We start from the raw sequence: 72,089 nt of genomic DNA, 5'->3' as shown, positions 1-72,089 counted from the left end.
GTTTTTAATATTTTTCTGAACTTAGTTTCAGTTTCTGCTAACCTGATGTTCACTGGAAGGGAGTTCCATTTGTTGGCCGCTAGCACTCTGAAAGAGCGGCCTCCCATTCTGGCTTTTTTTACACGGGGGATTTTAAGTAGGCCAGTTCCCTTAGAGCAGAGTGTTCTTCTAGGCTCATAGGTAAGGGCAAGGTCCTCCAGATAGAGAGGGGCATTGTGCGAAGTGATCCTATAGCACATTAGAAGCGCTTTGAATAAGATCCTTTTTTTTATAGGTAACCAGTGTAGAGCCGCCAGAGTTGGTTTGGAAGCTGCTCTTTTGGGTAGTCTAAGGACCAGTCGTGCTGCGGTATTTTGGAGAACCTGCAGTCGCCTGATGTTTTTTTCTGTGGTTCCTAGGAGTAGCACATTGCCGTAGTCTATACGGGAAGTCACTAAGGCTTGGGTCATAGTTCGTCTGGCCTCTAAGGGTAGAAGGTCCAAGGTGCGATTGAGAGTCTTCAATACCCCAAAGCATTTCCCCACTACTCTATGGATGTGGCCATCAAAAGATAGTTTGGGATCAACCCAGATACCCAAATTCTTCGCTTCCTTACAGGGAGTAGGTAGAGGGCCAAGACAAGCTGGCCACCATTCTCTAGTCCAGCTTGCATCATTTCCTCCTATCACTAGTACCTCCGTTTTGGAGCCATTAAGCTTCAAGCAGTGTCGGTTCATCCAGCCTGCTAGATCCTGCATACAGGCTTTGAAGTTGGCAGCTGCCGTGGTGGGAGCTTGGGATAGGGAGATGAGCAGTTGGGTATCGTCGGCGTAAGATACTAGTTCAACACCGTACGACTGCACCACATCTGCCAGAGGAGCCATGTAGAAAGTTGAACAAGGTGGGGCTCAGGGCAGAGCCCTGAGGCACCCCTTGTTCTAAGGCTATGCTGTCTGAGAAGTAGGTTCCCCTCTGTACCTGAAAGCTGCGGTCAGTAAGGAACGCTTTCAGCCAGCCCAGTGCCGACTTGGTGACCCCGGCTTTGTTTAAACACTGTAGCAGGATGGAATGTGCTACAGTGTCAAACGCGGCACTGAGGTCCAGCATAATGAGTGCCATAGTATGACCCGCATCTGCTCCTATCCGTAGGGTTTCAGTCGCTCTCAGTGGGGCTGTCTCCGTGGAGTAACCTGACCAAAAGCCAGACTGAGAGTTGTGAAGGAGATTGTTGTTTTCCAGATGGGCCATAAGCTGATTATTGGCTATTTTCTCCGCCACCTTCGCTAGATAGGGTGGCAGAGAGATGGGGCGTAGGTTTTCAAGGGTATCTTGGCTCACATTAGGTTTCTTTTTTATTGGGAGAGCAATAGCTTTCTTCCATACGTCAGGCAGTCTGGCCGATGCAAAGGAGGCTTGAAGCACATGACTAAAGAATGGTTCCAGTACTGTCAAGCTCGCTCCTAGTACCTTGGGAGGAGCCGGGTCACGGGGAGAACCCGACTTGATGTTTTTACATATGCTAATAAGAATTTTTGGAGATGGGGCCGAGAAACAGTGTAAGCATGACTCTGTGGAGCTAATACCTTCCATTTAAACAAAATCATGGCCAGATGTCAGGTTACCAGAAAAAGTGGCATAAATGTCTTTTATCTTTCCTGAAAAGTATTTGGCGATTTTATTACATGTTTCCACCGAGTCAGTTTGGGACGTATTGTCATTGGTTACCACAGAGATTTCCTTGAAAATCTTAAATAGCTCCTTAGAGGAGTTCTCTGCTTCCCCAATGCGTGATTTATAATGCAAAGCTTTCGTAGTGCGTATTTTGATGTTGTATTCCTTTTAAGCTTTTTTGTATTGAGTTATTAATTGTAGGGCAGAAATTTAGGCGCCATTCTCGTTCTAATTTTTTACAAGCGGATTTAGCAGTCTGTAGTTCAGTAGTGAACCACGGGGAGGTCTTCTTCCTATTATTAAGTTTTTTCATGGTACGTTTTGGGGCAGTACTATCTAAGGCAGTTAAAATACGATCCTGTAGCCTACTATATGCGGTTTTGCAATCTATGCCCCCTGGAGGTCCTCCTAACTCAAGTCTTTTATTAAAAGTTTCTTGAGAGAAGTTTTTCCATTTCCGACATTGGTAACGTTATTCACAGTCTTTTTTAGTGTCATACTCTAATATCCGTAGGTGGAACGGAATTAGGGAATGATCAGACCAGGGTATCGGTAAAGGTGGTTGAACTTGCACTCCGGTCCAGTTCCGAAGATAGGGTCCAACAAATGACCAAGTCTATGAGTAGGGGCACAGCTTTTCAGGTCTAATTGAAGGGATTGTAATTCTTGTCTGATGTCCTTCGCTTCTTTGTCGAGAAGATCCTCAAAATGGACATTCATGTCTCCTAACACCATAAATTTACTTTTTCTTATGGCTAGGTGGGCTGCAGCTTCCGCTAGGCCAGCCGTGAAATCATATAGCCTGCCTGGAGGTCTATATACAAGAATTCGCGAAAGGGAATGTTGAGGCCCCAGTATAATAGTGAATGAACCAGCTTCACAATGGTCAATCATCAGGGGTAATAGAGAGCATTCCATCGGAGCTTTGATCACAATAGCAATCCCTCCGCCCCAGCCCTCCTTCCTGTCCAGTCTGGAGAGGGAGTAGCCAGGTGGCATGGCCTCTATGATTTCATGGTCAGAGTGTTCTCCTAGCAAGGTCTCTGTTAAAAAAAGGATGTCAAGTGCCTCGTCTTCAAGTAAGTTATGTATTTGAATACTATGTTTACTAAGAGATCGACAGTTTAGTAGTCCAGCTTTTAGCTGTCCTTTATCAGAGTCATTAGTCGGAGCTCTTTCAAGTGTGAAAGGACATACTGAGCTACTATGTATAGATTCCGCCTCCATAGTATGCCTACAGGGTAAGCTAATTGCCGGACAGAGATCCAGCAGGTCTTGTCTCCCATACCGTATGTGAAGGGACCCTGGACAACCAGGGTTCGTGGCCCCGGGCCCCGTTCGGCCACGGACGGGCGCAGACAGGCTTGACTTAGGCTCGACTTCGGCGCGCTTCCGGCGCGCCCGCTGCACGTGTCCGCTGCGCGGATGCGGTCCCACGCACATTTATAGGAAGGAAGGGGCAGCTAGAGCGCTGACCTTGCAGCCCTGAGCCCGGAAGTGCTGGGCTCCTCCTCCACCCTCCGCTTCAAATGCCTATAATGGACGCGGCGGACCGGGGCGGGAGTCTAATGCATCAATGAGCGAGCAATATTAGTCAGCCCACAGGTGAGGCACAGTAAAGTTTAACCCTTTCGATGCTCATGACGAGCTCAGCTCGTCATGATGCACAGTTGAGCTGTACTGATGACGAGCTGAGCTCGTCATGACACCAGCAAAATGGCAATTTCCAGCACAGGAGGGGGAAAACACCTAGCAGCCAACATGTTAAAATGATACACAAGAATTACACTGTCAACAAATTAAAAATAGCAGCAATCGCTAAGTTTAAAAACGCTCTGTAGTCAGCGCTCGCAATGCAGTTCTTGTCACACACAGCGCTAGCAGATAGAATCAGCCACTGCCAGCGGCTAGACTTGTCTCCACCCCGCGCGTGTGAAAGTGCAGGTCTTTTATCCTACCTCTCGTACAACGCAGCTAGAACGCTGACCTTGCAGCCCTGAGCCCGGAAGTGCTGGGCTCCTCCTCCCCCCTCCGCTTCAAACGCCCATAATGGACGCGGCGGACCGGGACTGGAGTCTAATGCGTCAATGAGCGAGCAATATTAGTCAGTCCACAGGTGAGGCACAGTAAAGTTTAAAATGATACACAAGAATTACACTGTCAACAAATTAAAAATAGCAGCAATCGCTAAGTTTAAAAACGCTCTGTAGTCAGCGCTCGCAATGCAGTTCTTGTCACACACAGCGCTAGCAGATAGAATCAGCCACTGCCACCGGCTAGACTCGTCTCCACCCCGCGCGTGTGAAAGTGCAGGTCTTTTATCCTATCTCTCGTACAGCGCAGCTAGAGCGCTGACCTTGCAGCCCTGAGCCCGGAAGTGCTGGGCTCCTCCTCCACCCTTCGCTTCAAAACGCCCATAATGGACGCGGCGGACCGGGCGGGAGTCTAATGCATCAATGAGCGAGCAATATTAGTCAGCCCACAGGTGAGGCACAGTAAAGTTTAAAATGATACACAAGAATTACACTGTCAACAAATAAAAAATAGCAGCAATCGCTAAGTTTAAAAACGCTCTGTAGTCAGCGCTCACAATGCAGTTCTTGTCACACACAGCGCTAGCAGATAGAATCAGCCACTGCCAGCGGCTAGACTCGTCTCCACCCCGCGCGTGTGAAAGTGCAGGTCTTTTATCCTACCTCTCGTACAGCGCAGCTAGAGCGCTGACCTTGCAGCCCTGAGCCCGGAAGTGCTGGGCTCCTCCTCCACCCTCCGCTTCAAACGCCCATAATGGACGCGGCGGACCGGGACGGGAGTCTAATGCGTCAATGAGCGAGCAATATTAGTCAGCCCACAGGTGAGGCACAGTAAAGTTTAAAATGATACACAAGAATTACACTGTCAGCAAATTAAAAATAGCAGCAATCACTAAGTTTAAAAATGCTCTGTAGTCAGCGCTCGCAATGCAGTTATTGTCACACACAGCGCTAGCAGATAGAATCAGCCACTGCCACCGGCTAGACTTGTCTCCACCCCGCGTGTGTGAAAGTGCAGGTCTTTTATCCTACCTCTCGTACAGCGCAGCTAGAGCGCTGACCTTGCAGCCCTGAGCCCGGAAGTGCTGGGCTCCTCCTCCACCCTCCGCTTCAAAATGCCCATAATGGACGCGGCGGACCGGGGCGGGAGTCTAATGCGTCAATGAGCGAGCAATATTAGTCAGCCCACAGGTGAGGCACAGTAAAGTTTAAAATGATACACAAGAATTACACTGTCAACAAATTAAAAAATAGCAGCAATCGCTAAGTTTAAAAACGCTCTGTAGTCAGCGCTCGCAATGCAGTTCTTGTCACACACAGCGCTAGCAGATAGAATCAGCCACTGCCACCGGCTAGACTCGTCTCCACCCCGCGCGTGTGAAAGTGCAGGTCTTTTATCCTATCTCTCGTACAGCGCAGTTAGAGCGCTGACCTTTCAGCCCTGAGCCCGGAAGTGCTGGGCTCCTCCTCCATCCTCCGCTTCAAACGCCCATAATGGACGCGGCGGACCGGGGCGGGAGTCTAATGCGTCAATGAGCGGCATTATTAGTCAGCCCACAGGTGAGGCACAGTAAAGTTTCAAATGATACACAAGAATTACACTGGCAACAAATTAAAAATCTCTCAGATGCATTTAATTAGTTATATAGCGCCACTCATACCAGTGCAGGGTGTCAGCACTTTACATCATTCACACTACACAGAGGCAGTCAATCATAGGTGTGTAAATCTGTGTATAGGAAATGTTAAATAAAACTACAGGGTGTAGGAGTCACATGTCATCCATACTTGTAGACAGTTTTGTTTAAGAGTACTTGGCCTGGATGTTGGAAAGTGGGTTACTAGTAAGGGCAAATGTATATATGTCCCCGGCAATAAGGACACTACCTCAATATATAGCTCCGTACCGGTCTTCGAAAATTATTCTCATGCTCAAGCCTTGGTAGCTTGGCTCTGAGCAGGTATTTAAAGCACTTAAAAAGACCAATTCAGTAAATAATTAAGACACAACACACAATAAAAATCCAACACCAATTTATAAAAGTACAAAATATTTTTCTCTTTAAAATGAAAAAAATCCACTGTAGGGAACCGGCAATATGACTTTTTAAAAATGTAGCATGATATAGCACAATGAAACGTATATCCCCTTTTGGTACATCTGGTCACGCTGGACCTGCTGAAAGTCAAAGTTTCAGGCCGACCACGATGAAGCCGTGTGGGGCTACTCCTTGCGGTAGGTCTCGGTCACAGTTTTTACCTTCTGACTTAGAAACTTTTCTGGAGCTTTTCTTCACGGGGTCCGTCAAAGTTCTCAGCCAGCCCTGATTCGGTGAGGGTTCACCGGCTTGCCTTGCAACGAACTCCCGGTCAAATTTATGAAGTCCAACCTCCGGAGCTTTCCAGCAGTACGAGCTAGGGATGCAGGCTGGCACACAGTGGATGGTGGGTGGCTTGGCTCTCATGGTTGGCCTGGGTCACCTTTTCTAAGTTCGGAATTAGAAATGTTTGCAGAGCTTTTTCTTGCAGGGTCCCTCAATGCTTTTCACTTGGCCGGATTCGGTTAGGGTTCGCCAGCTTGTGTTTCCGCCTATGCCCGATCAAACTCTTGAAGTGGACCCCTGGAGCTTTTCAGCGGGAGGAACCTGGACGGCAGGCCATCTCATGGTTGATGGTTGTCGGCTTGGCTTGCCAGAGTGAGTCGGTCCACTTATGGAGCTTTTTACGAAAGTTGTTCCAAACTTCTCCAAACCTCTGGAACTTCTTCTTGAAGTTTTTCCAGAGGGTCTCAAAGTATCCAAAACTTACTCCAAGGCTCTGGAATCTCCAAGATGGTCCTTGAAATGGACTTTAGTTACCACAATCCACTTGGACAAAACCCTTTCAAATTCACAGGTAGTTCTCCAGGCTGGGGATTCTTGGTGGTCCAGATGTGCTCTGTTTACCTTCAGTTTGCAGGGAGTCCACTCTTTAGTCCTTTTGAAGCAAGGTAGTCCATAGGACTGTAATTCCAAATTGTGCAACAGGCACAATCTTTAGTTCAGGGCCTGGAAGGTTCAAATCAAACTCCTCAGCAGGGACCCTTCTGTTTGAAACAGCATCATCTGAGAGGCTTTGTCCTTTTCAGATACTTATTCCAAGTTGTCTGTGTCAAGAAGGAAGACACTCCTGTCCAATGAGGTACAGGGCTATGCTCCAGGGTGTGACCACATCCTCTAAAGTATGGCATTATTTGCCCAAAGAGAGCACATTTTCTCCAAAATTCATCATGGCTGATTTTCCAGCAGAGGGAGCAGAACTAACTAAACCAGCCTACAGGATGGCTTCATCTACCTAGGTCCACTCCCCTTACATCTGGGAATTCCTTCTTTATTCCCCCCATCCGGCTGTAGGAGAGGTGTACATTAAAGTGATTTTTGCAGCTTGTCTCCTTCTCTTGAAGATCATTGTTTACTACCCCTCCCCCTGGCTCTGGCATTCCTATGCCCAGAAACCTTTACAGGCCTCCTAACTCTAGGGGTCATTTATCACCTCTTCAAACAGCCAGTCCAATCCACTTACCTCTGACAAAACAAGGCAGGGCACTAGAGGGCTAAATTGTGGCTTGCAGACAAGAAAGTCTTATAACTTCTTGTCTGTACATTTTAGAATAAATTCAACAATACCACATTGTTGCATTTATCATTAACATTCTTCTGAGTCCTTTAATCCTAGTTGTATGGCTTTCCTTTCTCCAGTTATTAATTGATAACCCCATGCAATGTTAACCATGTTAACTGGCCAATTTCTCTAATACCAGGGCCTATTTAAGAATCCTCCTTATACCTACAGGACCCCCACCCCTAGAATACATAGGAAAGACTTTAGGGGTTCTGATTATATCAAAATATTGCAGATCCTCACTTCACAGTGCTCCTAGCACAAAAGCCGATTTTGGGAAGCACTATACTACAATGTAGGCAGTATAATGTGCAATTTCACTAAACCCAGGGCATATAACACTCATTTTATAAGGTTCCCTAGGGGAACCCCTGGGGATACCTAATATGCCCCAACATTGTAGTTTATCAATTTGTAAGTGCGCCAAACCCCAAAGGCAAGATTGGGCACAATTTGCATTTTAAAAGCAGTCATCCAACCCGGGCCTGCTTTTAAACTGACCTCAGGTTACAGCAGTGCACACATGGAAGTGCAGGAAGGGCTGCTGGCCTCTAAACCACTATGCCCTAATATATACTAGGGACTTAAAGGTTGTTTCAATCCTCATGCCCTATTATGTACTAGAGCCATATAGGAGAGGTCATGTCAATCAAGAGGGGTACCCTAACTCATAGTGCACCCTATTGTATGTAGGTGTTTTACTATATTGGTAAGTGTCTCTTTCAACATCGCACTGGACCTGGGCCTGGTTAGTCAGAGGGGCCAGGGTCAGTCAGAGTGAGGTACCAACAGTACAAATCAGCAAAAAGTTGGGGAGTGCCAGGGCACAGATGGCTTTGCAACACTAAATTAGCACAAACCCAGAATTTAAACATACCACCATGATTGGGGTTCTCTTTAATAATCAGAATTGATTTCCATCCTAAGGATCCCATTTTTCAACCTTAGGATAATGAAGAACTGGGGAAAAATCATAACGTTCTAATCTATACCTTGCAGTTTTCATGCAGCTCCTTGATGATGGTTAATACCTCACTGTTCAATGTTTGGATTTTAACTTATAAACTGCAAATAGCAAAAGAATCTCTCAGACAAAAGCAGTAACTCGCTGACCTATTTACATTATTTGCATTTTGTGATCTGTGTGGTACACGTTCTTTGCAGCAGGCAGATTACCCCACTGTGGCTACCTTACTGTGAGTCAAAACTTCCACTAGACAAACCTCCGATCTCTCTCAATAAAGAACATTAAACACCAGAGTTATCTTCACATTTTTATTGTTACCTGGAAATTGCTGGAGACCAGGAACGCACAGCAGGTACTTTTCAAACCATAATGCACTTGCAAACACGACGCCCCACCGAGTAAGCGACCTTTTTTGCTTGGTGCATGAAGATGCAAGATTCGTATACCTGTTTTTTTTAACGTTTAGTCTGATTACTATGTGAATGTAAATAACAATAAAGCATAATGCAAACTGTGACTACATGCCTGCTTTTCTCAATATTTCACTTCAAAACTATGCGACTGAATTTGTTTAACGGGCGGTGATTTGTATAGGGTCAATGGAAAGTCCACAAGGTTGCCCCTGTCCCCCCCAGAATTTTAATGTCTCCTACGCCCCTGTTTGGGGTCCTCTTTCTGGTCCCAATGCTTCATGTTATGTTTGTTACAGTGATACGTATTTTCAAGAATATCCATTAGTTAATTGTTTTCAAAAGAATTCCCTTACTAGGTAATATATTCCAGGATTCCACCACAACAGCACAATAGGTAGAATCAGGGACATCTTAAGGATTTTGGGGGCCCTGGGCCAAATGTATTTCATGGGCTCCTGTTCGGAACAGCTTTGAAGTCATGATCCAGTTTCTGCTCTGTCATGCTCTCTTTCACAAAGGTACACTGGTCCCGATTCTAAATGTGTTACAACTAATATTTATGGACAGTGACTTGTGTTTGCAATATAGTAACCAAGCAGCGACTCACCAATATTACTGTAAATAATCTCAGTAACATATGATAATGTGAGGTCCTGTTTTGATCTAAAAGAAAGAAACCTTTTAATGGATGTTGTGAAATGAAACATAAACACAACATTTCTCTGTAAAATGTCTGTTATGGACTCTCACTTATCACACATTTTAGAAATAAAGTAAAGTCAAACAATTTTTGAAACAATCTGCTTAAGAATAATTGAATGTGATCAGAGCGAGTCTCTGCAGAACTGTGCTGGCTCTATGAGGTCCCCTGAAAGGTTGGGGCCCTGGGCCAGAGCCCACTTTGCCCATGCCTGAAAATGTCTCTAGTAGTATGTCTACACCATGGCCAGGTTATTAAAAAAATTATTTGGATACAAAAGGATGCCCAGGTGTGAATAGTAAAACAACCGTAGTACAGGCAAATATTTTCACACCTATAAAACAAGTTTTATGACTGTAAACAGAGACTCTTAGACTGGAACGTTGCGGCTGTCTTACCACACAAGAAATTAGTGATTGTTATTTTAGCTTTAAATAAAATATATTCTGATACTGAGTTTTAGTTCACCCAGTTGCACAATCTATTGCTTAGATGTGGTAGACTATTTGTGGGATGGTTAGAGCTGCGACAAGCAAAAGCTCACCATCATATATGTGGCTTTGCTTCCCCAAGTCAATGAGTTATTGCAAAAATGGACCAGAATTACTTTAAAGAAGAACCTGGGGATCAGAGAACTTCAAAGTTGCAAATGGTAGCAGCAGAATATGCCCAGAATTGAAATACATTCAGTCGGAATAAAATGAACAAGTTGCTTTTGAGGTTCAAAACTGTCTTCAGTTTTAGTCAGTGGAAGACAATTGTTGTCTTCACTCTGAAACGTGGCGATCAGGTGGACAGGGCGGGGCAACACATTTAAAGGTAAGAACATATTCATATATTGGATTAAATAGAATTGAGTGGGAGAGCGTGGCTAGCACCCAAGGAAAATTGCGGCGGTCCCCTGACTCTTGCAGGATGACGGACGGGCCAATAGAACAGGTGATATTACCAGTGTCTGTAACTACACCAAAATGGTGGTGCGACCCTCGGAAACGGGGGTGACTTTGTTGACTGAGCCGGTGTCCGGAAGCTTTCTTTCGCACTTAGTGCGCATCATAGTGGCTACATCAACATTTTGTTTCTTTGACGGGAGAGCAGTTCACACTCGCAGTGACTCGATCGCTTTCTTAAAATCATTTATGGAAACTTGACGACTGATATTATGAAAATAAGTGCATCTTTGCACCACCAGTGGTCTTTCTGCCCCTCTTTCCTGTGCTGCAGTGGCCCCTATAGAGATTAGGGGCCAGATGTAGAGATTAGGGGCCAGATGTAGGTCGCCAAATACCGGTCAGTAACAGCCGAAATTACCGAATTTCGGCCGTTACCAACCGGTATTGGGCTTTTTAGATGTAGGTGGCATTTTTTTAGGATTCTGTATTTTACCGAATCAGTAATTTAAGAATTCGGTAAAGTACTGAATTCGTAACAAACCGATTCGGTAAATTACCCTATCCAGGATGTAGGGAACACTTAAGTTGGTGCATTCCTCAGTTACGGATTCGATATTTACCACCAACTAGTGGAGGAGTGTGGCTCACAAGTTAGAGGCGGCAGACCCAGAAGCAGAGGTCGGCCCGGGACCAGGGTTCAATTCCCGATGCGGCAGGGTACGGAACCAATGTCAGCGGGCTCGATAAATCTCCCCTTGGTGCCTCTCTAACCATGGGTCCCACGCTGCAACTCTGGGCAATAGCTTGCTTAATCTCCACAATGGCCCCCTTGCTGCCGGGGATGCCTGGATTCACCTTGGGGATGCCCCATAGGGACCATCTCACAGGAAAAGCCAGGACAGGTTCCCCAGCGGTACACAGCACCAAGAAACCCCGGGGTGAACGTGCGCTCTACAAATTCATACTAACATAACAAAACCAACTACAAGTTGGTGGTAAATAATGAAAACCTTTGAAAAAGAATTTTTTTTGCTTTTCCACCAGTTCAATGTGGCAGACATACATGCCCTTTTGTGTGCCACATGTGCACCCATACACAATTGAGGGGTGCAAAAGGGTGTCAAAGTGACACCCTGCCACCCTTCAGTGTTTTCCCCCTTTCACCGAATTGGTATTTATCCATTCGGTAATTGCCATTCATTCTTATGGGCCTGGAGGCCCAAAGGAATGAATGGTAATTACTGAATGGGTAAGATTAGGTATTTAAGAACAGGTAAATTGAGATTACCTTCATCTGGCCCTTCATCTCTTCAATTCCTACAAAAGAGGTGGCTATATTATGACGTTTTCTTTCTCCTCACTATCTGCTCTCATTCTTGTGCTCACTATGAGATGAATGATCACTGTGAACTCCTCATTTGATATTTCTTTGTCATTACTACAACTGTTCTGAGCACCTGTAATTTACCACTTGTAGGTTATGCTTTGTATTGTGAGAACCTTTTGCAACCCTACAGAATAAGTGCGACATTGCTCTTTTGGCACCTTCTCTTCTACGTGCTCCTTCGCCTATGTCATTTTTGGTTCACCACTTCATCAATGAAAGGCATAATTAAGCTACAAATAGTCCTCTTTTAGTGTGACTGTCTCATTGTCTCCAATGCAAAGGTATCAACCCAGGCCAAATTTCAAAGAACAAACACTGGCTATTTAAAAACACAAATTATGCATAAACTATAACACAGAAAGTTATACTGATATAAAAAAGTTTTTTAATTATGTTGATGAAAGAGATTAAACACATATATCTTGTATACACAATAAATTAATACAATAAAAAGTTGTTTGTTGATATTCAAAAATAAAACATTTGTTCTAAAAACACTCAAGGGACAGTATTGTTGTCCTATATATTATTGGCGCGGCTGTAGTCTGTCAACGCGTTTCGACACGTCGTAGTGTCTTCATCAGGACAATATATTTTGCAGCCAAATTTTCTTAAAAGAACAAAACATTTTTAGTTCTTCTAAACACATGATGCAAAGTGTTATAGTGCCTTTTTATATTCTATATTATTATAAAAAGGAAACTTTTACTTTAATTTCAGATATTCCTTTTTTATATATATAGCCAGGTATTCGATTTGATCACTAATTTTTCCACTGAAGATGCCTAAAAAAAGAGAGAGCGGTCCTAACAAAGTCTAAGAACACAATTCCTATAGTAATTTATGGCATTAGTAAGAGATTGTATATTTCTTCAGAATTTTCAATACATTTGGTAAACGCTATTGATCACATATTTAATCAGTAGATAGCACATAATTGCATTTGTGTTTTCCAACATATTTAAATCCCAATAGTCTTATCTTCGAATTTCACATTTTGCTTGATTAGAGAAAAGGGGATAAAAGAGAAAATAAAGAAAAAGGAGCATGAAAATATTAAAGATATAAAAATATACTTTTCTTCTTGTGACCGGTGTATCTTGTAAGGCTAATCTGCTCATAATATTACATATTCCCTAATGTCTTTTATCAAGTCATTCTACATTTATAGATTTTATTAGTTAAATTGGCCTATTTTGTATCTGCTTCCAGTAGCTACTCTCTATATTAAATTCAGAATCAAGAAAAAGAGAGAACTCACCAATTATATATAGGATGAACTCAAAATCACTAAGATTTCTGTGACTCCTGTGCTTTCAGGTTAAAAATCGGTCGAAAATTTATCAAACCTGAAAGGTCATAGTGAAAAAAACAAACCCTTGTTTACTATCTGTTTAATTATGATTATTCTTATTTATTTTCACTTATTGATCTCATGATCCCAAGTTTTATTTATTACTTAATGAGATTGGAAGCATTTTTTACCTGGCGTGGCTTTTTTTGTGTCTTTAAGTTTTCACAGTAGCACACGAAGAGTGAGGCACCTTAAACAGCTTTATCTCATTGTCTCCTCCACTGCTCTTGTGTATGGGCAAACCTACTAAAGTTAAATTTCTGTTAGCACCATCTTCGTCTAAAATCTTAACACGCTCCAGTCATCGTGCGCACATGTCTTCAATGGATGTCTCTAGTAATTCACTGCCAAAAGGCACCTCGTCACCTGCCATTCATCTAACCCCTGGCACTAATAAAGCATTGAGCAAACGACTGAAGATGGATCCTCCTTTTCCTCATAAGCAATCCTCAACATTCTCTATGGACCTCTTACTAGAAGAGATCCGTGCTCTTCACCCTTTTGTAGAAGAAACAAACTCTAAACTACAAATCCTAACAGAACAATTGTCACAATTAGAGGGAAGGATTACTACAGCGGATCATAAAATTGAATCTTTGGGTTTATCCAACATCAAGGTTGAAGCTCTTCATTCTCAAGTGACGTTGATACAGAAACAGGTTGAAAATCTTGAAAATAGAAACAGGCGAAATAATCTTCGTATCTATTGTCTACCAGATGTCTCAGAGGGTTCTGACCCTATTACCTTCTTCTGGTCATTTCTTCCAAAGATCCTCAATCTACCAGAGGGTACTCCTCCTAATATTAAACGTGCCCACAGACTGGGCCCTGCTTCTTCAATGACTTCTTGCAGTGGGAGGAAACCGAGAGGAGTCGTCTTGTATTTCCTAGAATACACTTATTTGCTTAGGGTATTAAGCAAATATCTTTGTCAGGTAACTCTTTATTCTTCTCACAAGACTATGCAAAGGCTACTGCTGACAGAGGTACAGAGTTCCTGGCTATGAGACCACACCTTTGTTCTATTGGTGCTCATTTTGGGCTCTTTCACCCTTGCCTTGCCTGTACAAAGTAACTTATAATACCAAAACTACTACTTATGAAGATCCTATCAGACTGCAGGTTTTCTCAATTCTTGTTTCACAGAAACTATGGACACTTCGTAACACAACAATTACTAGTTGCTTTCATTATGTCTTATGGTTCATGACTTGCTAACTACTTCAAGAATTCGTCTTTGTTAAATAATAGAAGATGTTTTTGTTTACTATGTTCTGCTAAACAATATCTAATCGCTTTTCTCTTCCGACAGGTTACACTTCCTTGACGTATGATGAATTTGTTTTATTTGTCGTCTGTCGTGCGGCCTTCCCCGTCTTCCCTAATGGAATTCGGACGTCTCATTGTTCATGTGGCCTCATCCCCTGCCACCTTTCACATGTTTTGGATTATATGTATGAATGGTTCTCTCTTTTTCTCTAATATTTTCTGCCGTAACCTCACCTTTTTCTATATTTTCAATGTTTCCTTCTTAAAGTTCAATTTACTACATTAATCCTACTACCTACATTGTATCTTTTTCTTCTCCCTCTCTTCTTTTCTTATTCTTCTGTGTTTCAATGTTATTGTATTCATTTTTGTATTACATGTTTCACTTGAATATAATTGCATTATTGCTGGTTATTTCAATAATTTATATTTTATGGCTTTAAAAATTGTCACTTGGAATGTTATAGGCCTAAACTCTCCCATTAGGAGTCAATGTGTACTATCATATTTATCTAAACTAGATGCAAGTATTGCTCTGCTGCAAGAATCTCATTTAACGGAAACTGAATCTTTAAAACTCAAGAAAAACAGGGTCGGTGAAGTTTTTTTCTCATCTGGTGATGGCAAAAGAAATGGAGTCATAATCTTGCGTCATAAAGCTTTGCAAGCTAAGCTTCTTTTACAAGAGGCGGATGTGGATGGGCGATGGTTGTTTACCAATTAAATGATAGGGAAGTTTCCAATTTCCTTATTTAACACATTGGCTGCTATGACTTTTCCCCTCCTGTGCTGGATCCTCATCGAACCCCATTGTTCATGACAAGCTCAGCTCGTCATAAGCACAGCTCCAGTGTGCCTCATGACGAGCTGAGCTCGTCATGAGCAGCAAAGGGGTTAATGTTTATGCTACTACCAATGGTGATGCTCATTTCTGGTCCATAGTCTCACGATTGATCGTGCAAAATACAGCGGAGATTCTTATTCTGACTAGTGATTGCAACAAGATAGTTGATCCTTTCCTTGACAGGAACTCCGGAGTCTCTTTCATTCCAAATAAGGCACACCGACTTTCACACATGCTATAAAACAATGTAACCTAACTGTTGCACAGTCATCATGTGCCCTGGGCACCCCCCAACCTTTTGCTGCCTGATGCTGGTGGTAACTGTTTTTCACTGACCCTGGGCTCTACCTAACCAGGCCCAGGGCCAGTGCTGAGCTGAAAGGAACACATTAGAATGCAGTTCAAACACCCAAAATACACTAGGGTAAACTATGGTATCGTGGGGTACCCCTGTAATTGGCATGACCTACCCCGTAGGCCCCTAGTATATAATAGGGCAGGGTATTAAAACTACATAGCAGTCCCCAGTACCCTGGGGTAAGGCAGTTTGGAGGCCATCAGCTTTTTCTGCACTAGCTTGAGTGCAGTGCTGCAGCCTGAGGTCCGTTGAAAAGCAGCACTGGTTGCCAGGACTGCTTTTACGCAGTAAATTATACCCAAACTCGACTTTGGTGGTAGGGGAACTAAAAAATGGAAATCCTATAATGTTGTGGCATATTAGGCACCCCCAGGGTCTCCCCTAGGTATCCCAGGGGTGGGGGGGGGGGGTCAGATTACTATAAGGTACACCCCTATAAAATGAGTTTTTATATGCCTGGGTACAGTGAAATTTCACATTTCACTCTCCACATTATGGTAAAATGCTGCTCAAATTCGACTTTAATGCTAGAAGCACTGGTTAAGGAGGATCTGCAATATTTCTGCAGACCCAGAACCCCTAAAGTCTTCCCTGGTCAAAACTCTTGACTAAACAAGCAAAAAGTCTGTCTTACGAAAATGATGCCCAATCAGTATCAAAGCTCTTTCACAGCAGTTGGGCCTCTAAACTCTATGCTCCCAAAACATTACCACTCTACCTCTCATTACCAATAAAACTACACATCAAGCACCAATTAATGCGGTTTCGGTTTGGCCTAATTCCACTAACGGCATACAAGTATGGACAAGGATATAAAAAAGGAATTTCCACAAAATGTCGTTTTTGCAATCTAGAGGAAGAAAATCTAATTCACATCCTGTGCATTTGTAGATGTTTGATTGCCCTTCGAGTCTTCTCGCTTCGTCCGATCTGGCTTTCTTTCAACATTAGGACATGTCATGAAGCATTAGAACTGTGTATAAGGGGTGACTCACCTCAGATGGCCACTCGCTTTATAAAATCTATGTTAGGAATCAAAAATGTATTATCCAAAGAATGAACTTTAATCCTGAAAATTACCTCCCCCTTCTTTTATGTGTTTACAGTTTTTCTTTTTTTTCTTTTAATCTCAACTATTGTCTGTACAAATTGCAATGATTTTAATTAATGACGCAAATTAAATACTTACTTACTTACTCCCCTAGTTTCACAGGGAGTGGGGGGTCCTGTAAAAATTGGGGAAATACTTATAAAATATGTTTTAATAAGCCCTAGTGCTAGAAAACTGGCTCCAGTCATTTTCCCAATTGCAAATCCAATGGCCCATTGATTAGCATTGCAGGGAGTTATTAAAGAATAACTCCTGATAGGAAGGAGATTGAGCTACCTTCCAAACTCCTACTAGAATAGTAGGGAAACATCCAACAATACTATATTGTTGAATTTCTCCTAAAGTGTACATACAAGAAGTTATATGACTGTCTTGTTTGTAAGTCCAAATTCAGCCTTCCAGGGGTTTGCCCTGATTGGTCAGGGTTAAGTGGATTAGCTAGGCTGCTTTGAAGAGGTGATAAAGAACCCCTTGGGTTAACAACTCTGCTGGGAGGGCAGTGTGTTGGTCTATAGGAATGCCAGGTCAGGTGGGGGAGTCGTAAACCAAGGTCTTTAAAGGCAGAGGGAAGGCCTGAGTTTCAGTTTCACTCTTATACTCTTGACCCAGAATCAGGGCTAGGCCTAAGGAAGGTATGTTGCAGATGGTAGGGTGAGAGTGCATTGAAATAAGCCATCCCCGGGGGTGTGTTAAGCCAGCTCTTACCTCTTTGGTAGAAAATCAGCTATTTTAGATTAGGAAGATTAGTGCACTCTGGGATAAAATAATGCCTCACTCTACAGGATGTGGTCATACCTATGAGGAGTTACCCTTCTCTCATTGGTCAGAGTGACTTTGTGCTTGGCCCAGAGAATTTTGAATAGGTATTTAAGAGGGATAGCCCTCCAGATCTGCTGCTTGAAACTTACTGAAGCAAGAAGTGCCCTGCTGTGAACTTTTGCTGTGCAAAGATTTCTAAGGCCTGTCCTCTGAAGACTGCACCAACTGAAACTACAGCCCTGTGGATTACCTTGATGCAAAAGGACTAAAGAGTGGATTCCCTGCAAGCTACAGGTTAACAGAGCTCACCTGGACATCCCCACAAAGAATTCCCAGCCTGGAGTACCAGTGGATTTGTCAGGGTTTTGTTCAAGTGGAATGTGGAATTGAAGTTTCACACTTTCAAGGACCCTTCTGGAGATTCCAGAACCTTGGATTGTGTGTTGTATACTTTGGGACCCGCAAGCAGAACTTCAGGAAGGAGTTCTAACTGGACCCCGGCTGCTGGGGAAGGAGGCACATTTGGTGAGATTCTCTAGAAGCATTTTTAAAGGTGTCCCTGGCAGAAAAAATGAAATGACTAAAAGGGGCACGGTTGGTTACTAAGCACTAGAAAGTGACTAATCTTTAAAAATCATATCTATAGTTCCCTACAGTGGATTAGTTTTGTTTTGGTGGCATTTAAAATATAAAAATATTACCTATTTTCATAAATTGGTGTTGGATTTTTATTTTGTGTTGTGTCTTAATTACTTACTGAAATGGTGTTGAAATGGTATTGGTAAATGCTTTACATACCTGTCTTTGAAGTTAAGCCTGTCTGCTTGTAGCCACGTTACCAAGAGCTGAGCATAGAAATAATTTTTTAAGACCTATGCTGGGTCCTATCATGTGTTAGTGGCCTTATTGCCAGTGGCAGACCTACATTTGCCCCCACCATTAACCCACTTTCCGATACTAACCAACGCTTGGAGATTGACTACATCTTTGTCTCACACAATGTTTACCAGTCTTTACAGTCTTTACTTTCAGCTGATATAGGCCCTATACTCATCTCCGACCATGCCCCATCTCTATTCAGGTAGATATTTGATCCCAACCCGCATTTCCCAAAAGATGGCATTAAAACAATTCTTTGCTGTTAGACCCTAATTTTAACGCTTCCTTTATAGCCTTTTTTCATGAATTCTTCCAATTTAATAGCACTGACACCATTTATTTCATACAATTTGGGATGCTTTCAAACATCTGCACAAGATTTTATAATTAGATATACATCTAACAAGCGAAAGAGTGCCCGGTTCCTTAAGGCAGAACTCCTTTCTGAGAGAAAGAGATTGGAACATTCCTATTATGCCTCTAAATCAAAAGAGTGTTTGGCAGATCTTATTAAGGTTAAGATTAAATTTAACAACGACACCACCGATAGTGCTTCTTTGTATCTTCTGAAAACCAGTGCGAAATTCTATGGTGGGAAAAATAAATCAGGCAAGTTGTTAGCTGATTACATCAAAATCAAACAAAACAAATCCCATACTGAATCTATAATAAAGGACATTTAAATACCAAAACATAAACATTCCGATATTTACAAATAATTTGTACATTTCTATAAACGGTTATATACACACCAGAGAACATGTCCACAGAAACAGATATCTCCCTTTATCTTTCTAATATTCAAAAACATACTAATCCCCCAATGATTTTAGAACCTTTGAAACTAACCATTTCGGTGGCACAAATGCACTGTGCACTCAAAACCCTTAAGAAAAATAAAGCCCCAGGACCTGATGTTTCACTGTTGGATTTTACTTACATTTCACCCAATTACTCTTCCCACACTTACATAATCTCATTTCCTCCTTCACTAATTCTGGTAACTCCTCTGGATCCATTTTAGATGCCCTCATTTTTGGGATTCGGAGAGAAGGCAAGGGCCTACGATTTTGTAAAAATACAGACCCATTTCTGTGGTCAACGGTCAAAAATTCCAAAGCTTTAGCCCTTCGTATTGAGTCAGATCTCCCTCATTTATTGGGTAAGGAACAAACAGGGTTTGTGAAGGGGCACTCTATTACGGACAACACTTGTTTGTTTTTTGATATTATATCCAAGTCTTTATAATACATAGGACCCCATGCTGCAATTGCCTTAGACTCAGAAAAGGCTTTTGATAGAATGCATAGACCTTTCATCTTTCAACCACTATCTTGGTTTGGTTTTGGCCGAATTTCATTTGTTTTATTCTTTGTTTTATTCAGACCATAAAACTGCAATTTTTTGCTAATGGTCCTACGTCTCCATATTTTACGCTTCACAGAGGAGTACGGCACGGTGGCCCCTTATCCCAATTTCTTTTTAACCTTGCTTTAGAACTTTTTTCATCCAGAATACTACAAAACAATTTGATTCATGGCTTTATTTCAAACTCCAAACATTTTAAATTAGCAGCTTATGCAGGTGATGGACTCTTGTTCCTTTCTCAACCTCACTTCTTGAATGAAGTCCATTCCTATTCATTGGTTTCTGGCTATAACTTAAACAATGAGAAGTTTGAAATATTGCCTCTAAGCTAATACACTTTTAAAGAGGACTTTTCGACCTCTAACTGCACATGGAGTCCACATCAAATTAAATACCTTGGCTTATGGTTCACTCCTTCTAATACATCATTAATGTCCATAAATGTTTACCTATGTATAGAAAAACTGTCTTCTCTTACAACTAAATGGTCCCCTCTATATCTTTCCTGGTGGGGTCGCTTTGAGACTATCAAAATTATGTTGACTCCTATTGTTCTTTATATTATCTCCAACATTCCAAAGCCCATACCATTAAGGTTCTTTCATAAAGTTAACTCCATCCTCCGAAAATCTAGAATGTCATTACAAAAACCGTCACGTCCCAAATCTGAAGGTGGTGTTAATTTTTCTGGTTTCCCTTATCACAAAGCTTTCCTATTAAGGGCCATATGCAGGTGGCCAAACACCGGTCGGTAAAGCCTAAATTCAGTAAATTTCGGCTTTACGACCGGTATTTAGCCTTGTGAGATGTACGTATTTCCGAATGGCATCGGTAAAAACGATTCGGTAAATAATTACCGATTCCTTATTTACCGATCGGTGAACACCGAAACAATGAATACCGAATCGGTAAATAATGAATCGGTAAAAAACCCAAAATGCGATTTAGCAAAAATCGGTATTACCGAATTTGATCAAATTCGGTATTAACGATTCGGTATTTACCACTGATCCTGAGCAGGTGGTAATCAGGTGCAGTGCAGAAAAACAGCCCCAAAATACAACAGTGTGAACACAATGGCGGGCCTCTGCCTCATAGAAAGGCGGATACACTTGAGAGCAGCAGGAGTGAGGATCTGGAGACTGGAAGAGCAGGTGTACGGACTGCGTATCACATTGTTTCAATTGAATGAACCAGAAATCCATGAAAGGTACAGGCTGCACCCACACACCATCCTTGACCTAATACGGGACCTCAAACCATATCGTGCGTTGAATATCTTTATTCGGTAAAATTTGTTCACCATAAAAGAGTACATATACACAATAAAAATACAATTCCCCCGCTAAAAACAGTGATAAATATAACAGTATAATTAATATAGACCTAGGACGAAGCATCCTCAACAGTCACTAAGTTAAGTAGAAGAGCCATCAATTACATACAGTCAATCAATTGGTAGCCTAGAATGCAGCTTCAGTAACCTTGAGCGCGTCAGCCATGCACTACTCAAAAATGTTGCCACCCGCATATTATGGCAGTGGATGTTGAGTCAGTAGAGAGTACACGTAAGGCCAGACTCTGACACCTCAACCCCAACTCCCTGCATACAGGTTTCAGCCAGATCTTCCGAGCCACTTTGTAGGCGGGACAGGCAAAAAATAGGTGGGCCACAGACTCCTTAGGTGCTGCGCAGCCAGGGCACGAACGCGAGGGGGCACCAGAGTTGGACCACCTAGCGGTAAATTCATGCACCGGGAGGGTCCCGTACCTTAGTTTTAAATAGAGCGCTCTGTCTAAGGGTTTGGTTATCAGATCAAAAAAGGGTTCCAGCTTTCTCACCCATTTGAATTCTAAAAACCGATCGGTGAGTGAACCCCCAACCATACCGCGTAATGCCTCGCCCTGTACCCAGTCCCAGTATAGCTTCTTGATCACTAGTTTGGGCGGCGGCATTTGTGACTCCCATGCATCTCTCAGACCCAATTGGAAAACCAGGTCTCTCACATTGTTCAGCCATCCAATCTTATTGCCAGTGTCAAGCAATAGTAGGTCGTCCAACCCTTCAGCATATTTAACAAGCTCTTTAGTCCTTCTTAAGCGGACCCAGAAGAGCAATGGGCGCAGCCTCACTAGGTCCTTAAGGGCTCATCTACCCAAGTCTAGTTGCAAGGGGATCAGCGGGGTAGAGGCGGGGAGAGCCACCACCTCCCTCAAAATCCTATTTTCCGCTAAGGAAAGTTCCGAAACATTTTCGAACCCCCAGAGCTCAGAGCCATATAATGCAGCCGGTAGTATCTGACCCTCATAAATGGCCATGGCCGGGGAGACAGGTTTACTGGTTGACTCTCGAAACTCCCTCAAAGTCACCCCAGATACTCTTTTGTGACCAAGTAACATTTTGGCCAGATGGTCCTTCCAGTTCATTCGACTATTTATCCGCACCCCTAAATAGTCGAATGAATCGACCATCTCCAGGGGGGCCCCATTGAGTGAAAAGTTATTTTTAAATCTTTTGCAGGGTGAGAAGGCCATCAGCTTGGTTTTCGAGGTGTTGATGGTTAAGCCTCTATTTATGCAGAAGGAGCTGAATTGATTCAAGAGTTTTTGCAGACCCACTGGGGATTTGGAGATCAGTATAGTGTCGTCGGCGAAGAGTAGGGTGGGGATTTTTTCCCCCGCCAGGAATGGGGCATCCGACTCTTCCCCTCTCAGATGATCCACCACTCCATTCACAAACAAGGAGAAGAGAGTCGGAGCCATAACACAGCCCTGGCGTACTCCACTCCTCACAGGGACCCTATCAGTTAACTGTCCCTGTGTACCCCATCTGATCCTCGAGTAGTTCCCCTCGTGGAGCTTTACAATTACACTCAAGAGTCTACCGGGGAAGCCCATCCCTCCTAGGATCTCCCACAATTTAGTCCGAGGGACCAGGTCAAAAGCTGTTTTAAGATCTATGAAGGCCATATATAAACTGCCGTTTTTGATGGTAACTGTCTTCCAATAGATAACAAAAAAGCGAAAGACCTGGTCCATCGTGCCTACCTTTCGGCGGAATCCAGCTTGGAAGTGGGAGAGGATGCTAGCCTCCTCCATCCAATCGCCAACCCTTGAGATAATGACCCTGCCAACCACTTTCTGAATTACATCTATCAGACTGATAGGTCTGTAATTGGCAGGGTCATCTCTTGCCCCCTTCTTAAACACTGTTACCACCTCAGCCCCCTTCCAAGAGTCAGGCACAGGGTGGCCCCTTACAATCAGATTCATTATTGTTGCGATTAGGTTGGCCCAGGCCAAAGGTTCCGCAATCAAGAGGTCCCCAGGGATCCCGTCCGGACCGGCCGCCTTCTTGGGGGTTAAATGTCTAATAGCCACTGCTACTTCAGAGGTCGTAAATGGGAGCTTGTCCTCCCCTGTAGGATCCCCACCCCCACAGCTGGCTCCCCCTTAGGCTATTTGTGCCCTCATTTCCGCCATATAAAGCTGAAAAGTGATTAAACCATTGCTGGCTAGTTATATGAGCAGCTAGTGGTTGCGATCTTCCTTGCGTAGCTCTATTGATTAAGTCCCAAAAAAGATTCGGGTTCCTCCTGTTCACTGCATCTGTTAGGTCTTGCCAATGCTGTTCCTCCCATTCGCGTTTAGCCAGCGCTAATACTTTCAAATAATCCTTTCTAGCCGCTCTAACTAGTAAAGGATCCTCTGAAAGTAGGGCTTCTGTCAGGTTTTTCCTTTTACCCTTGCACTGGTCCGAATACCAAGGGTTGCTTGAGATGGGGGGTGTGATGTTCTTCCTACGGCTTTTCCCTTTGGAGATAAAAAAAGTGACTTACTTGCTCAATTGTGGCTTTATAGACTGTGTCAAGGGAAGTGGGAGGGTTCAGGCTACTCCCGTTTTCCCGATCCCAAACCTCCAGATCCAAGTACAGGCCCACCACAAGGGATTTAATGGTCCCTAGTTCGTCCTCCTTCAAGTTAGCCTTATCCCATTTCAGTCTGCGATTGTTGTTATATGGGGTAATCTCTTTAGTTATCTTCGTGGGGGCACTCACCCTCCTATCTTTAAAATTACCCCACTTAAACTTGCTACACAAGGGATTATGGTCGCTATCCTTAGTAGGTATCACCTCCATATCAATTAGGTCAGTCCACAAGCTAACATCCATTAGGATGTAATCGATTCTGGACGGCCCTATGAGACTAATAAAGGTCAATGCACCTGCCCGGTCGGACATAGTCCTACCGTTAAGAGCTCTTAGCTTGTGATCCCTGGTGAGTGCATTAATTTGAATTGCCCTAGCAGACCATTTTCTAATGGGGGGTAAAGATAGGGTTGGGATGGACCATTTCGAATCTTCTTCTTCAATACCTAGGGGATCATCTCCGAGGAGGGGTTCAAACGTACAATTGAAATCCCCCCCCACAATGATTTTAGCTGCAGGAGGACAGTTAGCTAAAGCTGAATCTAGACTTGATATAGTTGCTGAGATGGTATCCCCTGGGGCCCCTCGGGCATACACATTGAATAGTTCAAGCCTACATCCCTCAATGTGACCCCTAGAGGAGAGATGAAGTATATCCCTACACTCCGAGTCGTGGTGGATCACATCCCAGTCTAAATCTATTTTTATCCAGACCGTGAGGCCTCCCGCCGGCCTGCCCTTCCCTCTGCTTACTGCTGGAGCAAAAAAGGTGGTATAACCCAGTTTGTTTATGGGTAGCAGGCTCCAGGTTTCCTGAAACAGACAAACATCGAACTTCTCGATGAATGTATGCCATTCCGGTATGTCCAACTTCCTTTTTAACCCCGCTACATTCCAAGATAACAGGTTTATTACCCGGCGACCCTTGGATACTTTAGTATGGACCCCCTTGCTCCCTCCATCATTACCCACCTTGGTCGTGCAGCTACCCACCGCCCGGATAGGAGATTTAGGGTGTACAGTACAGCCAACCGTACTGACCGTACTCGCGGTTACCAATGGAGCCCCAATGGTGCTGATGGTAGCGGCATTTTGAACTACAGGGGATCCTTCATGCCATGTACATTTACGGCCACCTGACCGCGGAGCCTCCACACCTAACTGGCCACCTCTCTCCCCCTTAGACTGTGAACATCAATCGCAGTCTTCCAACCCGGAGAGCTGCGAAAATCTATTGCAAATGTCCAGAGGAGTAAAGGGTACTAGATGTTCCATCCTAGTGTCATGGTTCATTGTGTGTCTCTGGGGTACTGTAATCCAGGCAAAGTGGTCAACAGCCTGGGCAGGGTACTGCCCGTGCTGAGAATAAGTGTTGCTATATGGTAAAGGGGGGATTGGTCTATAACGGTGGAACTTGTTTTGGTAATTGGGGGGAAAGGCCTCTGACCTAGGATAGAAATAAGTTAGGGGCCGAGGGATGATACGAGTGTCCCCACTTCCAGTGGGCCAGTTTAGAATGTAGTCTACTGCCCGAGGGTCTCTGAAGTTAACCACCACTATATCCCCTTCAATATCTTTGCGTCTGCTACCCAGCCAATTGATCCGCCTGACATGCACTATATCCCCATCTATATTATGTGCTATGGGCCTGTATGTCCTCAACCAGTGTATGATTTTATTTTTTAATTCAGCATATCCCTCCTTCTTATTTCCTGCTAACGGTGGAACCCCGGTCAAAACTACCACAAAGGGCACTGCTTCTGGGGGAATTTCCACTTGCGGCCCCTTGTTTACTGGGCCTCTAATGTATCTACCTTCCCCATGTTCATCCCGTTTGTTAGTTGTGGGGGCCTTCGACACTGACCTTTTGGGGTCACCACCCGTTTCAGTTACTGGAGTATTTGTATGTTTAGGAGGGGGTGGATTTTGAGGGCCGGACTCAGCCCTACCCTGGGGCTGTGACTTCTGTTTAGTCGGCTGGGGTGGGGCGATTGGGGTCTTAGCAACATTATTAGTAGGTAGCCTAACTGGAGGAATGGGATGTACCACCCCGCTCCCCTGGGCTTTGGTTAAAGTGACCATGCTGTTTATAGCAGTCTCCAGGATTGTCAATCTGATTTCAACTTTTTTAATGGTCTCATTAATAGGTAAGAGAAGAGATCTTAGTAAAAATTCCAAGTTCCCTATTAATGTAGGGGGAGATGGAATATCTGATGCTACGACCCAAACATTACTATCAGAACCCACAACCTGTGTGACTATTTCAGGTGATTTGGTTTTTGGCGGTGGTGCCTCAGCTGATGGGAAATCCGGCACCTCTACACTCTCATTTGTAGTGAGAGTTTTTAACCCTTTACCAAAGTCAAAGTGCGGGATTTTAGCTTTACCTAGGGCCGCCCTTGATTATCTCCTTTTTTTACTAGGTGGTGGGCGGTGAATCTGGGCAACAACTAATTGCTTAGGTTTCGGCTTCCTCGGCTTCGCTGTAACAGTGGTACGGCCGGGACTTGGAGTAGGGGAAACAATTACAATATGGTCTGAAGGCAAGCAGGGTGTAGGGGTACAATCACGCAACAGAAGAGGGACACCTTCTTGACTGGCATTTTCCCCACTAATATCAAGTAAAACCTCCCTCCCGGGCCAAAGCAAGAGGAGCACTGTCAGTAAGGGATCTATTTTTCAGACTCTCGACTGAACGTCGCCGCTCAGCCCTTCGCTCAGCCAAAAGAGAGTCCTTGTCACCCTCACACAGAACCTTAGGGAAGTAATTGTCCAGAGATCCATTGCGTAGTCGTCCTCTTTTCCCAGGGGTTCCCTCTTCAGACAGCATAGCCATTCACCTGCCTGTAGCACGGACAACTGAGCTACAGACGCAAATGGGTGGGCCCAGCCCAGCCTACTCTGGCCTGCGAGGGCCTCAGAGGGCCCGCCCTTTGCCCGGGCTCCGTCCCGCGCGCGTCCCGCTACGCGAGACGGGTGGGCTGTTTATGTCCTCCTAGCGGTGGGGGCGGAGCCGCTGCGGGAAGAGGCTTCAGGTGTTGGGAGTGCCTCGCAGTCCCGCAGCGGTGTGGGCGGTAACGGCGGGTCCTTGTACAAACGGTGGGAGCTCGGTGTCCAGAGCCGCGTCCCAGAGGAAGGGAATCAGTGGCGCGCTGTGTCCTTTTCCCGCAGCGAAGGCAGGAGAGATTGCACCCAACAGGTCAGCCCACGTTTTCACTGAGTAGCACCCGCGCAATGGGTGCTGCGAAAGTTTATGCAGGCACCGGGCGGGGGGCGGGGCCGCTGCGGGAAGAGGCTTCAGGTGTTGGGAGTGCCTTGCAGTCCCGCAGCGGTGTGGGCGGTAAGGGCGGGTCCTTGTACAAACTGTGGCAGTTAGGTGTCCAGAGCCGCGTCCCAGAGGAAGGGAATCAGTGGCGCGCTGTGTCCTTTTCCCGCAGCGAAGGCAGAAGAGATTGCACCCAACAGGTCAGAACATATCTTGAGCATCAGACTCCAATGGCGCACGCAATACCCACCCATGTCCAGGTACTCTGTTGCATGCACCTCCTGGCATCAGGAAGTTACCAGGGTGTGATAGCCGCAGTAGGTGGTGTGTCACAGAGCTGTCTATCCCGTTTTTTCAACACCTTCCTGGATGCCATGATGGACAGAATGGATCATTACATAACCTTCCCCAGTACACAGGCGGAGCTGCAGAAGACCAAGCTGGATTTCTACCAACTGGCGCAGTTCCCACACGTCATTGGCTGCGTCGATGGGACCCATATACCAATCTGCCTACCTGCAGCAACTGAATACATTTACCGCAACGGCAAATCCACCCACTCCATTAATGTGCAGGTGATATGTGATGCCAAGTTCATCATAACTGACATCGTGGCCAAATTCCCAGTGAGTACCTACGACTCGTACATATTTTGGAACAGTGGCATCCATACACGTCTGGCCGCTGGTGACTTTGGAGAAGGATACCTACTAGGTAAATCAATGTGACACACCCAGATGTACACCTTGGCTCAAGCTATTGGTGACACAAATGAATGGCACTTTCTTTTGGTGACAGCGCATATGTCCTCCGGCCTTACCTACTCACACCATATCTCAACCCATCCACCCCAAGGGAGAGGAGATACAATGTGGCACATAAGAGCACACACAACGTGATGGAGCGCACCTTTGGACTGTTTAAAAGCAGATTCTGTTGCCTACACAAAGGTGGAGGTGCACGTCAGTACAGCCCCTTCAAATGTTGCAAAATGATTGCTACATGTGCAATGCTACACAATCTGGCCACAAAAAAAAGGAACAGCAGTGGAACTAACTGACTCTGAGGACGAGGATGAGGACAACCCCCAGCCAGAGCCCTGCGCAGCTGGTGTTGCAGTTGAACATGATGGGAGACAGAGACGGGCAGAGATAACGTCAACCTATTTCCTATTTCTGAGTGAGTAACGAGGCAGAGCCCGTAACAGTTTTTTTTTAATGGTGTTTAATAAGCACACCACCAGTATTGTAAGCAGAGTCCATTTGGACATGGGTTACATCACCCATCTAATGTTTGCCAATTGGCAGTAGTACCTATTTCCTGCATCCACGAGCTGCATGTGCACGTTCCCTGCCAACACTGTCTGTAGTGTCAGACTGTTCTTGCGCAGCGCAGTGGTGTTCACTGCGCCTCCTGCCCTTCGTGGGAGAGGGCGTAATTCTACCACGACTGGTAGCCTCCTCACTGTCCCCTCCCCCTTCCATTGTGGCCGCCTTCACATTCTGCAGCAGTTCTAATGCAAAGGTCATTGATACCATGCCCCTGGCCACATCCCTCCTACAATGCACCATCTCCTCCTGCATGGCGATGGACCTTCGACACATTGGGGAGGTTGCAGTGGCCAGCCGGTTCACTGCCTTGGTATAGGCCTGGAGTCTCTGCCTCTCCCTGCACCTGCCAAGACGGTCCTGCTCCAACTGGCTGCAGAGGTTGTCCACAGAGGTTCAACTCTCTGCATTCCCTCACACATGTTGTCTCCCATTGCACTGATACCCTTTCCCATTCTGTGCATGTGTTTGTTAATGTGGGCCACCTCCCTATGCAGTGATCGCATCTCTCTCCATTGCAGGCGCTGGACCTTGAGTATGTTGCCTTCGAGTCCAGCAAACACACTTTCACCCTGTTCGGATGCTTCAGGACTGGCGGGCCTTGCCCTGCGGTGTCTGGATGAACTGTGGGCGCCCTCAGATAGAGTACCAGCCCTCTCTCTGTTGCCCTCCTCATGGACTGGAGACTGTTGACCCCTTTTGCCCTCCTCCGACGACTCTGCCATCTGCTGGAGGGTGGCCACGGCATGCCTCCTGCCTGACTGTGGTGGTGGTGGTGGTGTTGGTGATCGTCGCAGTGGGGACTGGGTATGAGGAGATGGCGGTGTTCCCTGGTGCTGTGGTGATGCCTGTGATGGAATAGTTGCTGGTGGTGGTTGTGCGGAGCTTGCGGTCCCTGCAGGCATACTCTCTTCCTCATGTTGCCTCCCCTCTGGCCTGGCTGTCTTTGCTCTGCTCCCCTCTGCAGCATTGCGAGATGTGTCGCCTGTAATGACACAATGTAGATATACTCACTGCTCTGTCTGCATTTGAATTGCATTAAACATCATGCCTACAGATCACAGTGACTGTCCTGAGATTGCCAATTACTTTCACATTCTATTGTGTTTGCTAGCCTGAGTGTCCTATACATCAGTTCCCTCGAACTACATCTCCCACAATACATAGCAGGTAATGAGTAAGACATGGAGTGGAGTGGGAGCCCCTATGCCACTATGGGGATTAGGGTTGGGGAGGGGGTAGCACAGCATGCTGGGCATGCATCTTACCTTGTTCCCTTGCTGCTCTGACAGAGATGTCTGCGTCTCCCATGCCACTCACACTCTCCAGCTGGAGGGTGGACTCTACCATCAGTTCTAGTGGTGTTGGTGCTGGTGCTCTGTTCTTTCCTCTGCCAGTTTTTCCAGCCTGCCTCTGCCTCTCTGCCATCCTTGCCTTTGCCGTCTTCCTGAAGTCGTACCATCTCTTCTTGATGTCCTCAATGGTACGCTGAGTCACACCAATGGCATTAATTTTGTCCTGTATCCCAATCCAGATCTGTCTCTTTTGAGACTCGGCAAATGGTGGGACTGCTTACCAAAAAGCCTGTCATGATCCTGACTCATATCCTGGATCAGTACCTCCAACTCCTTTTCGCTGAACTTCAGCTTCCTTTTCCTTTCACTTCCCTCCTTCTCTCTGTCATGGCTTGTCATTTCCAAACAGTTTTTTTAGTTTTGTAGCTGTGAGGCTCTGTTGCTCCTGGCTCCTCAGCTCACCTGCCTGCCTCATAGTAAGCTCCAGGTTCTGTGCAGCTGCCTGGGTGTGGCCACTTCCTGTTTGGGAGGTGATTGGGTGACACAGGATTGGCTGATTCATCAAATTCTGATTTTTTGAATTACCGAATCGGTATTTACCGATTCGGTAATGAATTTGGTAATTCCGATTCGGTATTGGTGCTTCTGTATTTTTTTTACCAATTTGTTCCGAATCGGTATTTTGCATCAATTTTTAACGAATCGGTAAAATTTACCGATTTTTTATCTACATCGCATTTTCTGATTCCTTAATACCGAATCGGTAAAATTCGGTATTAAGGAATTGGTATTTATGTTTTACCTACATATGGCCCTAAGACATTTATCCAACTGGGTGTCTGATGATACTCCATTATGGATTGATCTTGAGAGATCTTTCCTTTCACCCTTCTCCTTTCAGGAACCTCTGTCCTCGCGCAAACTACAAAAACTTTCCACATCAAGCATTCATGAAAAGTGTTGACTACTGTTCTCCCAGTGTCCCACTTAATATTGATACATTTCTCACCCACTTGATTCTATTTTTTTATGTTTCAAAAAATAATTAATCTGATTAAGATTATCAGTCTGATTTGAGTTACAAAGCTGTCTGCTTTTGTGGGGTGGGAATGGGGGGATGCCATTCTTCACAGTGAAAGGTGCCATTCCAACATAAAGGCTAGTATTTTCTTGAAACACCCGAAGGAAGCCATTTTTCTTATCTCTGAAGGAATGGAATTTCGTAGCCTGGGGCATTTCTCAAGAAGGATTGTTCATTGTTTTAATTTTCTTCAGCATTGGAGTTTGCGGAAGAAGCATATAAAAGGCCTGTAGATGTCGTTATCTTTCTGGATTAAGGGGTTTTCTTTCAAGATAGGTAGGGAGCCTCTTTGTGTGATGCTGGCCAATTTAATATTGGTCCTTGTTTTGGTTGGGAGGCAATTCACAGAGAATAGGATGGGTGAAATATTTTCACATTTTCTAGAGCCCAAGACAACTTTGGTGACAGCATGAGAGCTGCTGGATGTATGTCAAGTGAGTTTTTAGAAATGTTATGCTCTGGGGTGTATTGTGTGATTCCTATTAGACGTTTTGTTTCAACTTGAGTGTTGATGAAATTAACTTGTAGGTCTCAATGTTTGTTGAGTTTGAATTCCAAAAAATTTCACTCAACCTAGAAAGTTTGGAGTGGTATTGTGGTTCTGAAAGTTATGGACCCTACTATAAGATGGTACGCAAGTCCAACACTCGTGTCAGAAAATATCATCTTACCATGACGAATTTGGTATTTGCAGACCGGTAATGATTAGGACTTTATCCCTATGCATTTGCGTCGTGATTGAGTGATGCTATCTCCCTTAAATCATAGTTTCTGTCTTGAACCCTCGATCGCCATTTTGTGAGCGGCATCCATCTTGTGGCTTGCCCTCATATAGTCAATTGATCAAGACCGAGTTAGATCTCAAAGGACACGTCCACCTTAGCTGACTTCCCCATGACCTGGCCGAACTGACTCCACTGCCTCCAGCCCAACCTGTTCGGGCAGTCCCCAACCCACTGGCCGAGTAAGATAGCATCAAGGCACAACATGCCATAAACCATTCACTACATACAAACCATGTTATCCACACACATACACCTGTCCACGTTTTTTGTTTATGGCCGGTTTTACGATGAGGAGGTGCCCGATTTTATTGGAGTTTCATCGATATCTGATGGTAGTTCTGGGCCGGGCTGGGTCATCCGTCACAAACTGGGCATCTAGAATGTAGGTTTACCATCATGACTTTGCTTTTTCATTATTGTGGAAATATGTGTATTACCGTATCGTAAACTAAAGAATTCTTGCCTAGAGCACATATTTCTGTATAAAAGGAGAAGGCTGGTTCTGTAAAAACGAACAGTCTCCTGAGAACTTACAAACCGTGCTGTTGTACTTCTAGGACGCTTGTTACTTGGTTGCAGCCAATAAAACTCGATCTCTGACTTCACCTAGAAGACTCTGTGTTTCTGTGGTCCGGAACAGGGAGAACTCAGAGGTCTTCCGGTGTTATCCCCTGGCACCACCGGGTTCCTAAAAACCCGGCACCTCAGTTGGTGCCCAACTCGGGGCGGTATCAAGCGGAGACGGTCCAAGCCAGATGTTCGTGAGGAGCTTCGTGTGAAAATTCCAGAGGACGGCCAGCCACTTCAGCGACCCCTGTATGTCGACGTGGTTCCGAAGGTCTTTGCTGCGAGGTTCCCCATGTCCCGACGGCTACGAAGGACTGCTGCCCTGACTATCGGCCTGTTTTGTACCCAGTGATCCTTGGTAAAGCGTGACGTCATCGATCATCAATACTTCAGTTAAGTATAAGTGGAGCGTCTCCCAGTCCTTAGTTTGATTCTTAGTTTTGGTATCCTTGAGATACACCTTGTTTGGAACTTGCAAGCGCCAAAACCAAGGGATTTGTGTATTCACGAGAATATCGTATTCAATAATCCTTTGAAGTTTGAAGCTAGACTAGTGAGCGAAGATGCCTGGTCTTGCAGACTTGGAAACTTGTTTTGTCTTGGTTGTAGTAAGGACTCCCGATTAGAGGATTCGTGTCCGGTTCCTCCGATTGGAACTCCAACGTATGAACTATATATAAAGCACGGAGTAGGTCCTATCACGTATAATGAAGTATGGATAAAATACACCAGAAAGGATGGTGTTTTAAAATGGCCCCATATGGTAGCTTTGACACAGAAATCTTAGATAATCTCGAGGTCAAATTGTTCAAGAAGAAAGCCCGGCCGGCGATGTTTGACTCTTTTCGCCTATGGCGCAAGGAAGCCAAACAGAATGAAATTAGCTAAGAAAAATAAAAGAGGTATGTCAATGGTGCAAGCTGCCATTGCATACAGGGATAATGAGGAAGAGCAAGAAAGTGAACAAATGCTCAGAAGCAAGAAGTTAGCAGTAGATAAATGCTACCCAATGTTGCACCATGAAGGACAAGGTTCAAAAGAGACATCAGAGAAGGATCCATTAATGTCCCATTTACTGAATTCACCACCCCCATATGCATCGAGTGTTACTGCACCCCCAAAGCGCTTTGTTATACCGCGCCCTGGTGCACGAACTCCAGTCCTTGCACAAGCACCAGCTCCTCTTCAGCTGGTTCCTACTTCTCCGGCGCAGCCCTCTCAAGGGCCGCCGCCTTTGCTACATACTCTGTCTATTTTTTCTGCGACTTTGCCTACTGCTCCACCTGTTCTTCATGATACTACTTCTGCCGCTGCCTCGACTTCCTCTGCTATTGCCTCGACTTCTGCTTTCCATCAGCCTGTCTTTTCAGGCACATCTGCCTCTCCGCAAGCTTCTCCTTCTGTTAGACAGAGAGTGGCAAGTACTGTCACTGGTCTGTTCTCACCTTTCTTTGGGTCGCCTAAGACGACCCCTAGAACAGGACGTAGACAGTTGCGTAGTCAACTGCCCGATTACGAGGAAAGAGTAGTGCTGAATGAGTTAGCACGCAAATGGGTCACTGATACTGTAAAGTATGATGTTCAGTCTGTTATGGAAGTCTTCCGTCAGTGGGATGCACCCACTCAGAGATATGTATTCGAAGAGATATGTGTATACCTCTGCGAAGATTTGCAAGACAATGATCCAAAACGCGAAATGCAGGAATTATTCCGTATGCGATTCGAATTTTATGAAGGCATGATTGTAGGTGCCGATGTTGAACGAGCAATAGATTTGTTGTTATCTTATAGGAGTAAGGGAAACGTCTCTAGATCACTATATGAGGATGACATGTCAGGTAGGAAAAAGGAGCGACAGTACCCCATGAGAGAAGTTTCTCCAGTATGGAGGGAAGGTGATGCCTATGCGAATCCAGCAATTCCACCGCATTTTCAGCGTGTATGGGTACATGTCCCATGGAAAAGATCCGAAGTTTTGGCACTCAAGCAGACATTACCTGATCCCCGTAAAAACCCTGCAGGGTATTATAAGGAGTTATCACAGACTGCCAGCTCATGTATAATGAATCTAGCGGATGTAGACATGTTGTTCGGGAATGTTGTTCCACAGCCCTTATGGAGTAAGATTCGTCATGCAGATCATGATCCAGAATTAGGTGACACATGGGCTAATATTACTGCTGCTGATGCGAGACAACTTGGTGGTTCTAAACCCGAGCCTTTGATAGCAGAACTTCCTGGTAGAATTATCACGTATATGAAAACTTTAATGCCTGAATTACGTGTGAATTGGGACAAGTTGTCTGCGTGCAAGCAGAACAAAAATGAGAATGTGTCTGACTTTTTCACGAGATTTGAAGAAACTTTCGTCGATCATAGTGGTCAGGACATGGCTACAGAGGGTGGCCAAAGATTGTTTGTAGACAAATTTGTGCATAATCTGCTTCCTGAACTATGTAATAAATTAAAAGATTCAGAGAGTGCTTGGGCTGTTTCCACTTCAGCGCAGATTTTAGCCACAGCCCAGTACTACGAAAATAGGCGCAAAGACGAATTAGAAAAGGCAGAGAAGAAGACTAAAGATTTGAAAACTAAAGTCCTTCTCCAGCAAGCCTATCCGCCTCGCACTACTAGTCAGCCTGATTATCACCAAATACCACAGTTTTCGAGAAACTCACAAAGAAACGAGTTTCCTCAACAGCGTTTACCATATGGTCCGAATCAGTGTGCGTATTGCAAGGAAGAGGGTCACTTTAAGAATAGTTGTCCAGCTCTGTTGCGACGGTTGAATGGTGTTTCTGGTACAAGAGGTAGAGGTGTTCAGCAGGCTCCTAGAGGTAGGGGCCGTGGAAATTTCCCCCAGAATACTACTTCTTTTCCGCCTCAGAATTCTATGAACAGCTTTGACCAGCAGAATAAAGCACCTTCTAGGACAGCTCAGTACTATGCTGATGACTACTATGCAGAAAATGAGAATGAGGGTAATAATTGCTAGGACAGCCATAGACAAAGAGAGGGAGTTGTTTCAGTTCCAGTAGATCAGAATGGACCATACGTTGAGGTGATTACATCAGGTGTGTCAGAACCTTTTCTGTTGGATACTGGTGCTACAAAGAGTTCCATGATGCACTCAAAACTCCCTGGCGCACCTTTGTCTGCCGAAATGAATGTTTCTGTAGGTTTTTCTGGTGCCCCGGTTAGGAACCCGATTTCATGCCCTATGTCTCTGTCTGTTGGTCCTTGTGAATTCGAAGCACCCCTTATTTTGACAACAGGTTGTGGTGAGAACTTGTTGGGTTTGGATTTGTTAAAGTGATTATATGCGACCTTGTACTGTTCTCCTTCTGGAGTACGGCTTACCTTAGGTAAGAAAGTGATTTCCCCAGTGTATTTGTCAAGAGAATATTCCAACTGAATTGTCATCTCTTCCAGATATACTTTGGGCTACTGGTTCTAACGATGTAGGCCTTTTGGAGATAGCGCCATATGTCATAACATTGCGAGCCAATGTTAGGTTGCCACGTATTCCCCAATACAAGATCTCTAGCGAATGTGAAAAGGCTTTGTTAGCGATCACTTACGATCTGATTGAGAAAGATGTCATTGAAGAGACTACAGGCAATATTTGTAACAGTCCTATTTTGCCTGTTTTGAAGCGTACTGATCCTTCACAGCCACCTGTGTACAGATTTGTGATTGATCTCAGAGAAGTGAACAAGATTGTTGTGCCACAGTTTCCAGTTGTTCCCGATATTACTGCCCTAATGACTATGGTTCCGGCTTCAGCCACTTGGTTCTCGGTGATTGATTTGAAGAATGCTTTCTTCAGCATCCCAATTGCTGAGGAGAGCAGAGATATTTTTTGGCTTCAATTTAGGAGGACGAAGCTTCCGCTTCAAACGCGCTCCTCAGGGCTACTGTGAAAGTCCATCTATATTCAGTCAGGCTCTGAAATCACAACTTGACACGATTGTTCTACCTGATGGTGCGACTCTAATTCAGTATGGAGACGATTTGCTAGTCGCTGCAGACACTGAAGAGATTTGCAAGGAAGCCACATTGTCATTGTTGCGTCATTTATGTGACATGAAGCACAAAGTCTCTCTTTTGAAATTGCAGTTTTGTCGACAAGAAGTGACCTACTTAGGTCACATCTTATCGAAGGAGGGAAGGAGACTGACCCCAGAGAGAATACAGGCAATTGCGAAATTGAGTGTCCCAAGGACACAGAGAGAAGTGCGTGCTTTCTTGGGCATTACATCATATTGCAGACAATGGATACCGAATTTCTCACTGTTGGCCAAACCTTTGCTGGCACTAATCTGTAAAGATACACCCAATCCTGTGCCTTGGTCTGAAGATTGTCAGAAGAGTTTTCACGAGTTGCGTGATGCATTGTGTTCGGCTCCTGTGTTGGGTAACCCCGACTACAGTAAGCCTTTTACATTATATGTCCACGAGAAGGAAGGTTGCGCATTATCAGTCTTGACACAATGTTTTGGGGACAAACAGCGTCCCTGCGCGTACTTTTCAGCGACTTTAGATCCTGTAGCTAAGGCATTACCGAGTTGCTTGAGGGCCACTGCTGCAGCAGCTGTTTGCATTCTGCTGGATTAGTAATGAATAACACTCTGATCGTGATGGTCCCACATGCAGTAGACATTTTGCTAAACAGAACAAAGACACAGCACTTAACTAGTGCTCGACTGTCAAGTTATGAGTTGACACTATTAGCTTGTCACATACACATAAAGAGGTGTGATACACTTAACCCAGCGACGTTATTGCCCATTCCAACAGAGACAGATGAGGTCGAAATGCATGATTGCTGTTTTAGTGCAGAAGAAGAGACAAAAGGGAGAGTAGACTTATTGGACACTCCCCTTCCTGAATGTAATGATGCTTTATGGGTTGATGGTTCATGCTTCAAGTTGCCAAATGGTGATACGACTGCAGCATACGCTGTGACAACATTGCACACGATTGTAGAAACTGCACGTATCCCCTACCATTCTGCGCAAGCAGCAGAGTTAATTGCACTTACAAGAGCGTGTGTGTTGGCAAAAGAAAAACGAGTGAATGTATACACAGACAGCCAATACGCCTTTGGCGTGGCTCATAGTTTTGGACGATTGTGGCATGAACGTGGGTGCCTGACGTCTCATGGTGCAAAAATACAGCATGGTCAGCTAGTTAACGAGCTTCTCGAGTCACTGACCTTGCCACTACAAGTCGCGATTGTGAAATGCAGTGCACACAGAAAGATTCAAGATGATGTTGGTCGTGGGAATGCATTTGCAGATGAGGTTGCGAAAGAGACTGCAAGGAACACAATGAGTCGAATGTATGTTGTAGGTCCTGCGAGATGGATCGCCGATGTGGGCATGTGTGAGGACACTATTGAAAGTGTGAAGTCTATTCAGTCCGAGGCCACTGAGAAAGAGGTGAATGAATGGAGAGAAAGCAAGGGTAAATTGGATGCGAATGGTTGTTGGGTCGAATTGTCAGATCATCAAAGATGGCTGTTACCCGACGCGTATGTACTTGCAGTGGTGACAATGGCTCATGGGATGGCTCACATTAGCGCGAAAGGAATCTGTAAGTTGTTGGCCCCAGTATGGCAGAATAGTGGCATCCCAAAATGTGCAGAGAACTTGGTCAAGAACTGTATGGTGTGTTTGAAGTACAATCCAGGTAGGGGAACTCCAACTCTAGCTGGTCATTTTGCGCCTCCAACGTATCCGTTCGAGGTTTTGCAGCTCGCTTTCATCCACATGGAGAGGTGCAACAATCTGAAATACGTGCTTGTTGTCGTTTGCGCCTTCTCCCGGTGGGTGGAAGCGTATCCCCTTAAGAATAATACTGCCTTGTCCACAGCCAAAGCCCTTGTCAAAGATTTCTTCCCTAGGTTTGGTATGCCTAGAATTGTCTGGAGTGATAATGGAAGTGAATTCGTGGGACGAGTGATGAAGAGAGTGTGTGAGTGTCTAGGCATACACCAGAAATTCCACGCTGCAAATCACCCCCAATCCGCTGGATTAGTAGAATGCTACAATGGCACGTTAAAGCTGAAACTAGCCAAGATCCAAGCCAGCACAGGTCTTAAATGGCCTGTCGCCCTGCCTTTAGCACTCCTATCTACCAGAATGACTGTCCATTCTAGAATAGGACTTAGCCCCCACGAGATTGTGTTTGGTCGCCCAGCTAATATATGGGGAGTGCCAAGGCCCAAGAAACTAAGCGAGATAGAGCACCCTGTACTACTTGACTATTTGCACGAATTGACAACTAAATTGCGTGTTTTACACCAACAGGTCCACAGTTCCTCTCCGCCAGCGTCTGATGATCCGGGACATCCCATCAATCCTGGATCCTGGGTATTGGTCAAGAATTTTAAGCGCACACAGAATGACCAGCCCCGCTGGACCGGCCCTCATCTAGTCCTCCTCTCGACAAGATCCGCCGTCCGAGTGGAGGGTAAAAGACACTGGATCCACGGCAGTCACTGTAAGAAGTTCCTACTGCCTTTGCCTTATGACCGGTGGGTCCAGAAAGGAATTGCTGACTCTGAGAACAAAACAGTGCCCCAATTCGAACCCTTCAGTGATGCACATTTGAAAGGGACAAGTTCTGAGGAAAAGAGCACCAACCTCCTGCAAGAGGCTGTGCCTCCATCGATGCGATTGAACACTGCTGAGCCTGAACTTTTGTTTCTGGACCAGACAGCACCTGGCAGAAACCGTTACAATTTGAGGCAAAGACCTGTTACTATGGACAAATAAAAATCTTTTTTCTTTTTGATTATACAGCTCTCTCGCCCAGGGAACTTGCTCATTTTTGATTTTCGAACCGCCATCCGGTTCTGCTGCTAGGGTCGCGGTTGACAGTCTAGGGAGTGCAGCTGGAGACGTTTAGGTCAACGGTTCTGGTTGGTCTAAGGGAATTACCCTGGACTGAACAGAAGCACTACTTAGCAGAATTAATCTCCCACAGCGGGCAGCAACTAGAGGATGGAGTTTTCAAGGGTAGAGAGACCTGCTAGATCTATGAACTTTGAAAAAAGATATGCACTGTAATGGCAAGAAAACAATTTTTAGTAATATGCATTTTAATGTTGTGTAGCATAATTATGTTTTTGGTGGGTTATGCTCTGTTCATTTTTCGAGTTACCTTTGTACATAACACTCAGCCCACACCTCCGCCTACTGTTTCCCTGCCTTCTTTTCACCCTCTACCCGAACACGAGTCTGCCAGAAGATTAGAATTTGCAAATAACTCATTCGTCCAACTCCTACACCAGCACCAATCTGTAGTGAACACCACGAACTGTTGGGTATGTGGACTTATGCCACACACAACAGATAAGGGTATACCATATTTTGTCCTGCCCTTTGGCTACCATGGTTCTCTGTGGGCCTTTCGAGCAATGTTCCTGTTTGCCCTCGAACCATATGTCCCCGGGAAAAACTCAAGCAATAAGGCACTAGTGGCGGGAATTAGAAATATGAGCAGAGATGTCGACACGTACAAAACGATTCCCAGAGATGAATTGACGCCTTACAGCAGATGGAATATAACACAATATGGAATTTCCTTGGCTGAGAGTCTGAAAGCAAAAAAATCCTCCCCAATCTGGATAGTACCCCACCCAGGTCACTTATGTCTGCAGGGAAATGGCAAAAACCCTGGAGCTCAGTTAGGGAAGAGTGTCTGTACTGAGACTTATGTTTTCTCATCTCAGACCTCCCCTTCATTCTTAGCGGCTAAGGGTACCTACTTCGTCTGCCACGACAGAGCGTATACGTGGTTGCCCCCTGACTTCTCGGGCACATGTTTTATCTCATTTCTGCTGCCACCCACCTACACGGCCGAGGCAGATTACCACCGGACAAGGACAGTTAGAGGTGTCGTGAGCAAAGATGACACCGCGGAGCAAGGGTTTGGAGACTACGCAAAAGGTTTTCTGCCGTTTTGGGGGCCTATGGTGAATAGCAGGAACATTCGCCAATTGACGAGGGTAGTTGAATCCGCAGTGACCGACACGGCCGGTGCCCTTAGTAACTTGACTACTGAGCTCCAGTCGGACCGACTTATGACTCTTCAGAACAGGGTTGCCCTAGATGTCATACTTGCAGATCGTGGTGGGGTATGTAGAGTGATCCAATCCAGTTGCTGCATTTTCATCCCTGATAACGCCCCAACAGTATACCAGGCCATCTCCAAACTGCACAAAATCACTGATTCCATTCACGTGGATAAAGGGGACTGGTCCTTGCTAGGGTGGTTCTGGGAACTGATATCTGGCTGGGGATGGAAAATTCTGATATTCATTGGAATGGTCTTAGCCATCCTGTTCATGTTCTGCCTGTGCGTGCAGTGCGCTCCTGCACTATGTGGCCTCTGTACTACATCATGTGTAAGGAAGCCTGTGTCAAGGGACGAACTGAGCAACAGGATGATGCTACAGCAGCATCTCCGTGATTTCATGAATACAGATTTGGGCTCAGATTAGCGTGAGTCAGTGCCTATATAAGGGCAAAAGGAGGGTCTGTGGTTCTGAAAGTTATGGACCCTACTGTAAGATGGTACGCAAGTCCAACACTCGTGTCAGAAAATATCATCTTACCATGACAAATTTGGTATTGGCAGACCGGTAATGATTAGGACTTTATCCCTATGCATTTGCGTCGTGATTGAGTGATGCTATCTCCCTTAAATCATAGTCTCTGTCTTGAACCCTCGATCGCCATTTTGTGAGCGGCATCCATCTTGTGGCTTGCCCTCATATAGTCAATTGATCAAGACCGAGTTCGATCTGAAAGGACACGTCCACCTTAGCTGACTACCCCATGACCTGGCCGAACTGACTCCACTGCCTCCAGCCCAACCTGTTCGGGCAGTCCCCAACCCACTGGCCGAGTAAGATAGCATCAAGGCAAAACATGCCATAAACCATTCACTACATACAAACCATGTTATCCACACACATACACCTGTCCAAGTTTTTTGTTTATGGCCGGTTTTACGATGAGGAGGTGCCCGATTTTATTGGAGTTTCATCGATATCTGATGGTAGTTCTGGGCCGGGCTGGGTCATCCGTCACAAACTGGACATCTAGAATGTAGGTTTACCATCATGACTTTGCTTTTTCATTATTGTGGAAATATGTGTATTACCGTATTGTAAACTAAAGAATTCTTGCCTAGAGCATATATTTCTGTATAAAAGGAGAAGGCTGGTTCTGTAAAAACGAACAGTCTCCTGAGAACTTACAAACCGTGCTGTACTTCTAGGACGCTTGTTACTTGGTTGCAGCCAATAAAACTCGATCTCTGACTTCACCTAGAAGACTCTGTGTTTCTGTGGTCCGGAACAGGGAGAACTCAGAGGTCTTCGGGTGTTATCCCCTGGCACCACCGGGTTCCTAAAAACCCGGCACCTCAGTCTTCAGAAGTGCAACATCTTTGACGAAGTTCGTGGGTGTCAGAACTGGTAAAATTCCATTGGGTTCCTTAGGAACAGTACCCCCAAGAAACCTGCCTTCCAGTAGCCTTGACTCAAGCTTAGCTGCACTGATTATCAAAGTGGCTAGACGGGGGAAAGCAATTAGGGTGGATACTGCGGGGAGAGACTTGGAACGAGACGTTGTCCTTGATTAACTTTCCTTTGTGCTTTGTAAACTCTTAGACTATATTTAACATGGATTAAGCAATGACCACATACCGGTAAAAGAAAAGCAGGTTATACATAGAACAGTCGTGTACATCTTCTCCGGTATCACTGGCAATTCCTGTTCCTATAATTCTCTAGGATACAATGTTATGGCTAAATCAATCAATCAATCAATGAGAGTACTTGTAAAGCGCGCTACTTACCCGTGATTGTCCCAAGGTGCTGAGGGGAGGGGGGGGGGGGAGTTCTGCTGCTACTGCTCGAAGAGCCAGGTCTTGAGGAGTCTTCTGAAGGCGAGTAGGTCTTGGGTCTGCCGTATGTGGGTAGGGAGGGTGTTCCAGGTCTTGGCTGCGAGGTAGGAGAAGGATCTGCCGCCAGAGGTCGTTCGTTGGGTGCTAGGGACAGCGGCGAGGGCGAGGCTGGCAGAGCGGAGCTGGGCGGTGGGGGTGTGGAAGTTGAGTCTGCTGTTCAGGTAGGCTGGTACGGCATTGTGGAGCGCATTGTGTGCGTGGGTAAGGAGCTTGAAGGTGATCCTCTTTTCAACGGGGAGCCAGTGTAGGTCTCTCAGGTGGGGGTGATGTGGCTGCAGCGGGGGACGTTCATGATCAGTCGGTCGGAGGCGTTTTGGATGCGTTGTAGTCGTTGTAGGTGTTTGGCTGGGATTCCTGCGTAGAGTGTGTTGCCGTAGTCCAGTCTGCTGCTGACGAGGGCCTGTGTCACCATTCTTCTTATTTCGGTTGGTATCCACTGAGCATGCAGAGGATGTTGTAGCAGGAGGAGGAGACGGTTCTGACTTGCTTAGAGATGGAGAGGGAGGAGTTGAGGATGAATCCTAAATTGCGTGCATGGTCGGTAGGTGTTGGTGTTCCCAGTGTGGTCGGCCACTAGGAGTCATCCCAGGCTGAGGGGGTGGTCCGAGGATGAGGACCTCCGTCTTGTCTGAATTCAGCTTCAGACGGCTACTCCTCATCCAATCGGCGACGGCCTTCATTCCCTCATAGAGGTTGAGCTGGGTGTCATCAGCGTAGGAGATGATGTTGAGGTCGTGATGGCAGGCCACTAGTGCAAGGGGGGCCATGTAGACATTGAACAGCGTTGGACTGAGGGATGAGCCCTGGGGACGCCACGGATGATGTTGGTGGCTTCAGCCGGAGAGGAAGGAGGTGGTCCTGTCAAGAGCCTTCTCTTGGATTCCGGCTTCTAGGGGGATTGTCTTTAGAGTGCGATGGCAGACCGTGTCGAAGGCGGCTGACAGGTCCAGGAGGATAAGGGCTGATGTTTCGCCGTTGTCTAGTTTGCGCCTGATGTCGTCTGTGGCGGCAATGAGGGCTGTCTCGGTGTTGTGGTTTCGTCTGAATCCAGACTGGGACGGGTCCAAGATGTTGTTATCTTCGAGTTGGTGGGCCAGTTGCATGTTGACGATTTTCTCGATGACCTTCGCCGGGAACGGGAGCAGGGATTTGGGCTCGAAATTCTTGAGGTCCTTGGGGTCCGCTCTGGGCTTCTTGAGGAAGGCGTTGATTTCGGTGTGCTTCCAGCTTTCCGGGAATGTCGCTGTTTCGAAGGAGATGTTGATGACCTTCCATAGGTGGGGTGCGATGGCTGCGTCTGCTTTGCTGAATACGTGGTGTGGGCACGGGTCAGACGGAGATCCTGAGTGAATGGAGTTCATGACCTTGCGTGTCTCGTCATCGTTGACGTTGGACCAGGAGGTCAGGCGGTTGGCGGTGGTGGTGCTCACAGGGGAGGTGGAGTCTGGCGTAGTCAGGGAGGTCGTGGTGTTGAAGCTGTCGTGGATGTCAGCGTTCTTGCGGTGGAAGAAGATGGCTAGTGAGTCACACAGTTCTTGTGAGGGCGGGATGTGGTTGGCGTTGGCGCTGTGGTTGGAGAGGTCCTTTACGATGCTGAAGAGCTCTTTGCTGTTGGGTGCGTTGTTATCCAAGCGATCTTTGAAGGAGGATCTCTAAACAACCATGTTTCAAAACAAAGCACACATTCATATAAAAAGCCACTTGGCGTTAAGACGCAATGTTTCCGTAATGATGTGCTTTAACCACTGTTAAATATCACAGTGGTACTTCAAACAACAGTTTTGCAATACACAACATGTTACATATGCTAATGAGGCAGATTAATATTCAAACACTCAAGGGAGTGCTTCAGCGCTACCTATCAGAGTTCAAAACATGCTGATGTCCAGGAGGTGCTTCTGTGCGATGTGACACAATGCCAAAGTCATCAGGTATGCAAATGCCCCCAAGAGCGCTTCAGCGCGATGTGCCGAAAATGCCAGTCACCAATATGTGAATGTCCAAAGAGCGCTTCAGTGTGATATGACAAGTTGAAAAAATCACCAAACATGTGAATGACAAAAGAGCACTTCAGCACGATGTACAAAAATGCCAAAATAACCAAACATGTAAATGACTAAGGAGCGCTTCAGCGAGATGTACAACAGTGCCAAAATTACCAAACATGTTTATGCTCAAAAAACACTTCAGCACGACATTCAACTTTCTTTCAAAATGCAAAATACACATATTTCCTTTCAGGATGCTGTTGGTTAAGAATAAATTGTCGTACCTGATTGTAGCTGAGAGAGTATCTACCACCTGAGAAAAGAAAACGGAAGTCTTCTTCCTGCAGACAGAATCTTCTTTCAGCAACCGGAGAACAGGAACAGCTGCTCCTCAAGCTCAGGGTTCCCAATAATCAGCAATGAGAACAGGGTGTGGTTCCTATTTAATGGGCTCAGGAAGAAGCTTCCAGAACAGGGTGCAGTCCTTATTAGTTATCAGATTCCAGCTCACAGGTAAACTACTGCAACTGAGAAGGGACAATAGGCCTTCCAATATTCTGCAACAAGCATTGGCACAGATAAGTGGCAAAGTCATAACAAGCATTGGCAAAAGCAATAGAAAACAGTAAACAGATAACAACATAGTCTGCAACAAGCATTGGCACAGACAAGTGGCAAAAGTCACAACAAGCATTGGCAAAATTGATAGAGCTAAACTCCGCAGGCGAAGGCCGGGAGTAACTTTGTTTTAAAACTAACTTTTAAAATTGAAATTACTTGTATTCCTTGTACTTTGGCATTCTGAACAGCCTGGGCAGCGTTCCTAGCGCCGGTTGCAACGTAAACATTCGCGCCACTCCGCCGTGGATGTAGGCCACGCCCCCCTTGTAAGCCACGCCCCCTGACGCCCTATAAAAGCGCAGGCTCGCTGCGTGCCGCTCCAGATTGAGCTAAACTCCGCAGGCGAAGGCCGGGAGTAACTTTGTTTTAAAACTAACTTTTAAAATTGAAATTACTTGTATTCCTTGTACTTTGGCATTCTGAACAGCCTGGGCAGCGTTCCTAGCGCCGGCTGCAACGTAAACATTCGCGCCACTCCGCCGAGGACGTAGGCCACGCCCCCCTTGTAAGCCACGCCCCCTGACGCCCTATAAAAGCGCAGGCTCGCTGCGTGCCGCTCCAGATTGAGCTAAACTCCGCAGGCGAAGGCCGGGAGTAACTTTGTTTTAAAACTAACTTTTAAAATTGAAATTACTTGTATTCCTTGTACTTTGGCATTCTGAACAGCCTGGGCAGCGTTCCTAGCGCCGGTTGCAACGTAAACATTCGCGCCACTCCGCCGTGGACGTAGGCCACGCCCCCCTTGTAAGCCACGCCCCCTGACGCCCTATAAAAGCGCAGGCTCGCTGCGTGCCGCTCCAGATTGAGCTAAACTCCGCAGGCGAAGGCCGGGAGTAACTTTGTTTTAAAACTAACTTTTAAAATTGAAATTACTTGTATTCCTTGTACTTTGGCATTCTGAACAGCCTGGGCAGCGTTCCTAGCGCCGGCTGCAACGTAAACATTCGCGCCACTCCGCCGAGGACGTAGGCCACGCCCCCCTTGTAAGCCACGCCCCGAATCCGGGTATAACATGTGCTGCCACCGGAAGCGCAGCGGACGAGCGCAGCGGGAGCGCCGTTTGCGCGCCGAAGGCGCGCCTAGGGCAAGCCCGTCTGCGCCCGTCCGCGGCAGTCCGGGGCTTGGGGCCAAACCCCCTGGTCAAAATTACTGTTACTCCGCTGCTTCGCTGCTGTCACTAAGACCTGCTGACAGCACCACCTACCCCCCGCCCGCTCACGCTTTAAAGCGCGCCGCCACATATGGCATACTAAAACCTGACCTCATGCTTACTAAAACCCTTAAGCCCTCTCCACGCTCTACCCTCCCACCCCCACATGTGCCTCAGACTACTTTAAAATGTCTATACCTAAACACCAGGTCCATGGTAAAACATCACCTGGACATCTTTCTTCTGCTTCAGGCCGATCAACCAGACCTTCTATGCCTATCTGAGACTTGGCTTAACGACGCATCCCTACCTGATATCTTGGCGGCAGTCCCCGCTGAGTACTATATACTGCATGTCGATAGGCCAGCTGGTAAGAGGGGCGGAGGGGTCGCTGCGATTATTCGCAAAAACCTTAAAGTCTCTCTCCTGCCATCCTTTGATCTGACAGGATCAGATAATGTAATCTTTAAAATGGATGCGGACACTGGCTCTCTTCTCGTGATCCTCATCTATCGCCCCCCTCAAAATATGCCTACCTTTGCTGCATCTCTATCGGAACAACTAGCCCCCCTTATCATCTCCCACGATAAAATTCTACTCCTGGGCGATCTCAATTTCTGGCTGGATTCAGCGGAGTCTGATTCTCAGGCAGCCACTCTGAAGGACACTCTGTCTGATCTTAATCTCATCCAACACATTCACCTTCCAACACACGAGAAAGGTCACAGCCTTGACCAAATCTGGTCTCAAAACACCCCCCTGGCGGTGAATTCCATCCTGCCTTGCATTTGGTCGGACCACTTCCTTATTAATTTCACCATAACCATTGCTAAAAACAACAAACCTTCGCCTCAACAAGGCGGGAAGGCAAGAATGTGGAAAAAGGTCGACGTTCCGTCCTTCCTCCAAATGTTAACCTCTACTTGCCCCTCACTCGATCTGGACATAGAGAAATCAGTAGCAGTCTTCTCCGACTGGCTACTCCACGCAGCTGAAGCTCACGCCCCCTGCGTTAACTTCTCCCGCTCCCGCCCCAACGATGCTCACAGATGGTTCACACCTCATCTAAAAGCCCTTAAACTTAAAACTCGTCAAATGGAGCGCAAATGGCGCACAGCCTACTTAGAGCATGACAGAGCCAACTTCCGTAAGGCCCGCAGGGAATATCAAAATCTCATCCTCAAATACAAAACTGACTACTTCTCAGATAAAATTCTCAAAGCCCAAAACAAGTCAAAAGAGTTGTTTAACATCGTGGAAAATCTCAGCTCTTGCGACAGAACCTCCCTCCCTACGGTTCCTACCCAAGAGCTCTGCAACACACTCAACTCTTTTTTCTATGATAAAATTTGCAAGATCAAGCAAAGCATTTCTACTACTCAGTCCCCTCTATTATTTGCTGACACCTGTTATAACCCTGCCACTTTAGACTCTCTCCCCCCCATAGACGATATCAAGCTACTCAAATTACTAACCAAAGTCAAAACAGGCTCTCCTGATGACATTTGCCCCCCTCACATCATGAAAGAAGTGGGCACCAACCTCCCTGAGTGCTTACTTTCTTTACTGAATGGGTCACTTGCACAGGGCAAAGTCCCACGCAAACTGAAAAAAGCTCTCCTCGTTCCCCTCATAAAAAAGGCAGGAGCCAACCCGCTAGATCCCATCAATTACAGACCTATATCGCTGTTACCATACTGTGCCAAGCTGCTGGAGTCACATGTGTGCGAAACTATCTCCAGCTTCTTGGAAAAGTCTGAATATCTGGCACCGAATCAAGCAGGATTCCGCCCTTGCCACTCCACCGAGGCGGTCATCCTCTCGGTGTTAAACACTCTGAGGCGGAATGCAGATGCAGGAACCCACCAGGCGCTTGTACTTTTGGACCTCTCTGCTGCGTTCGACACGGTCGACCACACCATCTTGGTGGACCGTGTCGAGCAGGCAGGTCTCAGGGGCCCTGCACTGAGCTGGATCCGCTCTTTTATCTCTGACCGCACACAATCGGTCAGACTCGGCTCCTTCACCGCTCCCACTATACCCACCACCTGTGGGGTACCACAGGGCTCCTCGTTATCTCCCCTTCTTTTTAATGTTTACTTACGCCCTCTTTTGCACTCCTTGCGTCATGCTAATGTAACCATCTTCAATTATGCGGATGATTTGCAGCTCATCTTCCCTCTCAACAACACTGACTCAGTGGACGTATTCCAAAGAACCATGTCCCATATACTGAGTTGGATGAGCTGCAATCATCTGAAGCTCAATCCGGGCAAGACCGAGCTGGTCCTGCCCGGACAGAGCCCACTAAGCTGGAACCCTAACTTCTGGCCCACTAACATGGGAGCCCCCCCTACTAAATCTTCCGTGGTTAAAAGCCTAGGCATTTTTATCAGCGAGGATCTCTCGCTAAAAAGACAGGTTGGAGCGGTGGTATCTTCCAGCATTTTTCAATTGAAGAAAATAAGAAAAATTGCCCGCTTTTTCTCCTCAGCAGCCCTTACACAGATTGTCCTCTCCTTGGTTCTATCCAGGCTGGACTTTTCTAACAGTCTTTACCTCGGCCTCCAAATTGGTGAGCTTAAACGCCTCCAGCTTGTTCAGAACCAAGCTGCCAGGCTGCTGCTGAATATACCCAGGAGGCAATCCATCAGACCTGGCCTTAAGCAACTACACTGGTTGCCAGTTGAGCAACGTGTGGCCTTTAAGACTGGGTGTATTCTGTTCCGCTCTCTGAACGACTCTGGCCCTTCCTTTATCAGAGATCTTTTCAAAAAATACTGCCCCTCCCGTCACCTTCGATCCACCTACAAATCACTCTTGACTGTGCCTCCTTTCAAGAGGAAACGCCACGGAGGCAGCTGCTTCGACCACCAAGCTGCTGTACTCTGGAATTCGCTTCCTCTCCATATAAAGCAGATTGATAACATACTTAGCTTTAGGCAATCGCTGAAGACCTGGCTGTTTTCTCAAGCTTACTACCGATAGCACTGCCTGTCCTTTGACTGTCCTGTTTGGCTCCTTCTACAGCGCCATGAAGCCTCCGGGCGTACGAGCGCTTAACAAATCCCAACTAACATTGTAACATTGTAACATAGAAAACAGTAAACAGGTGCCATACAAGGTGGATCAAGAATCGGATGTCGCAGAATCATGACAGTGGGCGAGAAGAGATGTTTTGTTTTAGTTGAGTTTCATATGATGTGCAGGAGGCCAAGCATGGGTCATAATCAAGGTGTCTGATCAAATTGCGATATATTCTGGAGAGTAGATTAGTATGTATAGTTCTGATAATCTGCGACAAAATCCTCCTTCGATGCGATTGTTGCCAACACTCTATCTTTAGAAACTGTAATAAAGACAACAACAATGCTTCCAAAAGGTTAAGATGTATCCTCAATATCTGTAAGTATTGCGGAACTGTGGGGAGACACAGCAGATGCACACATGGTAGAATGAGGCTTGCATTTCTCATGCTTATCAATACAGCAAAACTCAAAGTGAGTGGTTCAAAACATGTCATGCTGAAGTTTAGCTTGCCCTGAAATCCTGTCAAAGCTCTTAACTGAACTGAAAGATCAGCTATACTACAAATATAATTAAGTTAGTAATGTATTGGGAAGTAAACTAAATAGAACTTGTATGCTGTGTGCATGCTTGCGGGTGAGTGTGTTTATGTGCAAGAGAGAGTGTGTGAATGTGTTGGTAGCTGTAAAGGTGTGTGTAAGTGAAAGTGAAGTTCAAAGGGTTTGATATGTCACTTCCACTGCCCCTGGCATTTTGGTAAATTGACATCCATGACCTTAATCTTATAAAGGAGGCCTATTTCTAATTTCGGTAATTTGAATTCAAGTTATATAGGCACAGTTGAGGTAAACGGCTCTCCTTTAATGCTAGGATGAGAGTATTAGATTAGTCAGATATAACGCCAAAGACTAGTAAATCCTTGGTCAGGAAAAAAGTCATCCATTCAATCAGGTGGCTCAGTTCGACTCGCTGATTAGAAAAAATTGAAAATTCATGAAGGGATCTGTTCTCGCATTCCTTAATTGGTTATGGATAGCATCTTGCAATTTGGACAGTATTAACAGCTTCTGTGAATAGAATGCCGCCGGGATCACATTTTTTAACTTAGTGCCCATTTGACATCATCCTCCACTTTGATGCTGTGAAGTTGCAGATCATGGGAGCGTAGTGTAGTGAGGTGCTGCCGCACATTCAATTAGGTGTCAGTATACCCATGATATGCAATGTGAGGAACAAAGGTCTCCTTCAAACATGAGTTGTACTAAGAATTTATAGTCATACAAGCTGGATTTGGGGGTCAGCTAACCACATGGAGGTCATCGCCTTGGGCAGATTGGGATGGTGGTGGATTCCAGAACTACCATTTTGATTTGAGCTGCAAGTGCAACTCAATATAGCCCAATACTATCTAAGGGATTCCTTTGGGATCCCTGCCACCATTTTAGGTTCTGGTTTCCTAGTGACAGCATGATATTTGAGGCATTTCTTTCCCCACCCGCCTGTCTCTTTAAATAGATTTTTGCCTGGGTCATTGTCAGATGGGTTTTTATTCCTGGCTGCATTGCAGATACGGGTGTGCAGGAGTTATATTATGTATGTTTTTGCTTGGAACAAGTTAGAAATGTTGACATGCACTACAATTTAATGAGAGAGCTGTGGGGTGGACATGCTGGGGGGCTGTAGGAATAAGGGTGGGGAAATTAACTTTGACGTATAGCTAGGTTTTAGTTTTGTAAGGTGGTTGCCAGGTAATGTTGGTGATATGCACCTGTTTCTATAAAGCGGCCTTTTTCACACAACAAAAGTGGTTAGCGATATGTGCTACATCCCACTCTCCCATTGGTATAATCATTGTCCTAGTGTTTCCTTCACGACATCACGTTGGGCCATGCACCCCCTAAACAAATATTTCCGGGTACAGGCATTTGTATTTCACTGTACATACTACCAGGAAACAAATACAATCATTTTATTATAATTATGGTAAACTAGTTACATAATATAACATGTGATACTTCACTAACGCTTGACGTTTAAACTTTTTTCTTGTTAACCTATGTAACATTTCTTCCACGTTAAATGTGAATGTAATTCATCTACAGACCTGTATGTTGCAAAAAGCATTTTATTCAGCAATAACCTTTGTGAACACCAGTAATAATGATGCATTTTCACTCCTTTTATAAATCATTTGATTTTGAAAGCGCAAAGGTTTCCAATTATAAAATGCCCAGCAACTCCTTCGTGTTTTCTCTTTATCTCTCTTAACATTGTTCATTTTGGATGTGAAAATGTACGATACTTTGTCTGTAATGCCCTTCAGCTAAGCATTTAACTCCAAGACAAAGAAAACATAGCTGTGAGAGAGCGCAAATTTGAATAAAAATTATGTATGGATCATATTTACAAGTATATCGCATAACGTAGGAATGAAATGTATATCGTAATGGGAAGTTGACACTTATAGCATATAGTTAACCGTTAAAGTCAAGGTAAAATAGGAAATATGTAGAAATGCTTACGAAATGTAGAACATGCAAAGTAGAATTCATGTACGTGTGTAACTTTAAATGAAGAAACCGCGTGAAATGTAACATGGAGAAATGTGCAGAGAGCATACACGGCGATGTAACAAATGAGAATATGAAAGTTATACTCTATATATTTTATATTCTATGTACAATGTATTCACTTATATGTAAAGGATTTGCTAAATGCGATTGTATATAAATGTATGTTAAAGGTTATACTGTGTAGAAGGCTTTTAGTAAGAATGTTAGAAGGGTTTAGGTCATTTGTGATTTTAACCTGACTGACCAAGGGTTCGCAGAAGGGTAGTCCAATGTATGTAATTTAGTGGGCTCACAGGAGTCGTGAATAGCCTTGCTGTGAACATGCGAGCCAAGGAGTCTAGTTCTTGTTAGATTTAAGGTGACAACGCTGGACGAAGTTTATGGCCTAAACGTGATAAGAAGCGCTTGGAATTTGAGAGTTGTTTTTGAGAAGTCCATTCACAGGACCAAGAAAGGTTACATACATAGTTGTAAAGTTTAAAGTTCTGCTGAGGTTGTTGACTTATGCTCCGAAAGTGTCAATTGTAATGTCGAAAAGAACTCACCAACGAGAAGACGAAGATGACATCGGAGGAGAAAGGTCAACTTAACGGACGGCGAAAGAGACGAAGCAAGGAAAAAGCTAGAAGATGACCTCACGGGGAAAGTCCGTGGTGGGCGTTGAAGGGGCGTTCCACCCACACACTGATTGTGTATTTTAGGGACAGCACCCCGGGGAGAAGAGAGCGAAGGCGAAAGCAAACAGCTCCGAGCAGAGGCCATCATAGAGAGCTCAGAGTAGATGCCTTGAACAGATGCGCTGAGAGAGATCAGAGCGCAAGAGAGCAGTAGGCCGAGGACCCTTAGAGAGCGGATGGGTAGGCAGAGAGGGTACTGCTTCTTAAACTTAAGTTACCTTTAGAGGCTAAGAGAGTTTGAACTTCTTCGGGAGTCAAACTGCTGACACCTTTTTAGGTTAGGAACTTGCGAAGTAGGGATGTCACGTAGTATAGAGTAGGGACAGATTTAACTTGATTATTTTTCTCTTTCTGTAGATGACGCAAAGGAACCACTTCATATCAAGGCCTTTAATTTGCTGATTCTTGAACTGACTTTAATTGTATTCTTTCGTATACTTATTGAGATTTATCCTGAGAGGATTGTATATGCACTTAATTCTGATTTTATATAAAACTTTCAAAACTTCATCAGTTGTCAGTGGTCCTTCAGAGTTGCGTCAGTTTATGGGGTTTATCTAACCTATGCGGGGTTTGTCTTTTACTCAATGACAGGGAAAAATCGATCCAAAATTGACGAATGAGATAAGTTATTAAATTGATCATAAATTGATATCAAAATCTCATTCCCCGCAGTTGGTAGCAGAGAAAGATGGTTCTCTTCTTGAGGAAGACAACCTAGGTCAGGTCTAGATTACCCCAAGGTCCCTAGTCATCGACGACCAGAAGAAGAATCCCTGCCGAAGACGGTGCTGTCGGTGTGTCGAGAGAAAAGCAGCAGAGTCGGTCGAGAGTGAGTATAAGGGTCATGCGTTGTAAGATTGCGGTATTTTATGTTGTACTTGTGTTGTAATGTCAAGCGGAGTTGAATGCCTGTAGTGTGAGGGAAGGTTGTGAGCGCGCGCAACCGGATAAAATCTTAAGTTCAAAGAGAGCTTAAGTGGTTCGGGTGTATCGAACACCCAGAGTAATTTGTCTACCATTGAAAGGGGGTCATGAGGTACCATTGATCGCCCGACAGACCGATGATAGGGGGAGCGTATGAGTGAGTGTATGAGTAACGGACGCTGGTCGTACGTTCACTGTGTGTAAGTAACCTATCAGTTGAGGCGATCGTCTGACCGTAAGAGGGAAGACGTTTCGTCAGTTGAGGTGACAATTACAGTTAGACTGTGGCCGTACAGTCAGAGAAAAGTGATCGCTTGGACGGAAGTAGTCATTTTTCGGCGGATGAATGAAAACGCATGCGAGATCGTGAGACGAGTTGAGAAAGAAGGAGAACTGCTACAGAGGGAACGAGTGACGTCAGCATAGAACCGCGCTGAGATTGGTTAGTTTGTCATACGTCAACGAAGAGTCGCGCTGAGATTGGTCGGTCAGCGTAGAGTCGCGCTGGGATAGGCCGATTAGCGAGAGTCGCGTAGGGATTGGTTGGTTTGTCATCGGGACGTAAACAAGGAAGAGTAAAGGGATAATTGTAGATTATCGAAAATGAAGTGTTTTAAGAGTTTAAGAGCACTCTTTAAGAGAAATAGAAGAAACTTATATGCTGGAGAAGAAGCTCCACCAGAAGGCACACCAGCTTATCATATGGCAGTAAATGTGGGCTTACACTCGATACTATGGATCTCCGAGTGGAATAAGCTAACTGAAGGGAATAAGGAACTGATGTTTCCGAGATTCGGAACGTTTAAGCTAGACGTGTTGAACGAACTGAAAGCGGTAATGCTTGCAACGAGACCTCTACCGAGGCCAACACAGTTTGAAGCCCTTAGTGCATGGTTTAGAGCAGCACATGAAAAGAGCGGAAAAAGGCGCCAAGAAAGAGTGAGAAGATCAGTAAAGGCAGTGCAGGATGCTAAATGGGATGAGGAATCCAAAAAGTGGAGGGTACAAAAGATAGAAGCAGACAAACTGTACCCAATGCTAGAAGTCACGGGAGAAAAGAAACCTCTAGAGGAAGATGAGGAAAGCGAGACAGAAGAGGATCTGATAGAGAGGCTATTAACAGATAGACCACCCCCGTATAGCGGAGGGGCCGCAAGTCCCATATTACAACAGGAAGACGGAGCTAGATGGGGAGAATATAAATCGATCCCAGTAACAGAGTGGGATCCCAAGAAAGATGTGGAAATACCTCAATCTAGTTCCGAACAGAGAGTAGTGGGAAGAGTCGTGGTTCAGAAGGTGCCAGAAACGCAGTATGCAAGGTCGTATCAAATGCCAGATGCTCTGCAAGTACCTGTTACCATAGGGCCTATAGTGTCAATCTATAACCCGGAGGGAGTCCAGCAGGAGGAACAGGCACAAGGGGACAGGGAAAGGGCAGAGATGGAGAATAGGAATACCATGATGAATCCTCAGAGGCAGATACTAGCACCAAGAAGTCGGAGTACCCCATTAGACGCCGCAACAGGTCCCTGGGTAGAACAGGGGGGTCAAAGAGGGCCAATGGACTTAAGGGGACCAAAACCGAAATCCCATAAGGAATTAAGAGAATATCTGAAAGAATGGGACACTGCCGAAGAGATGCGGAATAAAAATTTAGAAACAGGAGCAGAGTGGAGAGACCAGGATAACAAGATCCTCTCTCATTGTGGAGCTGGCGAAAGCAGCCCGGAGTGGGAGAGAGGGAGCCAGGAAAGCAGAGGAAATAATTGTCCTACTATTAGCGGCAATAGGCAAATGTGCGACGACAGGAGTGCAGGGTGTGGCGAAGTGCCTCGCGTCACCTTTAGTGAAGGGGAATGAAGGACGCAGGAGTACCGAAATACTTTTAGATGCACTCACCATACCCCGGGTGAAACAGTGCAACATTGGAATCACGGGAACATGGAGAGTCGTGAAGGGTCTCGCCATGCATCCGGAGAACGCGAGCGAAGTCATGAGAATATAGGGAGTCGCGAAACGTCTCGCCATACTTCTGGTGATCAGGATCGTGATCGCGGGAGCATGGGGAGCCATGAAGGACCTTATCGTTTATTGAGCGACACCAGACAGCAAGCGAGTTACAGTGGTTTTGAACAGAACGGTGGATCCTATCTCGTATCTGGAGAAACCGAGCCGAAAAGACGGAATGTAGGGATGGGGGATGGAGTAATGTTCCACCACACCCCACGGGAAGATGGAAAGGCTTGGGATCTAGAGAGGTGGGAACAAAGAGATGGAAGGAAAACTCCTCATAACTCACCCGTGTTTAGGCGTAGGGCGCATAGTGGAGGTGAGAGGGGTATGAGCGAACCGCCTAGGACTGACATACTGAGAGCTGAAATAAAAGCAAGACGGATTGATGTAATGAGCTTAAAATCAGACTTGGACGAAATAATAGACGGCACAGTGGCAATAGAGAGGTTGGAACTGTACGCACCAGATGAAATATTGTTCTTATCCAAAGATGTTACTCGGAAAGCAAGGGCAGCTCATGAAAAACTATCCGAATTAGCGGAAAAGTATATGATAGACATGTCACGAACTAAAGCTTTACAGCCCAATCATAGGCTAAATTGCACGGATCGAGATCTAGATGAACGTAGAACAATTGGACTAAGAGTACACATAAGGGAACTGATCATGTGTATTAGAATATGGAAAGATCTGGATAGATGGGAGGAAAAATGGTCCAAGAGGGGATCTGTCAGAAGAAGTACAATTGTGAAATCCCAGGATACAGACCTAATGCGAATGGAAGCTTTCCCTTTGCGAGAAATCGCGAACGGAAACTACGTTCATGTACCCTGGAGTAGGGGGGATTTAGCGGCATTCACTAATTCCTTCCCGAAGCTTAGAGAAAACCCTGTAGAGTGGTACAAGCAGGTAGAGAGGTTCGTGAAGATCTCTAAGGTGCTGTGGATCGATTTGAACACATTGTTCGATATCGTAGTACCCGGAGATTTGTGGACAGCATGCAAACTTAGTGTTGAATGGCCCACTTGTGAGCCTCCGAGAGATAATCGGACAAATGGTCCATCAGATAGAGTCATGGAAAAATACGAAAGAGTAATAACATGGCTAAAAGAGAAAGTGCCAGTGCAGGACATAGACTGGGTTAAGATAGATCGAACAACTCAGGAGCCTAAAGAGACGGTACACGAGTTCTATGAGAGGCTGCTGAAAGCATTTAAACAATACAGTGGGTTGGATGTAATGGATCCTAAGGACATAGGACAGTTTGTGTCGAAGTTCGTTCTAGGATTAAGGCCAGACATAAGCCTGATGATACAACAGCATTTGATTTGCTGGCAGAACAAACCGTTAGATGAGATTCTGAGGTATGCGAGGTACTGTAGCGATGAAATAGACTCAAAAGCAAAGAAACTTAAAGAAAAGCTGATGTTGGTGCAGATGCAAGCAGCTGGAAAGGGTGGACAGCGGCAACAGGGAACAGGAACACCAGTAAAGAAGCAGAATAATCAGAGCACAGATGAGGAAGAAAGACCGAGACCGAGAATGGATATTGCGACACTGAAAAGGACAACGAGGTGTCATCAGTGTAACGAAGTGGGACATTGGCGACGCGAATGTCCTTACAATTTTGAGTCAGGGGAATTAGAACAAGAGGAGGAAGAGGTACAGAACAACGTGGTTAAGGGAGCCGCAGTCCCGAAGGGAAAGTTTATCAAAGGGGGGATTCAGACTCCTCGAGCCCCGTTTCCTCAACCACCTCGCATCACAAACGGAGGGAAAACCTATAGACAAATGCCATTGTTCGTAGGAGGAGAAGAATGCTACTACGTTGATCCTCTTACAGGGCAACGAGTGAATAGGGAAGAAGACTGTACACTAGGTGCAGCCCTGGAAGTAGATCAGAGAGGACCATACGTAGAGGCTGAAGTAGCTGGATGTCCTACAACCTTTTTGGTGGATACGGGGGCCACTCGATCCACGTTGAGATCAGTGGTAGTCCCAGGTCTGCCAATATCGGGAGAGACGATTCAGGTGGTAGGAGTCGCAAACAAGAGGATGACGAATCCTCTGACCGAACCAGTATCAGTAAAGATAGGGAATTACAGTGACGAACATCAGTTTGTGATCTGTGATTCTAGCCCTGTGTGTTTGCTAGGAAGAGATCTATTGTGTAAACTGAATTGCACAATACATTGCACACCTGAAGGAGTAGAAGTGCAGACCAATGATGAGGATGCCGATTTTAAGGTTGTCAACTCGCAGGAGTTCGTGGAACTATACCCTACCTTAACAGTGGAGGAGCTTCCACAGGATTTGAGGGAGAAAGTGTCAGCTGAGGTGTGGGATTTTACTGGAGAGGAAATAGGATTGATCAAAGGAGTAGAACCAGTAAAGATCCTGGTAAGACTCAATGCCGAATATCCAAGAACACCACAATACAAGTTGACACCAGAGACGATTGCAGGAATAAAGCCTGTGATCGAATCTATGATTAAACAGGGAATACTGAAGGAGATCGTGGGAAGTCCGTGTAACTCCCCGATTATGGGCTTGCAGAAGCCTAGTGGAAAATACAGAATAGTGCAGGATCTTCGAAAGATTAATAATATTGTTGTCTCATGTTGTCCAGTGGTACCGAATCCATCAGTGATATTATTTCAGATACCGTTCCAAGCTGAATGGTTTACCGTGATAGATTTGTGCCAGGCTTTCTTTTCGATTCCTTTAGATGAAGAGAGCCAGTATCTTTTCGCTTTTAAGCTGGAAGATCGCGTTTTAACATGGTGTCGTATCCCTCAGGGGTATACAGAGAGTCCATCGATCTTTAACCAGCTACTGAAAAAGAATCTTGAAAGTCTAGTACTGCCCAAGAACTCGGTTCTAGTCCAGTACATAGACGACCTCCTAGTTGCGTCAGAAACTGAGGAAGCTTGCAGAATAGACACCATAACCTTATTAAATCACTTGGCCGAGAATGGACACAAGGTGTCTCCAAGTAAACTGCAATATTGTATGACTGAAGTACAATACTTGGGTCATAGGATAGAAAAAGGAAAACGGAAGGTGTCTCCAGACAGAATAGAGGCGATCATGAAAATGAACGCGCCTACAACACAAAGAGAAGTCAGGATGTTTCTAGGCATGGTCGGTTATTGTCGGCAGTGGATAGCCAACTTTTCACTAAAGGCAAAACCGTTATTACAACTGACGCGCAAAGGAGTGAGTGATCCGGTACCATGGGACAAAGATTGTTTGATGGCGTTTTTGCAGCTGAGGGAGGACTTATGTTGTGCCCCGGCTTTAGGAATGCCTGATTACACAAAACCATTTTTGCTTTACTGCTGCGAAAGAGAGGGATGCGCGTTAGCAGTTTTGGCCCAGATACATGGAGATGCGCATAGGCCAGTAGCGTATTTTTCGGCTACATTAGATCCAGTAGCCGCAGCGTTGCCCGGATGTCTCAAATCCGTTGCTGCAACGGGTGTCAGCATTGAACGTTGTGAGAGTGTGGTAATGGGACATCAGGTAGTGGTGTATGTACCGCATTCTGTAGAATTGTTAATGACCAGGACTAAGACTCAGCATCTGACAAATAGCAGGCTCACACGCTACGAGCAAGTCATACTGGCTGCCGAGAATGTGACCCTAAAAAGATGCTCCGTCTTGAATCCTGCAACTTTGATGCCACTTCCAAATGAGATAGATTATGAAATTTGTACAGATCATGACTGCCTTGATGTGACTGAACTATGTACCAAACCGAGACCAGATATCGTGGATGAGCCATTGACTGACCCCGATGAAATATTCTTCGTTGATGGTTCATGCGTAAGAGACGATATCGGTCAGCTGAGAGCAGCTTATGCAGTTTGTACTATTACCAGAGTTGTGGAAGCCGCTTGCCTGGAAGGAGTACAATCCGCTCAGGTAGCTGAAATTATTGCTTTGACCCGTGCCTGTTTAGCAGGTAACAAAATTCGAGTCACCATATACACCGATAGCCAGTATGGTTTCGGGGTAGTTCATGATTACGGGCAGTTATGGTCTCAAAGAGGTTACATGACCTCCTCGGGTTCTCCTATTAGGAATGGAGAATTCGTGAGACTCTTGTTAGAGGCATTGCAAGGCCCGACAGCCATTGCAGTCGTCAAATGTGCTGCGCATACAAAAAATTTAGATTTTGTGTCACACGGTAACCGCTATGCGGATGGAGTAGCGCGTTACTGCGCAGAACAGGGATATTCTCACACTGATGTAAAAGTGGGGGGGATCCAAGAAAGAACTGAATTGACAATGTTGTTAGATACTGTAGATACGTGGGATGAGCTAAGGAGTGTCCAGGAAAATGCACCAGATGATGAGAAAAGAGTTGGGAAACAGCGGGCTGTACTAGAAGTGAGATGAACTTTTGGATCTCTGCCGATGGGAGGGCAGTTTTACCAAATGAACTTGTTAGTCCAATGGCAAGGAAATTGCATGGATCAGCACACATAGGTAGAGATGCTATGGTGAGAGTATTCAGACAAACGTGGTTTAACCCGAAGTTTAGAGTAGCGGCAGAAGCAGTGTGTCAGCGATGTGCGATCTGTCAGCAGCTAAACGTAGGAAAGAGAACACCAGTCACATTGAGTCACATTGGGAGGTCTGGGGGGCCTTTCAATAGAATGCAGCTTGACTTCATAGAAATGCCTAAATGCAATAGACTCAGATACGTTTTAGTGATTGTTTGCATATTTTCTAGATGGGTTGAAGCTTACCCTACACGTAGGTGCGATACACTTACAGTAGCAAAATTGTTACTTAGAGAGTTAATACCGAGGTTTGGGGTGCCATCCTCTTTGGAATCGGACAGAGGAACTCATTTTAACAGCGAAATAGTGAAGATGCTATGTTCAGCTTTGAGTATCGATCAGAAGTTACACTGCAGCTATCGACCAGAAGCTTCAGGGATTGTAGAGCAAATCAACAGTACAATCAAGTCCAGACTTGCCAAAGTTTGTTCAGCAACATCCCTGAGTTGGCCAGACGCACTTCCAGTGGTTCTTATGAGCATACGTAGCACACCAGATAGGAAAACAGGTCTCTCTCCTCATGAAGTGCTAATGGGGAGAGCCATGAGATTGCCATCGGTTCCGACTGCAGCCCTAGTGAACATCACAGACGATTTGATCTTGGACTACTGTAAGGGTCTATCTGATGCCGTTAATTCTGTGTCCCTCCAGGTCCAGGCTGCAGAGGTTCCATCAGCACAAGATTTGTGCCATGACCTGAGTCCGGGGGACTGGGTTTTGGTGAAAAAACACGTCAGGAAGAACTGCTTAGACGTGCGTTGGAGAGGACCGTTTCAAGTCATACTTGTGACGAATACTGCAGTAAAGTGTGGAGGCCTGCCAAACTGGATACATGCCTCACACACCCGAAGAGTGCCAACACCTCTAGAAGAAACAGCTCCTCTCTCGGATGAGAATCCAGCGGAAAGCGGAGAAGCCACAGAGGGAGAAAGCCAAGCTGTGGAGGTGATCGAAGAGGCTGAGACTGAGACGGAACAGGTCGACGAAGGTCAGGACACCAGTGAGACTGAAGTCGCCTCAGGAGAAGAGAGTAATTGGGAGATCGAATCAGATACTGAACAAACAGAGAGTGACCAAGAGACAAGTCCAAGAACAAGAAGCGGGAGGACAAGGAGTGATGAAGCTAGTTGGCCGGAGAGAAGGAGAAGGCCAAGCTTAAAGGCAGATCAAGGAAGAACTCTTGTCCCGATCGCTGAAGAATCGGATCAGGAAGAGGAAACTACTGACTCAGGAACTGAGAGTCCAAGAAGATCGAGAAGGGGACGTGTGCCCTGCAGAAGGTACGCCACCCCAGAGTGGACTTATCTAGCAGATGTCTTGGGGACAGAAATCTGGGAGAGTGAAGAAAGTGAAAGTAATCGATCACGATCCATTTGTGGCAGTGGAGATATGGATGTTGACGCCTGGACTCGAGACTGAGGGATTACTGACTTTCACACTTCCCATACCCCCATATTTGAGTCAAATTCAAGATCTAGTGCTAAATAGATTACAGTTTCCGACTTTTGGTCATCAAATTCCAGAGGAAGAAGAAAAAGTCATTCGTTTTGAATTATTGGAAATTGTTGTGAAATCTGCAGGTGCGAGAATTATTGTTGATGCATAAAAGACTTTTGTATATAAGCTATAAAGAAGAAGATAACCTAGCGCCGAGTGGAAAGAAGAATAAAATTAGGGATTACATTTAGAGGACGGAGAAGGGTTAGGGTTGTCTGTTGCTAAAAGAGAAAAAGACATTGTTGCGAAAAGAGACTTTGTTGATAAAGAGCACTTTACAGACTGAGAAAGCAAATAAGCCAACAAAGACTGGAAAAGAAAAACTTTTCGCAAAGAAGGAGCTACGCTGTTTGATGACATGGAGAACGGCAACCCAAACCGAAAAGCTAGATGCATAGTAGGTACACTAATAGCAGTAGTAAGTTTTCTCATAATTACAGTAGTGACAATATCATACATAATAGGACATGAAACCGATGAAGAAACAGTAGATGTAAAGCCTGTAACGACTTTGAGACCTACTCTTGTTGGGAAGAAGGAGGAGAGCAATGTCATCCGTGAAAAGGCGTTACCGGCAGATGAAGCTCGTAGATTACATGTAGACGAGTCACAGGGAAATTTTAGGTCAAATGCATATGCTAAACTATTGTATGAATATATCGATTGCATGGAGGCCAAAGATTGCTATGTTTGTATGCAATTGCCGGCTTCTGTAGACGAAGGCATTAGATATCATCATCTCCCACTGACTTATGGGATAACATGTAGTTTACTGCTTAGTATATTTTATGGTAGAGAAGGATTTGAGTACTACTTTTCAAATTATGATTCGGTATTGCCTGAAGTTCCGAATTATAAACAAATGAATAAGTGGGACTATTATAAAAAGGAGGATAGATTAGCTAAGTTCTTTCTTCCGTGGGATACATTAGATACTTCATACGCACGCAGAAATAATCTAACTTGCAAGGTGTCAGAGGTAGAGAAAAAGTTCATAGGACAAGTAGATGACCGATACAGAAGGCAGAAGATTCTAAAAATGTCAGGACAGTGGAAAACAGATTGGACCGAAGAAGAGAAGGCACATAAAAAGAAAGGTAGCAATGGTCCAATAGCTTTGGATAGGACGCAGAAAGGAAAGTTATGTTTAACTCGAAACAAGACGTATTATGAGAGTGTATTTGTAGGTGAAGTAAATTGCGAACATGCTTTTCGATTAGAGTACTATACGAAAGATTTCATGAAAGGGATGCAAGCTATTCCGAATGTGTATTTTGTATGTGGAAGAAATGCCTATGTAAAACTACCTGACAATTGTTATGGTTCGTGTTACTTGGCAATTGTCTTCCCCAAAATATATCATGCAAAGGATTTAGCGATCATAGAAGGAAAGGCTTCGAAGAGAGCGAAAAGGGAAGTAGGAGATGCAGAAGTAGTAGGAGATGTATTTGGAGCGATGTTTCCTATGTTAGGTTTAATACTTAACGATGTTAAGGTCAGGAGACTAGCTACAGTAGTAGATAGACTATCTGCAAGCACTGCAAGGTCATTAATGTTAGTAGAGGGAGAGATGCAGTCGATTAGAGCAATGGTTCTTCAGAACCGACTTGCTTTAGATGTACTGCTAGCAAAAGAAGGCGGAGTTTGCAAGGCTTTGAAGGTTCAGGAATGTTGTACTTATATTCCTGATAATTCAAAACCACTTGAGAAAGTCATACAAAACATTACACAAATTCATCAAGAGATCGAAGATTTATCAAAAATAAATGTTTGGGAAAAAGTAGGTCATGGAGTAGGAAAGGTTGGGAGTTGGTTTGCCAACCTTGGTAAAAGCATAGTATGGTATATAATAAAACCTGTTTTAATAATATTGATTTGCATAATTACATTGTTAGGGTTAGTGAGATTGTACAAATGGTATAGGTCGAACCGGTTACAAAGATCCATGAGAGAGCAAGAAAGGAGATTGGCTGCTTTACAAGATCAACAGTACAAAAGTTTAAGAGCTCTCGAAACGATGAAAAGAGGGAATATTGTAACTAGTTCTGTGTAAGGATTTTATTCAAATTGCATTTAGTGATGACTCCTAGAAGTCATCAAAGGGGGGACTGAGAGAGCGCAAATTTGAATAAAAATTATGTATGGATCATATTTACAAGTATATCGCATAACGTAGGAATGAAATGTATATCGTAATGGGAAGTTGACACTTATAGCATATAGTTAACCGTTAAAGTCAAGGTAAAATAGGAAATATGTAGAAATGTTCACGAAATGTAGAACATGCAAAGTAGAATTCATGTATGTGTGTAACTTTAAATGAAGAAACCGCGTGAAATGTAACATGGAGAAATGTGCAGAGAGCATACACGGCGATGTAACAAATGAGAATATGAAAGTTATACTCTATATATTTTATATTCTATGTACAATGTATTCACTTATATGTAAAGGATTTGCTAAATGCGATTGTATATAAATGTATGTTAAAGGTTATACTGTGTAGAAGGCTTTTAGTAAGAATGTTAGAAGGGTTTAGGTCATTTGTGATTTTAACCTGACTGACCAAGGGTTCGCAGAAGGGTAGTCCGATGTATGTAATTTAGTGGGCTCACAGGAGTCGTGAATAGCCTTGCTGTGAACATGCGAGCCAAGGAGTCTAGTTCTTGTTAGATTTAAGGTGACAACGCTGGACGAAGTTTATGGCCTAAACGTGATAAGAAGCGCTTGGAATTTGAGAGTTGTTTTTGAGAAGTCCATTCACAGGACCAAGAAAGGTTACATACATAGTTGTAAAGTTTAAAGTTCTGCTGAGGTTGTTGACTTATGCTCCGAAAGTGTCAATTGTAATGTCGAAAAGAACTCACCAACGAGAAGACGAAGATGACATCGGAGGAGAAAGGTCAACTTAACGGACGGCGAAAGAGACGAAGCAAGGAAAAAGCTAGAAGATGACCTCACGGGGAAAGTCCGTGGTGGGCGTTGAAGGGGCGTTCCACCCACACACTGATTGTGTATTTTAGGGACAGCACCCCGGGGAGAAGAGAGCGAAGGCGAAAGCAAACAGCTCCGAGCAGAGGCCATCATAGAGAGCTCAGAGTAGATGCCTTGAACAGATGCGCTTAGAGAGATCAGAGCGCAAGAGAGCAGTAGGCCGAGGACCCTTAGAGAGCGGATGGGTAGGCAGAGAGGGTACTGCTTCTTAAACTTAAGTTACCTTTAGAGGCTAAGAGAGTTTGAACTTCTTCGGGAGTCAAACTGCTGACACCTTTTTAGGTTAGGAACTTGCGAAGTAGGGATGTCACGTAGTATAGAGTAGGGACAGATTTAACTTGATTATTTTTCTCTTTCTGTAGATGACGCAAAGGAACCACTTCATATCAAGGCCTTTAATTTGCTGATTCTTGAACTGACTTTAATTGTATTCTTTCGTATACTTATTGAGATTTATCCTGAGAGGATTGTATATGCACTTAATTCTGATTTTATATAAAACTTTCAAAACTTCATCAGTTGTCAGTGGTCCTTCAGAGTTGCGTCAGTTTATGGGGTTTATCTAACCTATGCGGGGTTTGTCTTTTACTCAATGACGAGGAAAAATCGATCCAAAATTGACGAATGAGATAAGTTATTAAATTGATCATAAATTGATATCAAAATCTCATTCCCCGCAGCTGTATTTCAAATTGTATGTAGGAAACATGAAAAAACCATAAAAGGCATTTCAAAATGACTAAATCAATCACTTCCAGCTTATTCTACTCATTTGTCTGAATTAATTGTCCAGGCCCGCTCATCCATGTTATAGCAATGTGCCTATACCGTATCCAATCATAATGCAAGGTCTCCTCATACATGTTTAGCTAATATGCACTACGCCTGTTGTACAGAAAGTGGTTTTATACATATATTTACATACTTTGCTAAATACAAATGCGGCTATTAGTAGAGGGGATTTACTATGTTTGTCCGTTCACATCTTCTGTGTCTTGCTTTGATTTGGAGTCACAAACATGCATGCTTGAAGTTCTCCTGGGTGTATTTGCTCTTAGGATCTTCTTCAGCAATACAAAAATGCCCAGCAAAGAAATACTTAACAAAAATAAATGAACTTAATAAAGATATGGATGTAAAAATGTCAGTGGAACAAAGAGGAAGGTAAGGTTAGCACAGGGTAAGCATAGTGCAGTGGAACTCCTCCCACCTAGAGATATGCCCTTCTCACGGAGATGAACCACTTCACTCTAAAGTACCCATGAAACACAGCTTTGTAGCTTAGTTATGCTCAAGGCTTAAAGCCTATAGGAAGCGAGGTGGGGGCATGTTATGTGAGGCATAACTGAAAAAAGAAATACATCTACAAATATTAATTATAGTGATTACATCCTACGTGGCCCCACAATTGCATGATGGCTTAATGGACTTGATTAGTAGATCCTATTCTCGTTACAAAATTAAGATCAATGTTCGGAGGATGAACCTCTCTGAAAATATCAAAAGACATGAACTTTAAGAAGGTGAGTGAGCCTGTAGGCCTTCATCCAGTAACACAGGTTAAACCAGACCTGTTCATTCCTACTGATCACTACAGGGTATGCTGCCACCATTGTGTTTCTTAACTCCTGGTGAAGGCAGTAGCCTTCCACCACTATGAGGGTAGAATTTTGGGCATCCCTCCCAGTCCAACAAGGCCACAATCCTTAAAACAGACCCCTGTCATGGTGCACACACGATCCATGTTTTCCTATGAAAACAGGGATCCAGTCAACACTATAGTTGTGCAGTCAGGGCAGGGGTACACGTCCATCACCACGCAGAGGACTCTCCATACCAACACAGGAATTCGCACAGAAACACCAATTCTGCCAGTTAGTCCACAAAAAAAGTTTAATCCCAGTTATTTCCATTCTGCCCCCCCAGAATTACTGTGACCCCACTGAATGAAGATAACAGGAATTATTCTGGTCCCTTTCCAATGAGGCCCTATGTGTTGGCTCTTGGTAAAAATGTTCAGTAAACATACAGGGCTCCTACAAATATGCCATGGTTTGAGATAGTGCTTGTGCTCTAATTCTTAATCCCAAACGTTTGACTTTCAGAATGCTATTATGGCAAAAAAGCCACAATTTCAATGTGAGTGGTCTAGGGCCTTCAACTGTGAATGAGTCATAGGACAATGCAATCCTAGGACTTGTATATGTTTCAAGCTCTTTAATCAATCAACCAAGAATCACCTGGAAAAAGATCCTTCACCCTTGAGAAAGAGCGGACAAAAGTTGGATAGATAGAAAGATACTGTACATTTAACACTGACATTTTCTCAGGCATTATCTTTCACCTATTGTGTTTCGTGAAGGCAATCTTGGAAAGTACTCAAGGAGCTGGTAGAATTTCTATGCACTATATCCAAGCATTGAAAACAATCATGCTCAACTATTCTCAATGAGTAGTTCAATCGTTTTCTGTCTGAAGTTTTTTAATTACATCAGTAGCCTGTGAAAGTATCCTCCATGTGAGATCTGCATTCCATTTTTCCAGTCTATGATGTATAGTACAACCCTCTTCTAAAGCAGATACCCATCCATCAATACTTTGTCTTGCCGCTTGTGACTTGGGAGTCTAGGTTTTGGCAAGTTAGAATGTCTACTCCAGACTGTCTCTGTGTCTGACATGTCTGTACACCGATATATGTGGCACAGGAATTAATGACAAGTGCACTCTTTACTTCTTGCCATATTTCTGTCAGAGGCACCGTTTTTGCTTATTTAAATGCATGCATCTTGTGGGATTCCTCAAGCTGTAGGATGGTATCCCTAGGGGCATTATTTCTGTAAACCCTGAGGGGGAGACCCATAATTAGTCTCTCAACCCTAAACTCTTATTAGGGTAGCCCCAGTTGAATTACTTTTGACAAGCGATGGTTACTATTTTAATTTTCATGATACAATACCTTGCCCCAGAAAAGCTGCCTACTGGTCTCACCTTATACACCAAGAACAGAGGAATGAGCCAGATGGGGCCTTTTCATGTTTGCTAGGAATTGGGTTTCTGCTTAGCAGAGGTATGCACACAGTCTAATCAGAAACCACAATCCTAGGCTGGGTTCGTCAGATACACACTATAGATTAACCTCTGCTCACTCTCTGGTAGCAACTGGTGAACACCCCCACCCACTACGCCGGCCACACGTTCAACCCCATCTTCTCTGCCAGCAGCCATGTTGCCTTACCCCACTCCACCGGTCTACACTGGACCGACCACAGCTGCATCCACTTCATCTTTAAGAAGACCACATCCCACCACCGCCCGCAACAGATCCCCCGTAGATGCTGGAGCAAAGTCACCGCAGACCAGCTAACCACATCACTGAGCCGGAACTTACATATCACCACCATTGACACCAACGATACAGCCCGCAAATTCACACAGTGGACCGTCAACTGCGCCGACGCCCTTGCACCACTGAAGAACCCTCCTGGCAAGCCCGGCAACAGGAAAACAACATGGTTCAACAACAACCTCAAAGAATCGAAGAAATCCTGCCAAACCCTCGAGAAAACCTGGCGCCGCGTACAGACAACAGAAAACATGGCAGCCCTCACGAACGCCACCAGCAAACACCACCAGCTGATCCGCACCACCAAAAAGACATCGTTCAAAAAACGGCTGGACAACAAGACCTCTGCAACTTCCTCACCACGTTTTTTCACCGCAAGATCGCCAATATCCACAACAGCTTCGGCGCCCAGACTCCGCCCCCAGCCACCGAACCAACTCCCCCTACAACCACCCTCAGCGCTGGGACTCCCATCAGCACCAAAGACACCGCCCATGCTATGAACACCATCCACTCCGGCTCTCCTTCCGACTCATGCCCTCATCACATCTTCAACAAAGCCGACACCATCATCGCTCCCCACCTACGGAACGTCAAAAACAACTCCCTCACGTCTGCCACCTTCCCAGAGAGCTGGAAGCACGCAGAGATCAACGCCCTACTGAAGAAACCCACAGCGGACCCTAAAGACCTCAAAAACATCCGCCCCACCTCTCTTCTTCCCTTCCCGGAAAAAGTGATCAAGAAGATCTTCAATAAACAGCCGACCGCATTCCTCAAGGCCTATGGATCCCTCAACCCATCTCAGTCCGGATTTCGAGCCAACCACAGCACAGAGACCACCCTCATCGCAGCCACCGACGACATCAGGACCCTCCTCGACAACGGGGAAACTACTTCCCTCATCCTCCTAGACCGATACAGTCTGCCATCGCACCCTAATAACCCGCCTCCACAACGCCGGGATCCAAGGTAAAGCCCTGGACTGGATCTCCTCGATCCTCTACGACAGAACCCAGAGAGTCTGCTTCCCTCCCTTCCGCTCCGCGGCCACCGAGATCATCTGCGGCATTCCCCAAGGCTCATCGCTCAGCCCAACCCTCTTCAATATCTACATGAGCCCCCTCACCACCATCGCACGCAAACACAACCTCAACATCATCTCATACGCCGACAACACCCAGCTGATACTCTCCCTGACCAAAGACCCAGCCACCGCCAAACTCAACCTCCAAGAAGGAATGAAAAACCATGCTGAATGGATGAAACTCATCCGTCTGAAACTGAGTTCAGACAAGACGGAGGTCCTCATCCTCGGACCAATCCCATCTGCCTGGGACAACTCCTGGTGGCCCACAGAACTGGGCACCGCACCGACACCCACTGACCACGCACGCAACCTGGGATTCATCCGGGACTCCTCTCTCACGATGACCAAGCAAGTCAATGCCATCTCCTCTTCATGCTTCAACACCCTGCGCATGCTCCGTAAGATCTTCCGGTGGATCCCTACCAGAACCAGAAAGACGGTCACCCAGCCAACTAGACTACGGAAACGCCCTATACGCAGGAACCACAGTCAAACTTCAGAAAAGACTCCAACGCATACAGAACACATCCGCACGACTCATCCTCGACATCCCCCGCCACAGCCACATATCAGCCCACCTGAGAGACCTGCACTGGCTCCCCGTCAACAAAAGGATCACATTCAGGCTCCACACCCACGCACACAAAGCGCTCCACGACATAGGTCCTGAATACCTCAACAACCGCCTCACGTTCTATACTCCAAAATGCAAACTCCACTCCGCCATCCTCGCCCTCGCCACCGTCCCACGGATCCGCAGAACCACAGCCGGAGGGAGTTCATTCTCCTACCTGGGGGCCAAGACATGGAACTCCCCCCCCCGCCCACCTACGACTGACCCAGGACCATCTCACCTTCAGGAAACACCTCAAGACCCGGCTCTTCGAGCAGTAGCGCCCCCCCCCCAGCGCCTTGAGACCCTCACGGGTGAGTAGCGCGCTCTACAAATGTATTGATTGATTGATTCACAGCAGTGATAAATTGTTTTTCACTACTAGGATATACAAAACCAAAAATTACATATCCTACCTTTTGAATGCACAGCACCCTACCCTTACGGGTACCTGATCGGTGTCTTATGTGTAATAGAGGCGGGGTTTGGGGCCTGGCAAGGGGTTTCAAACGTCAAGTCAAAAAGGCAGTGCAAACTGCACACACAGGTTCTACAGTGGCAGGCCTGAGACATGTTTAAAGAGCTACTTGTGTGGGTAGCACAATCAATGCTGCAGGCCCAGTAGTAGCATTTAACTTACAGGCCCTGGATACATTTAGTGCACTTTACTAGGTACTTATAGGTAAATTAAATATGCCAAACAGGTGAATGTATCAATCCAACCATGTTTAATGGAGAGAGAATGTGCACTTTAGCACTGGATAGCAGTGGTAAAGAGCTCAAAGTCCAACACCCAACATAAAGAAGGCCAGAAAAAGAGGAGGAGGAAGGCACAAAGTTTGGGGTGACCCTTTAGAGAGTGTCATTTTCCAATTGTTTAGTGTGTTTCCTGGATGTTCACAACATTTTTTTATGTTTAAGGTGTAATAACCAGAGCTGCTGACTTTGGAACTGGATTTGAGTCTCAGAATCAGCTCAACATCCTTTGATTCGGGGAAAATCACTTAATCTTCCTGTGCCTGGAGTAAAATTTAACTAGCTCTCATGTAAAGCATTACAATACCTTTGGGTCGAGTTCATGCTATATAAAATTGCAACAACATTTTTTTTCTTGTTGATTGTGACTATTTTACCACATGTGAACTGAAATACTTTATTAACTCTAATGATGCACCTGATGTTAGGGTTATTGCAACAATTTGTTACGATTTATTTTATAAGTATGCATTTTTCCTTCTTTTGGGGGAATAAACAAGGCTTCCTGCTCTTCCAATCCAATTGAAGGTTTATCTGGTTAGCTCCATGTAGCCTGTGGCCACGACAGTTAACTCTGCCTGACTTGCCAAGATACCTCTCTGATGAGATAAGATCTTTTAAAGCCGGGCTAGAAATTTTAAAATTTGAGGATACATTGAGTGTTTTCAGTACAACTTGTGCAATAAATATGCACATTGTACAAATTAATAATGTACATGCATTGGAAAGTAAACGTCTCTGAGGCAGGCACTTGCATAAAAACCACTTAAGATATTGGTATATTACATAATTTTCAGATAACATTTTGGTAGTGTGTAGTCTTGTGACTTCTGCCAGCTCCTGCAGAAATATTATTTTTTGCCCTGCAGTTTGCTTTTGTTTTTGTTTTTTGGTGCCAATACATACCTAGCCTCTTCTCCCTTATACCTGCTGCAGTGTTGACTTTTTCTGTGTTTTTACTCCTATTTCATTATTATTTTTTATCTATTGTTTTTCAGATTTACATTTTTTTTTTACTTTGTGTCTTTTTTTGTTTAATGTACATTTTGCAAAATGCCAGAACAAGTCCTGGCAAACACCCACCAACATTGCCCCAAGTAGCTTAAAATGTTCTCCTTTGAATGATATCCGGAAGGCCTTAAAAGGGCAATAGCTTCCCAAAAAACACATGCCCAGTGGATACTTGGGCACCAGTGGATATGGAACAAAATCAGCATTGCACACTCAGCTGCTTACTCATGAGAAGCTTGTGCTGCTGGAGCATCACTTGTTTTGACGCTCATGTGACGCAAGCCTCTCAGTCATAGCTATGAGGTGACGCAATGCCACTCTGCATGACTTTGCATGGCATCATAGATATGGAGTAAGACAAAGCAGTGCACGTCGCTGCCTTGTCATACTCTTCATCACGGAAGCATTCCATGATATTACAGTGGGTTTTCCCATGCAAAACCAATGGATTTTGACGCTACCCCAGATTTACTAAAACACATAAACCTGGGGAAGCACAAAAAAACATATATTTTGTATTTCTCCATATTGTTTCCTCTTTAATAGTATGCATTGTGTAGGACACATAGAGAGAGGAAAACACCTTGCTGGATTGATTTTGTGTAGGAAGATGCTCCTGCCTGCTGAAAAATAATCCTGCCAGTACCAGAGGCACCCTTGCACTTTGGTGCAAGGATGCCTACGTTGGCACTAGGCAGCAAATTGTGTGCCAGCACAAGGGGAAAGGACAGGAATGCACCATATTTCATATATAAGGTGCATGCCTGTCCTTTTACATTGAGGTAGGGCAGCACTGCAAGAAGATTTGCGGTGCTGCGCTAGGGCCAATTCCTCATAAATGATGCCCTATTTAACCAAGTACACACCACTCTTTGGACATAGTTGAATTGGGGGGTGAATCTTGAAAGATTTCAGAGGCAGCGCTAACCCGGCTGCAAAGTGGCTGCAAAGTGGCTGCCTTCTGAGGAGGCTCTGCTGGCTGGATCAATCATCGGGTATTTATCCATGTTCTGCATGAGGCATCAGGGTGAGCCCTATACCAATTAGCCATCCTGACACTCCGCTGTCTACAATTATGCCATCGATGACCTGATGTGAATGGCAGGACCTGAGATAAGGGCCCTGGCATGATGCAGTCTGACCATATCATGTCGGCAAGGGGCAACGGTTGGTGAGGACCACGCTAAAGAGGAGCGTTGGTGAACTAGGCTCATGTCTAGCAGTGAAGACGATGGAGGAGGCCGGGGTGTACACTGCGGCCTCAGTGGTGAGTTCCCTCACTTGGCATGTTAAGCTCCCGGGGACCATGCGGAGAGGTGTAGGGGAGGAGCTCCCTGCTGCTGCGGCCCCTTGCTT

This window comes from Lissotriton vulgaris, chromosome 3_1 (genome assembly GCF_964263255.1).
Source record: "Lissotriton vulgaris chromosome 3_1, aLisVul1.2, whole genome shotgun sequence".
NCBI lineage: Eukaryota > Metazoa > Chordata > Amphibia > Caudata > Salamandridae > Lissotriton > Lissotriton vulgaris.
This window is presented reverse-complemented; position numbering follows the sequence as displayed.